Source organism: Sus scrofa, chromosome 17 (assembly GCF_000003025.6).
Source record: "Sus scrofa isolate TJ Tabasco breed Duroc chromosome 17, Sscrofa11.1, whole genome shotgun sequence".
NCBI lineage: Eukaryota > Metazoa > Chordata > Mammalia > Artiodactyla > Suidae > Sus > Sus scrofa.
The window spans coordinates 33,560,218-33,630,525 of NC_010459.5; the positions used below are offsets into that span (position 1 = coordinate 33,560,218).

At 54.3% G+C, this 70,308-nt stretch overlaps 1 protein-coding gene across 5 annotated transcripts; it reads right to left on the reverse strand.

Annotated features, from left to right (window-relative positions):
* Positions 6,053–51,158, reverse strand: SIRPA (signal-regulatory protein alpha). Of its 5 annotated transcripts, none has more exons than XM_021077321.1 (9): positions 50,788–51,158; positions 49,819–49,906; positions 30,712–31,077; positions 24,558–24,875; positions 23,670–23,999; positions 21,294–21,404; positions 18,231–18,255; positions 11,165–11,216; positions 6,053–8,644 (listed from the first exon to the last, which is right to left on the reverse strand). In XM_021077321.1, the coding sequence occupies exons 2-9, from the start codon at positions 49,895–49,897 to the stop codon at positions 8,390–8,392; spliced, it is 1,536 nt and encodes a 511-aa protein (XP_020932980.1). In that variant the 5' UTR covers positions 49,898–49,906; positions 50,788–51,158; the 3' UTR covers positions 6,053–8,389.

A 70,308-nucleotide genomic window follows, 5' to 3' on the forward strand; every position in this document is an offset into this window, starting at 1 on the left:
GGTTCAGTGAAATACAGAATTCCAGTGCCCTTGATCCTGTCTGGCAGGTGATGGGCTTCAGTTTCCCATTTCCCAGAGGCTGGAGAGAAAAGGTAGGTGTGGGGGGCTCATGGTCTGGTTGGGGGGTGGGTACCTAGTCACTGGGGAAAGGGAGGGTGACTCTCTGTGGGGCCAGGGCTGTCAAAGGCAGCTCCACCTGGAATTTGGTGGGACAGGGAGACCAGTCTGGCAGAGGGTGCAGGAGAGGAGCAGGGAGTGTCCTTCAATAGACCTGGGGTGTAAGGAAGAGACTCTGGAACCTGGGCAGGGGCGGTGGGATTCCCCAGAGCAGATCAGAGGGAGCCGTCCTAGGCTGCAAGGGAGGCGGGGACTTGGGGAGCTGATTTCAGCCTCCACTGCTGAGTGCCTCTGAGAGCCTGGCCTTGGTGTGCGGGTGAATGTGTGGGTGCGAATGTGTGAGTGTGATTATGTGTGGGCTTGTGTGTGGGTGTGGTGTGTGAGTGGGGGAAGTGTGAAGGTGTCTGTAAATGTGTGAGTGTGTGTGAATATGCGCGTGTGCTGACTGCTGTGGACACCATACTGTGGCAAAGGGGCTGCTCTGTTCTCTACTTAACCTGCACTAAGAGCACCCTGAGCTGAAGGCTGCTATGACCCCATTTCACAGGTGACCAAACCGAGGCTCAGAGTTGAAACCGTTTGCCCAAGGCCACAGGATGAGGACTCTACCCATCTGTTTTGTTTGTTTGTTTGTTTGTTTTGTTTTTTGTTTTTGCTTTTTTAGGGCTGCCGCCACAGCATGTGGAGGTCCCCAGGCTAGGAGTCTAATCGGAGCTACAGTTGCCAGCCACAGCCACAGCCACAGCAACACCAGATCCGAGCCATGTCTGCAACCTACACCACAGCTCACAGCAACACCAGATCCTTAACCCACTGAACGAAGCCAGGGATCGAACCCACAACGTCATGGTTTCTGGCCATATTCATTTCCGCTGCGCCACTACAGGAACTCCTGTTTTTAATGGCTGCGCCTTTGGCATATGGAGGTTCCCAGGCTAGGGGTCGAATTGGAGCTATAGCTGCCGGCCTACACCACAGCCACGGCAACTCGGGATCCAAGCCATATCTGCGACCTAGGCGGCAGTTTGTGGCAACACCGGCTCCTTAACCCACTGAGGGAGGTCAGGGATTGAACGCACATCCTCACAGACACTGTGTCAGGTTCTTAACCCACTGAGCCACAATGGGAACTCCTAAGCAGCTGTCTTGACACCCCTAGGTGGAGGGGGGGGGGGACGGAGGCGCAGGATGAGCAGGGAGGGTCAGAGGCATAATTAAGGGATCTCAGTAGACACAGTGATGACAGATAAATGGTTTATCACTGTTTTGTGTGCTCTTTGGTCACCTAGATGTTATCCTTTCAAAGGAATTTGGCAGCTCTCCTAAGCCCTCACCTGGGTGGGGGCCCTGGGCTGGGCTCCTGGGCCAAAGATAAGATGCTGGTACCATCTTAAGAAAGTGTCAGGTTGGGGCAGGTGTCAAAGCTGGGGGTGGAGTTGAATCCCCAGGGGGCCAGGGCCCCAGCCTTTTAAAACTGCTAAGGTATAACTTGCACACAGAAAAATGCAGACATTGAGTTTGTACTTGAGGGATTTCTACATCTGCAAGCTCCCACATAACCACCTCTCAGGTGGAGAAACAAGCTCTGGTTGCCCCAGAGGGCCCCCCCACATTCCTATCACCACTGCCTCCAAGGACAGCCTCCCTCTGACCTCTCTCAACTGGGTTTTGTCTGCTTTTGAACATTGGGGCGCACATGTCTTTTTTGGAAAGCATTTTATTTATTTATTTATTTTTAATTTCTATAAAATTTAAATGTTTTTATTAAAGTATAGTTGAGGAGTTCCTGTCATGGCTCAGTGGTTAACGAACCTGACTAGGAACCATGAGGTTGCGGGTTCGATCCCTGGCCTTGCTCAGTGGGTTAAGGATCCTGTGTTGCTGTGGTGTAGGTTGCAGACGTGGCTCGGATCCCGTGTTGCTGTGGCTCTGGTGTAGACCGGCAGCTACAGCTCTGATTGGACGCCTAGCCTGGGAATCTCCACATGCCACGGGAGCAGCCCTAGGAAAAGCAAAAAGACAAAAAAAAAGAATAGTTGATTTGCAATGTTGTGTCAATTTCTGCTATACAGCAAAGTGGGCCAGTCTTACATATATACACATTCTTTTTCTCATATTATCTTCCATCATGTTCTATCCCTAGAAGATTGGCTATAGATCCCTGTGCTATACAGTAGGACTTCCTTGCTTATTCATTCTAAATGTAAGAGTTTGCATCTACGAAGCCCGAACTCCCGGTCCATCCACTCCCTCCCCCCTCCCCCTTGGCAATCACAAGTCTGTTCTCTGCGAGTCTGTTTCTGTTCTGTAGGTTCATTTGTGCCATACTTTAGATTCCACACATAAGTGATATCATATGGTATTTGTCTTTCTCTTTCTGACTTACTTCACTTAGTATGAGACTCTCTGCATCCATGTTTCTGCAAATGGTATTATTTCATTCTTTTTATGACTGAGTAGTATTCCGTTGTATAGATATACCACATCTTCTTAATCCATTCATTTGTCGATGGACATTTAGGTTGTTTCCATGGCTTGGCTATTGTGACTAGCACTGCTATGAACCTGTATCTTTTTTTGTTTTGTTTTGTTTTTGTTTGGTTGGTTGGTTTTTTTTTGTTGTTGTTGTTTGGGTTTTTTGTTTGTTTGTTTGTTTTTGTTTTTGCTTTTTAGGGCCACACTTATGGCATGTAGAGATTCCCAGTCTAGGGTCTAACTGGAGCTATTGTGCTGGCCTATGCCACAGCCACAGCAACTCAGGACCCGAGCTGCATCTGCGACCTACACCACAGCTCACGGCAAGGCCAGATCCTTAACCCACTGAGTGAGGCCAGGGATCGAACCTGCAACCTCATCGTTCCTAGTTGGATTCGTTTCCGCTGAACCACCACGGGAACTCCATTTGTCAATGGACATTTAGGTTGTTTCCATGGCTTGGCTATTGTGAATAGTACTGCTATGAACCTGTATCTTTTTGAATTGTAGTTTTGTCCAGGTATATGCCCAGGAGTGGGATTTGCTGTATCATATGTTAGTTCTATATTTAGTTGGAAAACATTTTTTATTTTATAATCCTATATTCAGAAAACAAACCCAGACCCTAGTCAAGCACAGTGTCATGGTTAAGGAGGGGAAGGACAGCCCTAGTGGTGGCAGGCTGAGCCCTGGGGAGGCCCAAGTCACATTGGCATGTTGGCTGGCTGGTGACCAGGCAGGAGCGTGAGACCATCCTGACACTTTGGGGTGAGACCACATGGTGTTTCCTGGCTCCCAACAAAACCCAGTGCACCCCAACACTATCTGTGTCCCCTATTGTCACTCCAGTAACCTCCAGCTCCCCTCACGCCCATCCAATCCAGTGCCCACCCATGCCCACCGTGGCACCACTCTCCAGGCAGATGATGGCCCCTGACCAAGATGTGGAAACCCTCTGTGCTTCAGTGTCTTTATTGAACAAAGGATAATCATAAGACCTGCCTTATAGGCTTGTTAAAAAGATGGAGTGAACTGATATTAAATAAGTTAATATTTGTACAGAGTTTAGGAGACTTTCTGATACGTAGGAAGTGCTTATGTTAAAACTAAATAAAATCAACAAAACTGGATCAAATCTTGGCTGATGGGAATAGGCTAGAAGATGCAGGGGCTTCTACAATGAGGCATTAAAATCTTGAAAAGGGGCAGAAATTTTCCTGATCATCATGTGAAGTGGGCAGAGGCTTCGGGAGGGGAGGGCAATGGGTCCCCTGGGATGAGGGCTGGTGGCGGGGGTGGGAGGAGGTCCCATCGCCTTCCTTTGCACAAGGAACGCAGTGCTGATAAATGCCGAGTGCTTACCTGATTTCCTGGCAGCAAGGAGAGGGTCACTTGGCTCCCATCAACTTAGATTTTGTCTGCCAACCTCAGCCCTGGAGACCCGGGCTGTGGAGAAGCGAGGCCCTGGTGCTGCGTGAATTACACCCCCGGGTTTCCTTGCCTGGACACGCAGTCCTTCACCCCTGCCTTCCCGGAGAAGGAAGGCATCTCTCTGCCAATCAGCCTGGATTCTTGCCTGGAACACCTCATCCTGTAAGCAGTACACACATTTCACAGGTTGGGGCCCAGGGAGGAGAGCGGCGTTCTCTGTCACAGCCAAGCTCCCGGCCTGTGAGGCAGGTGACCTCTCCGAGCCTGGCAGGAAGCTCCTTGCCTCCTGTGTGATCGCATGGACCAGGCCAAGGGCTCAGGGCTGATCCCGGGTGTGCTCGTGGATCCAGGTGCAAGGCCCAAGTCAACTAAAGATACATTGTGTGAGATTGGCCAGGTCGACGGCACTTCTGAGCCTCAACTTTCCTTCTCTGCAAAATGGGCACAACCATCACTATTGGATGGTTATGAGAAGGAAACCTGGCAGGGAAGAGCCAGACTCCTTGGGCTCTGCTATGGGACATTGGGGAAATGGCTTAACTTCTCTGTGTCTCAGTTTACTCATCTGTAAAATAGAGACAACAAGAGTTCCCACCTCACATGGAGGTTAGGAGATTAAATGAGTTAATAACGGCAAACCACTTGGTATATAACTTACCATAACAGGCATTAGCTATTGTTATTGCTAATAATTTTGCATAGTCAGTGCCAGTACGTGATGTATAGATAATAACTCCGTGGTGAGAAGTTGGGCTCTGAAGCTGGCAGCTGGAGTTGGAGTCTGAGCAACATCACTCAATAGCTGTGTGACCCCATATAAGTCACATCACCTCTCTGTGCCTCATCTATAAAACAAGGTCAGTACCATTATTTACATGGAGTTGTGAGATATAAAGGAGTCAATTGGTATGAAGTGCCAACACACTGTAAGCACTAACTACCTGATGTTGATATCATTGTATACTTATCTTTTTTTCCCTCTTTATGGCTGTACTTGTGGCCTGTGGAAGTTCCAGGGCCAGGGACTAAGCTTGAGCTGCAGCTATGACCTGAGCCCCTACAGTTGCATTCTTAACCCACTGTGCCACAGCAGAACTCCCATCATTTTATAATTGTTACTAATATTATTCTGAAGTTCCCATTATGGAGCAGCGGAAACAAATCTGACTAGGAACCATGGGGTTGTGGGTTTGATCCCTGGCCTCGCTCAGTGGGTTAAGGATCTGGTGTTGCCATGAGCTGAAGTGTAGGTCAGAGACTCGACCTGGATCCTGCGTTGCTGTGACTGTGGTGTATGCTGACTGCTGTAGCTCTGATTCGACCCCTAGCCTGAACTTTCATATGCTGTGGGTATGGCCCTAAAAAGCAAATGCGCACACACACACACACATACACACACACACACACACACACACACACACACACACACTATTCTTATGGAGGGGACATAACCAAACAAACATTTATTGAGCACCTACTCCATACTGGCACTAGATATGACTCATCTGGCAGGGATATTCTAGGACTCGAGAAGGAAAATGGGCCTCCAAGAGGGTGACCTTCTTGTCCAAGATCCTACAAGTGGTGGGGGTGACCCCACTGTGCAGTGTTTAGGGCAGGAAGGAAAGACCCAATGCTTAGTGAAGGTCTGCCATGGGCCAAGCTTGGGGCTGCGTGCCACGTGACCCCTTTAGTCCCCAGACTAACCCTGGCGGGGGTATTGTTGTTCCCACTGTGCCAATGACCGGCTCAGTCTGCAAGGTGAGTGGTTGGTTCCCGCAGCGGCAAAGTGACAGACCCAGGATCCAAACTTGGTTTTCTGCTGGAATACTGCTGGAGCGGGTGTTTTGGGCTGCCTTCCACCGACTCCCTCTGAACCAGGTGCAACAAAGTCTGTGTCTATAAAACCCACAAGAGAGAGGACCAGACGCTGAGGTCACTTCCAAGCCCTAGGGACACGCAGTCTCCTCCCAGGCTCCTGGGGACAGGGACACACTCACAGAGACAAGGAGACTCAACACCCAGAGGGGCCGTTGTTACCCAGAAATCTTTATTACAAAAATATTTTGCAAGCCAAAAAGTTTAAGTTGCAACTATATACAAAATGGGGCCTGTTTCCTTCCCTGCAGTCTGAAAATAAACTCCCGAAACCACGCTCCTTCCGCACTGTTGTTTCGACTGCTTCCTTTTCCTGGGGTTCGATACACAAGGTATGGGACTCTCAGGCTCCGGGCTGAAGCTACACTACGTGACTTCCTTGGCCTCATTCCCTACTCCCCTTCCAAAAGTCAAAATAAAATAAAATGAAAATGGCACCGAGGAAACCGAGAAGACTTGTAAAATGCTGCGTGCGTGCGTGCGTGCGTGTGCTCACACGCGTCCTCTTCTCTGGGCAGAAGAGAGGCAGGCTGAGGTTTACAAGCCAACCTTTTGGAATCTGGAACTAGCCCGTGCCAGGTGGCTGGACCACTGTGCTCCCAGATGCCACAGACAAACTCTGGCTCATGGGGCCAAAGCTGTCCACGTGGCCTGCTGGCTCAGCCGATGCCTAGATGCCATCGTGTAAAATAGCGAGCTGGGTCTGTGCTGGGCTCCCGGGGTTCTGCTTAGAGGACCTGCTGATGGGCAGGATGGCTCAACTTCTGGCTCTGACAGCCTGGGCGGGGAAGCCCATAGCCATCAAATGGGGCTGGACCCCGGGGACAGTGACGATGAGCATCTGAACTCCGAGAGCAGATCAATTACACGTGAAGACCCAACAAACCAGGCTTGCAATGCCTGCCCGCCCTGGGTCCACATTGAGTTGGAAGGGTCGGTCCGAGGGTAACCAGGGCACAGCCACTGCCCAACCTTCTGAGACAGAGGGACAGGAGGCAGGTCAGTCCTGGCTTCACAGCTGCCCAGGCCTCCTGGCTGTCTTCGATTTATTCCAGTTTGATCCCAATAGGGTATGGGAGCAGAAATGGAAGATTCCACCTTCAGAGATGAGCTCTGGGAGCTGGAAGAGGGGAAGGTCACTAAAGGCTGGGGCAAACAGCCAGGCACGCTTCCTACCCTGCATGGCCCTAAAGTGCGTGTGAGAGATGGGGGGGCAGGCATCTCGCCTCTCCCCTCTTTACAGGTGAGCAGACTGAGGCGGTAGGTCCCGACCCGACTGCCCCGAGAAGGAGGCAGCCAGGTGGCGCACAGGGCAGGTTCAGACTTACCACATGGGGGCGCTGGGAAGGCAGTAGTACCAGCCATGCAGAGAGAAGGCCAGGTGTCTCCATGGAGCAGCCAACCTGGAACCCTCTCTCCCACCCTCAGGGCTCTGGGACTTGGAGAGGAACTCCGTTTCGGCTGTAAGGGAATCCCTCTAGGACAAGCAACTGTTCCACCTTAGACTGCGTGAGACCAACCACATACTTCAACACATGACAAAGAGCCAGGATAACGCTGCTGTTGTTTTAAGAAAAAAAAAAAGAGAGAGAGAGAAAAGAAAAAAAAAAAAACAAAAACGAAAAGAGAACAAAACAGCACAGATCAAATTTTCTAACACCTCAGTTTCAAGATTGCACATTTCACGTTTCTCAATAATTTACAGGCGTCCACAGCGAGATGTTGTGAGTTAGTGCTAGCTGGAGGAAGCGAGCTGGGGTCTGGCGAGGAGAGGTGGGGCCACGTGGAGTGTCACGGTGGGGACGACGGGTCCTCCGGGAGCCGAGGAGGCGGGGGGTTGTCCCTCGGTCCTCGGGGGTGGAGGAGTTCCTCGGAGGGTCCTCTCCTGCCCAGGGCTTGTGGCTGGTCCGTCCAGGCATGAGGAGGCTCGAACTGCTGGCAGCAACCTCACCAAGGCTCAGGATGGGGTCCCAGAGTTTTTTTTTTTTTTTTCCCAGCTTCTCCATGGATGGGCAATTCGATCAAAAGGGAAAGCTTTCCCCAAGTCCCAGTTGGATGGTGCTGGGCGGCGGAGGAGGGTTTTTTTCCCTCCCTCCTCACTCTGGAAGATCAGGCTGCGGCGGTGGCGTGGCAAGGAGGCAGTCAGGGGTCTCCAAGACCAGGACCAAGACCCACAGTTGATGGACAGAGGTTTGAGGCTTCTCGCACTCCCAGCGGCTCTGGCCAGTTCCCAGGTGGGTTCGCCGCCTGGTGTGGCCACGCCAGCTTCCACGTATAGCCGCACGGTGGGGGGTGGGGGGGCACGGCTGCCCTGGAAATGCTGGAGAGCCAACTGGGTTGGGGAGACAAGAGCTACCCTCACTCTTGAGTCCCAGGGCCCGGGCCACCCCGGCCCTCCCAGAACTGGGCTGGCTGTCCTCATCGCGGCTGTCCGCTGTGGGACAGGAAGGCTCATGGGGATAGACCCTAGAGATGACCACAGCCCTGTTCACTTCCTCCGGACCTGGACGCTGGCATACTCCGAGCAGGATGGCTCAGGCTTGGGGGCTGGATGCTTGGGGCCCCGGTTGAGGTGCACCATATCCAGGTCAGCATAGGTAAGGTTGGCCTCCGACCCGGGGTGTGGGCGGGCCTGAATGCTGGCATACTCCGTGTGGTCGTTGGGTTCTTCGGCCTTGGGGGCGGGTTTCTTCCCCTTGGGCAGGTTCAGGTCTGCATAGGTAATGTCATTGTTGTCCTGGATCTAAATGAGATGGAGAGGTCACGCTGGAGCATCCAGCCACGCACCCACTGGCACCGAGTCTGGATGCTTCTGTCTCCTCTTGGCCTCCACTGGCTCGGTCCTAATTCACGCCTCCCCTCTTCTCTGGCCAAGGTCACCTGTCTCCAGCTTTGCCCTTCCAATCAGCCTCCTCTTCACACGGCCTGAAGCCTCTTCCCACACATCAGCATGGTCCCCTCATAGCCCTGCTTCGCGTCACCTCCCTGCAGTTCTCGCCTGCCTTTCCCAACACTCTTTCCTCTGCCGAGACTATCTGTCCCTCCTCTCCTTGTAAGGACACCCATCCCCCTGTAAATTTCATCCTAAGACCCTGTGCTCATAGAGGTCCAGGGCTCTGTCTCTGTGCTTTCTTAGCCTGTGCTTCTCCATTAGAGCCATTGCCACCTAGGACTGTACCTGTTTGAGGGTCTGAGTACATGCTCGTCCCCCAGGGGTGGAGACATTCATTTATTTACTCATTTATTCAGCAGATATTCATGAGGCATTTGTTTATGATGCCGAAACCAAGACTGGCACAGAAGAAGCCCAACTGACACTGAATGAATGAATGAATGAATGGAGGATGGATTCAGGGATGGCAACAATTTCAGCCTCACTCAGGGTGAGCTGGGGTCTGGGGGCCAGAAGACAGGGGTGTGTGAGAATGAGACCAGGAGTTAGCAGGAGGTAAAGGCTCTATAGGCAGCAGCCAAGTCAATCCTGGCTCTGCTCTCTGTAGCCGAGGGACGGGGCAACTCAGCCTCTCTGGGCCTTGGTTTCCCCATCTGCAAAGTGGGTCCAATAATAGTATCTATCATTGGGGTCACCAGGAGGATCGGATGAGAGGGTCCAGGTAAAGCTTTCAGGATGGAGCCTGGCTCCTGCTGCGTGTGCTTGTATGTTTAGCATGTGTCAGCCATCGCCTACCGCCAGGCAAACCTGAACTTCTCCCACATGCTTGTCTTATCATGCACAACGGCCGCCTTGAAATTACGCATCATAAATGACACACTTTGCTCCTCTGAGCCTGGCACCTGCGCTGTAGAAGTGGGGGGCACTACCAACAACCATGATCCCACCCGATGCACAGTAATAAGCACAGACCTCAGGTCCTGCCAGCTGACAGGCGCTCTGCTCTCACGTGGGTCACCTGATTCAGGCCCTATCACAGCCCTGCTCGGAAGGGTTATTGAGCCCATTTTATGGTGAAGAGGCTGAGAGCCAGGGAGGTTATTAAATAAATTGGGTCAAAGTCACACCGCTAGAAAAGATCCAAAGTCTGCTGGCCTCTAAAGCTGTGGTCCGGGAGTTCCCTGATGGCTCGGCAGGTTAAGAATCTGGCATTGTCACTGCTGTGGCTTGGGTTCGATCCCTGGTCCTGGAACTTCCATATGCTGTGGGTATGGCCAAAAAAAACTGAACCTGCACACTCACTCACTTCTCTCCAGGAAACCCACACAGACACCATTAAATTCCCTCCCTGGGTGGCACCGGGAATCCTACTCAGGGCTGAAAGCACCACAAGACCCTGGCTCACTGTCCAGGGCCTGGCACAACTAGGTGCTTGGTAAGTCCTCTGATTGTAAATTTTGTACAGGTTTCGAAGACCAGCTCTTTTCACCATCATTCTTTCCCTGGAAAATTCCAGAAAGAACTTTGAAAGTTCCCCAAAGTAAAATGACTGCGAGAAGGCTCTCCCATGACTGGAAATTGTCTTGTTTGTTATAATCGCCACCTGAGCTCACGCCCAGGGCTGCTGGGGGACTGCGCTGGGTCCAGGAGAGTTTTGGCTTAGGAATGCCATGCCTTTTCCCAGCCTCAACTCTCTCCCACAGACCCTATCTAGGACGACGACAACTGCCAGGAAAATGTCAAGGACAGCTGGCACGTTCTCATGCCAGGTTCAGGGCAGGGCCTGTCTTGTTACAAGACACAGAAGAGCCCTTGGCCTCCTCAGGCTGACAGCGTCAGCCGGTGTGGACAGGGCTAGAGGCCAGAGTTCTCGGAAACAGACCAAGCTCGGTGCCCCCGAAACCTCCTTGGTGATGTTGAGGCGAAATCACCAGCTCGAGGGAGTGTGCCCTTACACGAGGCAATTAACGCCACGGGGTCATTCCATCAGCAAAGGCAGCATAGTGCTGTGCTACTCCATAGGAGACAGGGCTGGAAGGGTGCTCCCGGAGGAGAGACTGGCATGGGCCAGGGCATGGAGGCGGGACAGCATGAACGCTACGCTTGACTCCAGAGGTACCGTTTGCACAGAACACATGGCGGATGGTGCCCCTCCAAGCTGTGCAGTGACTGGCACCAAGTCAGAGAGGCTGGGACAGACTCTCCCGGCTGGAGCAGAAGGAGGGGGGGCTCAGGAATGCAAGGATCCTCCACCACCACCAGCCCCCCACCTCCCACCCGGGCGAAGGAGGCTTAATTTAGAACAGGATCTGTAGCTCCTGTTGATGCAAGGAAATCACACCACCCAGTTTCCCAGGAAGGGCATCTCACCAAGGACTGTACCTGGGTTATTTCTCTGGCGTTCTTCTCGGGCTCATGCAACCTAAAAAGGAAAGAGACGCATGGATAAAAATATCCTCACTATCTCCAGTGCTCATGCAAATTGATAAGAATAACATTTAGGTTTCACTTCCTATACGGGTGGAGGCCACGGGGGAGCCAATTCCCAACAGAAACACAACGGCCTATCAAACGTTTGGACAATGTACTGTGCCTTTTTGTTGTTGTTTAACCTACTTGATCGTCAAGGATCTTTGAAAAATTATAATACTTGGTGCTGGGGAAGGTGTGGTGAAATTGGCAGGTTCCTACACTGGTGATGGGAGGGGCCAACTGGCACAATGCTTTCTGGAAGCAGCTTGGCAAAGTCAAGAGCTTGGAAGGTGTCCTCATCTTTTGACTCATAATTGCACATTTCGGGGCGGGGGTGGGGGGAGAATTCAAAATACAGAAAAGCTTAATGCACAAAGACATTTAGCACAGAACGAGATGAAGGAGGGAGGGTTATACCTTATAGCTCTGCCTACTGGGACCATTAACCAGTCCCTTAATGGAAATTAAGATAGGTTTGTAGATAAAGATTTAAAAGGTTTATGAGGAAGGATTTTAAAAAAAAATGACAAATGATTACATTACAATGATAAGTGAAAAAGCAAATTCTCTGCGGAATGATCTCAATTATGGAAAATGTGTGGATAACATTGGAAGGAAACACAGTAAGATGCTAAGAGCAGTGGTCTTTTTTTCTTCTTTTTAGTTTCCCATGTTTTCCCCATGTTCTATATTATACACACCTGTCTTATTAAAAAAAGAAAAGCAAAGGACCAAGCGTTCTGGTTAATCAAAGAAACCGTTCATGCTCTTGATTCTGTAATTGGAGGCTGTGGCTCGCCTCACTGCAGGGTCACGGTCAAGGTGGTGAGCAAACCAGAGCCACCGGTTCTGCAGGAGTTGTGTAAATTCTCAAGCCGGCCATGCTGGGGATGTGAGCCTGGATCATGTCAGAAATGAGCAATGGGGCTGGGCAGAGGGGTTACGAATGGACTTGGCAAGAGTGCTTGGCTCAGAAAAGCAGTTCTGGGCCATGACGGGTCCCACGTGGCCCAAGAAACGGCCTTCCAGGAGCAGGGACTTCGTCAGGTGAAGCTCACTCACCTCCCCCGACACCGCTCCTGCTTCCAACCCCTCCAGCCCCCCAAAGCCTCTGGTTCAGGTCCAAAGCCTTGCTCTGCTCATACGCCCCATGCGGTCTGGCGCTGGTCGATTGTCCCCCCACCACCACCCCACGCTGCCCCCTCAAGCTCAGTCCGACTCCCCCCCTGTCCTCATTCACCCACTTATCCATCTCCCCAATATTCCTCAAGGGCTACTCGATGTGATGCATTTTACGTGTCAACAACAGCCCTGAAGGACCCCTTCAACCACTTTTCCTCTTGATTAACCTTTGTTTATCTCGAGACTCAACTGTGGTGTCACCTCCTTGGGAAGACATCTGACAGCGCTGGGCTGGCTGGGCTTGCCAGGGCTTGGTGACCGTGTCAAATATCCTTGCGTATATTCCCATCTGGTTTGCATCTCTCTGCCATGCTTTCTCACCACTTGGATATAGGTGTGCAAAAGTAACTTGAAAGCAATGCCAGTCAGGCTGCCCCAGGGCCTTTGCACACTCTGTCCTCCTTGCCTCTTCATCTGCTTTTCACCCCTTCTCTTCCTTTGGGGCCTGTTTCAAATAGTCCTTTCTCAGGGAAACCTTCACTGAACCCCAAACCCCATTCTTAGAACTCTAGGCTCCCCTCTTTCAGAGCTATCACTACAGACCCGAAGCAGTCATCCAGTTTTTCATGCCTGTCTCTCCCCTGGTCTCTCCCATCTCAGGGCAGGGCACTGCTGATACTCATCCCGGGGCTTGGCTCAGGAAGAGGGAATCATCCCAGTTCTCCTTCCCCCTCCTTCGAAACCTGTCTAATCCACCTCAAGGCTTGTCCGCTCTGCCTCCAAAAGACATACCAAACCCCTCCGCTCTGCCATCACCACCATCCTAGCTTTTCAATCCCTCAGGGGACTCCTCGCTGACGTCTCTGTTCTAGTCCCGCTCCTCTGCACACCACCCTCCATAAGTAAAGCCCATAAGGGACGTCCCATCATTTTTCTGCTCAAAATCCTCAACTCCTTCCCACCACACAGTAAAATCCACCTCGGTGTCCTGATACCCGGCCCACGTGATGTGCCCCGGCTGATTGCTCTGGTCCTCCACCTCCCCGCTGGCTCCCTCCACCCTGCCCCGCACCCCACCCCCCCCGCCACCTCCTCCGTGATCCATGAACACGCCACATCTAACTGTTCCTGCCTCAAGGTCTTGGCCCCGGCCGTTCCCTTGTCTGGTCCACTCTTGCCCCAGATGTTCCCATGGCTGGAGCCTTCTCGCCCCTCAGCTGTCTTCTCAATGTCCTCTCCTTGGAGGGGCTTCCTTGACCACCCATCACACCCTCCCTGCTCTGCTCCGCACCTGCCTTTGTTTAATTTAGTCAGTGCCTGTGGTACATCGTGTACCAACCTCCCAGCTTGTTTGGTAACTTGCCTCCTATTGGACCAGAAGCTCCAGGGGGGCAGGGACCAGGCCTGTGACATTCACCACCGGAGCCCTGACACCTGGTAAGTGACAGGCTGGTGCATCATTAGCACACCCTAAATGTTTATTGAATGAATGAATAAATGAATGAACATCTCTCTCCCACCGGATCAAAAGTACCCCCAGACCAGGGCTAGTGTCTCTTTTGCTCCTCTTTGCAATCCTTCAGCTTAAGGCCTGGTGCTGAGCTGGGCTCAATCCAGACGAATAAATGAAAGAATCAGGGAAGCCTTAAATATTCCAAGAATAAACGCAGCGAATGTCTGACAAGTGAACAAACGGCCGACCGCATGAACCCCAGTGCCCAATTAAGGGAGCAGGCACACATTTTTCTCTCATCTGAGCTGTGGAAGATTACAACGTTCTGCCTGTACGTCCCTAACCCAGCGAGTTAGAAATAGCCAGTCTCCCCACCGGCCCTGCGATCTGCTGGGCCCTTTGAGCTCAAAGTGGAGGCATTCCCCCACCCCCACCCCCTCCCCGGGGTGCTGGGGTTGTTACCCACGCCAGCATCCTCTGGAAAGCCTCTGATCCCAGCCAGCCGGGCTGAAGCCGGCAGCAGCGCATGGGAAAGCTCCATTAGCGCTCACTAGCTATCGCTTTGGTTTAGAGAGATGAAAGGGAGCAAGCGATCTCATGGCTCCCTCGGTAGGCTCACGCTGGAAAAATAAAAAACAGGCAGCAAACGGTTGGCTTCTCTGGGGAAGAAGAAACAGGCAGCAGGAGGCTGCACATCAGAACCTCAGGCATCAGTGCTGAAGAGCCTCAGCTTCAGCGGCAGAGAAATCCAGGCTGAGGCGCGGTTTAGCCCTTAGGAGCTGTGGGACCTTGGGAAGGTCACACGACTTCTCTGAGCCTCAGTTTCCTCCACCACACCTAGGGACAAGACGCTTCTGGAGCAGAGGTTCTCCAAGCCTGGCTCCGAAACAGCAGCATCGGCCCCACCTCTCTGAGAACTTGTTAGAACTACCAATTCCGCAGCAGAGACTCAGGGGGTGGGGCCAGCAGGTAATCTGCGTTTTAACAAGCCCTCCAGGGGAATTCTGCTATACACTCAGGTTTGAGACCTGTGTTCAATTAAATTGGGATAACAGCAAATCATAGGGGTTTTGCGATAATTAAATCACCGATGGGCTAATGTAGATAACAGCATAGATCCGTGCCTGGGACACGCAATGCTCAGTAAATGTTAGCAGCAGATGCCGTGGTCATTATTATTACTGACATGGCCCTTCTCTTCCAGAAATGTGTTGTCTAATCGGGAGATAAGATGGGTAAAAAATAATGACAACAACAAAAACAAAACAAAAAAGAGAGATTCTTCCACATGTGGGGCTGTGAAGCCACCGACAGGGAGAGTTTTAGGGATTCAGAGAAGTTAGGGATTGAGGCTTGCTCTATTGGTTTGGGATGGCATTCATCCCGTCATTCACTTGTTCATTCAACAAACCTTTACTGAACACTGATTCCAGTCCAGGCACGGTGCCAAGTTCAGCAGCTCTTAGCACTAAATGTGAGGGAATAGTCCCTGCCTTCAAGAGGGGCGGGTTATACTATGGGGACAAATGCAGAGACAGTTTGAACACACTGGGGTGTCACTGCAGGGGCACCAGGAGAGCTCCCAGGAGGAGCCCCTGTCCCTGGAGGAGGTAACACCCTTGCCCTTGCTGAGCCCAAAAGAAACAGGATAATCGGGTGAAAGGAGGGGAGCCCGCATTAGCTTCCAGGCTGCACGATTCTAGGGGGCGCTGTTCAGAGGCTGTTCTGTCACCTCCTGGAGTTGTGCAGACCCTGGGTGGTACAGGAGCAGGGGTGGGGAGGACATCTCAGGGAGAGAGGCCAGGGCACAAGAGGGAGGAGGAGAGCGAGGAGGAGGGATGGAGGAGGTGCCTGAATGCGAGCCCTGGGAGTGGCCGGAAGTGAAACTGTCCAAGCTGGCAGGACAGGACCACGAGGAGCTTGAGGGTCTCGAGAGGGCGTCTGGACTATCTCAAGGGCCACAGGATGCCGTTGGGGGTGTTTAGGCAAAGGATGGAAGCCAAGTCTGGCCCCTGGGAAAGAGTGTACTCGGTGGGGGACGTGTGATGGGAAGACATGGCAACAGGAAAACAAACAGGTGTGCGGCTGGCCTGTTATGGGGATGGGGAGGCTGGGAGGTTGGCCAGGGCTCAGAGCAGGAAGCCACCTGTGGAGGTCAGAGCAGAAAGCAAGACTTTCTCTCAGGGGTACCACGGACACCTGCTGGGGGCAGGAGGGACCCACACGGTTTCCCGGGGCCCCACAGACAGGTTAGATGCTCCTGCTATGTGCAGCTGCAGTGTCTAGTCCACTCCCATCGCTACACCCACCACCACCTGTGGCCTCCAAACACAAGACAAAGCATCCCCAGACCCCCAACCTTGGGGCTGTCCTTGACCCTACAATCTGTCAGCAAAAATCCTTTTGGGAATTCCCATGATGGCTCAGCAGAAATGAATCTGACTAGTATCCATGAAGATGCAGGTGTGATCCCTGGCCTCGCTTAGTGCATTAAGGATCTGGCGTTGCCATCACCTGTGGTGTTGGTCACAGATGTGGATGTGGCTCGGGTCTCACGTTGCTGTGGCTGTGGTGTAGGCTGGCAGCTGTAGCTCTGATTCGGCCCCTAGCCTGGGAACTTCCACATGACGTGGGTGTGGCCCTAAAAAGCAAAAAAAAAAAAAAAAAAAAAAAAAAAAAAAAAGAAAGAAAGAAAGAAAAAAAAAAAAAAAGACAAAAAAAAAAAAAAAAAAAAAAAAAAAATCCCTTGGGCTCTACTTCCAAAATATATCCAGAATCTGACCATTTCTAAGCCCATCCCACTACCCTGGTTCAGGCCGCTACCATCTGCGTAGACCACCACAGCAGCCTCCTCTCTGGCCTCTCTGCCTCCACCCTCACCTCCTATAGCTTGGTCCCCACATGATGGTCAGGGTGGTACATTTAAAACAAAGTCAGATCAGAGCTGACCTGTGGGTGCAGTGGGTTAAGGATCCTGCACTGCCCCTGCAGGGGCTCGGGAGGCTGCTGTGATGCGGGTTTGATCCCTGGCCTGGGAACTTCCACATGCACAGGTATGGCCAAGAATAAATAATGAATAAAATAAAACAAAGTCCATCATCTCCCTCCTGTGTCTCCTCATCCCACTGGGAGTAAAACCCCATATCCTAACAGCCACAGGCCCAAGACGACTGGCCTTCACTCCAGATTCTCAATTCCGCTTTTGAAATCCGCAGAGCTTTCCAAAAAAAAAACAAAACCCAAAACCAAAAGGCTTGCAAAATCCATTTAGTGGCAAAATCTGTCCTTAACTAACAGGAAGCTGTTTGTAGTTTGTATTTATTGTCCTTAGCACAGACGTTCGTATGTTTCCACGCAGGTACACTCACGCAGTAGATGACGGCACTGGGGTGAGTACTGGGGGCCTTCCCCAAAGCTGAAACGTCTGGATTAGTAACTCATCTGTCGCAAGGGCTCCAGCAGAGAGACTGTGGCCTGTACCTCCCCCCTCCCCCACCCCCTCCCTTCATTCCTTCCGCCCCAACTGCACCTGCCTCCCCCACCCTCTCAACACTTCCCACCTAGAGCCTTCGCCTTGGTTGCTCTCTGGTCCAGCGGGCACCCCTTACGGTCTGTCCTCCCACCCCCGCCCCGCCCCTACCCCCCAGCTTTGGATCCTTGCTCACATCCCCTCTTCAGTGGAGGCCCTTCCCCTGCCCTCCCTCCCATCTTCATCCCTTTGCTGAGTTTGACTCATCACCATCCACCAGGACTTTCCACATTGTTTCGCCTCCAGGCTCACTGCCTGCCTCTCTCACCAGTGCCTGAGCCTCATGGAGGCCCCGACTGATTCTTGTTCACTGCAGTATCCTGAGCATTCAGAACAGAGCAGGTGCACAGAGAAGGGACGTGGCGAAAATCACCAAAAACCTACATCGACAAACTAATGTACTGTCTGTGATGTAATGTCATCACTTGAGCTTCCGCCCAGGGTGTGGGCTTCAGGGGAGCACAGCTGTTCTAGCCGACCCAGCCACCCTGGCATCGCCAGGGCCGCCCTTGCCAAGGCACTCAATAAATATTTAACGAACAAAGGGAAGAGCAGAGTATACAGCGCGGTTCTGGGGGCAGGTTTCTGTCACAGTCCAAACGGGGTTTGATAAGGGGCTCACTGTCCATGAACAGTAGGCAAGAAATCGGTGCCTCCACAGGCCGAAATCCCTGCAAATCCCCTCATTTGAGACAGGAATTAAAGATGAACCTGATGTGAGGAGCTTACAAAGGAAGGAAACAGGAAAGCGGGCTGGCACAGGAATGAGGGTCAGTGGGTGCAGATTATGCTTTGCCGTTTTAGGGGCAAACCACCAAATAAGAACTGCAAAAGTACCCCCTGCCCAGTGATGCACTTACCTTGTAGAAGACGTGGAGCCTTTGGCTGCAAAAGAAAAGAAACAGAAGCCGATTGTTTCACCTAGAAATACCATTTTCTTATGTAAATTTTTTTTTTTTTTTTTTTTTTTTTTGGTGGAGGGTGGGGGTAGGGTGAGCAGAGGTTTGTCTCCAGGGATGTTGGGGGGAATTGTTAAAATCATATCCTCCAAACCACGGAAACCCCATGCCCACCCCAGTGGGGTGGGTGGTCCATTATCTTTCACGGAGGAAGATGAGTGAGTGGGGCTTTCCTGCTGTCCCACCTCTGGGAGCTGCCAAGGGTCAGATGCCAAAGCAGCCTTCAGCCTGGGAGAGGCCACCTGCCCTCGCCCTGAGCCTCACTTCCATCCACCATGCACATTCCCTGAGGCCCTGTAGCAAACCTGGGTCACCATCGGGGTCCTTCACTGCTGGAAACTAGGTTCTAGCAGGGCTGCTAGGGGTGTGTGTGTGGGCGGGGGAAGCAAGCGTGAATCCCACTTCTGCCACCAACTCACTGGCTGTGTGATCCGGGGTGGATCGCCTCCCCTCTCTGAGCTTGGATTTCAACGCTCTAACTCACAGGGTTGGGCTGGACATGCATTTTCATCTCACCACTTTCCAAAAAAGGATCTTGGGAGGAAAGAAAGGGTCCATCTGGCTCAGAGATTTTAAGCCTGTGATATGGGGCATCCCACAGAGAAGCCACTGGGGTTCAGCCACCATTTGACTCTCATTTTGCTGTAAAATTGTAATTAAAAAGCAACATGCGCAGGCAAATGGGCTCTCCTCCACATTTTCACAGGCTGGAGGCTGCCACAATGCAAGCATTCTCACTGCCACATCGACGCTTGGTGCCTGGGTAGGTATTGGATTTTTAGGTGAGTGGTGCTAGGTAGGAAGGCTGCAGCTCAGCATCTAACTCATCTGAATGGAGGCTGATGAGTTGCCAAGTGTTAGGACACAAGTCCTCTCAGAGGACACTGAGGACAGGATACTGATCAACCTCATTTTACACCAAGGACCCCAAACGACTCCTTAAGGTTAGTTGATACGTGGTAGAATTGAACTTGGGATATTTCCTTGCACGTATTGAGGTAGCAGATGGCAGGCACCTCCAGGGTACCAACAAGGGAGACCGGGTGTCTCATTAGGGTGGAAGTGATGTGCAGAGGCCTCAGATGTGGCCTCTGCAGACCTACTGTCCAGGTTTGAATCCTGGCCTTAGAACACACCAGGTGTGAGGCCCTGAGCAAGCTTTGTAACTTTCCCATGCCTCAGTTTCCTCATCTGTAAAGTGGGGTTAGGTCTGTGGTGTGAACAGTTGCCTGGCATATCAGAAGAGCTGCCTGAGGGCCAGTTGTTACTGTCACTGGAGCCTACATTTGAGAGCTGGGCTCACACACCAGCAGACTCACCCCTCGGGGCTGGGCGGCCTTCACCAGCATCGGCGCCTCTCCACCCCTCCCCCCATCCCTCCTCTGGACCAGCTCCCATGTGCTGGAGCCCGACGTGGTACCCAGGGATGAGGGTCCAAAGGGGACTAGGGTTCCACTAACACACGTGGTGAATGCTCACAGAGGGGCTGGCTTGTGCCCCCTTGGTGGGTGGAGGGCCCTGTTTCCCCACCCAAGGAGGAGTCCTTCCTGCGTGGGGGCTTCAGAAATGTTAAGAAAACCACCCGATAGGTCATCTGGCAAAATCTCTTCCAGATTCCAAAGATGCGAGGCCTGCGGCCAGCCCTCCTGGACGGGAGCCTGAGGCCCAGGCAGTGTCTCAGAGCAGAGTCCTTCCAGCCCAGGAGGGCGAGACACGTGGGGGGCAGAGAAGAGGGGGTGCAGGAGGGGTGCGTGGCTGACACACCACATGCCTGTCAGCTCAGCCTGGAGGTTCCGGTGCGGACGTGCAGCTCAGGACGGTTCTCTGCACTCTACAGGCGGCGGCACGTGGTGGGTTACAACAGTTTTAGGAGAATATAGTGTAAGAGATGACAAAAAGGAAAATATCAGAGTTCCAATTTTATATATGGGGTGTGTATGCGTGAGGCTGAGACGCGAAATGTATTTCTATCCCTTGTAGTCAAAAAAGTTTCAGAAGCGCGGGCTTAAAATTGCCTCCTCTTAGAGTGGGAAAGAGGACATGTATTTTTTCAGGTCTGAGAATGTGTCAGAGCTGCTGTTTCACAGGAGAGCTTACTTGTTTCGTAACGCACCTCCGAGGCAGGCACTGCCACACCCATTTTACAGGCAAGGAGACTGAGGCTCCTGGAGGCCCAACTGATGGGTTAGAGTATATAACAAGGGTCTGGAACCCTGGTTCATCTGATGCCAAGGTCAGAGGTCTGGCCACAGCAACAACTACACACACAGACACACACCCATGTACATGAATGCAAACAAGGGGACCCTGTCCTGGATTTGAACTTGGACCCTGCTGCTGCAGTCCAAAGCCACACACCTTGCCCTAGTGAGGGGAGCTTTCCAGGAAAGTGGCTCATATTTCTGCGCTCATGTACAATACTGACAGGAGCTAGCATTTATTAAGCACTTGTTGCACGCCAGGCTCTTTCTTAACCTTGTACTCATAGTCACGCATTTAATCTTCCCAGCAGTATAAGAGAGAAGTGGTGATATTAGCCTTGCTCCCTCCCAGCGTCCTGCACCGGGATGGGGGAAGAGGCTGGGCATGGACCCTGGACAGGTAAGAGGAAAGCAGAAGTCGGCCAGGGGCCTCCTGGGAAATCCTGTTTTCTCCCTAAGACCCTCCTGCTGCCCTGGAATCTCCCTGGCCCCCACCTCAGTGGTGGTCCCGTGAGGATGTGGGGCCCAGGGTAAGTGATGCTTATCTTGCAGCCACGAGAGGAAGGCCACCAGGCACCCACCCAGATTCCAGCCTGGTGAAGGGGCGGCACAGCCAAGGCACTGCTACCTCCAGACTTCTTGTTACTGGGAGTCACGGGACACCCTTACAGCTTAAGCTCTGTGTAGCCCAAAGCAGAGGCCCCCCGCTCTGGAAGGACAGCCAGGGGCAAAGTCTTGGGGAGGAAGCCGGGGACCCACTCACCTTTCTTCTGTCTGATTCGGAGGAGGTAGAGAGCAGCGACGAGCAGGGCCACCAGCAAGGCACACACCACGCCCACCGTGATAAAGATGCTTTTCCAGTTGTCGGAGTTGTCTAGGACCACATAAGACAGAGGCTTCAGGTAGGGAAATTACAAACAAGGAAAAGGAAAACCCACTGCCCCTGCCCCTTGTCACCACTAGGCAGGCATCAGCAACTGAGAACATCTGGTTCAGATGTTTCAGGCCACGTGGCACGTTCATGGGTCTGTGAACATGTCCCCTTGAGGGTCACCCACGGGCAGCGCAAAAACCGTGGAGTTCCTGTCGTGGCGCAGTGGTTGACGAATCCAACTAGGAACCATGAGGTTGCGGGTTCGATCCCTGGCCTCACTCAGTGGGTTAAGGATCCGGCATTGCCGTGAGCTGTGGTGTAGGTCACAGATGCGGCTCAGATCCCGCGTTGCTGTGGCTCTGGCGAAGGCCGGTGGCTACAGTTCTGATTAGACCCCTAGCCTGGGAACCTCCATATGTCGTAGGAGCGACCCCAGAAAAGGCAAAAAGACCAAACCAAACCAAACAAAAACAAAAACAAAATACTGTGGAGGGAAGCATTGCCGACAGACCTGGAGGAGCCCCGGCTGCTGGATGTGGGTGGAATTTCCCCCCCAAGGAACAGAAACATGTCCCTCCTTTTCTGAGTGAGCCACGGAGCAGCCACCCCACCATCAGGGCATCGCACAGCGCAGGGACGGACGCTGAGGAAGCGTGGATGTGACGCTGGCCGAGTGGAGCTCTGAGGCTGTGCACTGGTTTGAGCCCAGGGCCTGTGAGATGGTGAATGGGGGGCTGGCACGGGAGCACAGGGGGTGGGGCGGTTGGGAGCAGGGCTCTGAGCCTCAGAAACGTGGCTTCCAATGGATGCCCCCTCGTGCTGTGACCTTGAGAAGGTCATTTAAACTCCCTCACATACCCGCCTCCTCTTGCGTAACTGAGGCCAGTAGTGATTTCTGTTTCATAGAGTAGCTCTGAGCATTACCTCACCAACTAACCCATCATCCAGCTAACTCACTCTTTCATCCTTTCTGAAAGTATTTCTTTTTCTTTTTAAAAAAAATTTTTTTTAAATTTTTCAGGGCTGCACCCATGGCATTCCCAGTCTAGGGGTCCAATTGGAACTATAGCTGCCGGCCTCCGCCACAGCCACAGCAACGCGGGATCAGAGCCGCATCTGTGACCTACACCACGGCTCACGGCAATGCTGGATCCCTAATCCACCGAGCGAGGCCAGGGATCGAACCTGCAACCTTGTGGTTCCTAGTTGGATTCATTAACCACTGCACAATGACGGGAACTCCATCTAAAAGTGTTTCTTGAGTGTCTCCTATCAGCTGTGATGCTGAGACAGCCATGGTCCTGGTAGACAGGCATGTCCTTCAGTGCTGCCAGGAGCTGGTGGATCAGCCCAGAGACAGGCACAGGCTTGTCCAAGTCCCCACAAGGCTGTGACAGCCAGAGTGGGTCCACCCATCCTGTCTCCCAGTGCTGGGCCTATCCTGTGAAAACCAGCCATCTGTGGCAGCAAAGGGCACCCTGGCAGGCCCCAAGGCTTCTTCAGAGCCGTTCCCTTGAAGGAAGCACAAAGGAAGGAACTGGCCTCTATTCTAATCCATTCAGAGTCTGCTATACACAAGCGTACAGGTGATGGAACATTCCACAGTGGCACCAAATGCCAACGAGGTGCTGCCATCTTAAAGGAAGAAGAGAGAGACGCTGACAGCAGGTGGAAGAGGGCTGACACCTTTTGTTCTCCCAGGAGAGTGGCAGCATCCCCACGGTCTTAAACGGGCATGTACTGGGGCCTAGAAAAGCTCTTTGGTAAATCGTCCCACGGACATACCTGCGCATGTAACAGAATATATCCAAGGCACGCAGCCCTGATTGTACCCGAGGTAAGCGCAGATGGTGTGAAGCCCCTGCGCCCCTTCCCAGGGGGCGGCCTTGTGACGGCAGCCGGGAGACTGAGCCAAGGCAAGAAAGAGCAGGCAGGAGGGACGTGGCGGACAGGGGGTGGTGAGCACAGTGGCTGTTAGTAGGTGAACACGAGAGGCAGGACGCTCTGAACCGGATGATCTCCCTCCTCTCCCTACTTTCTTTCTTGAAGGATATTTACGCCAAAAGATCTATCAGGAAGGTACCAGATTCTCTTACCAGTCGTGACTCCTGGAGAATGGGATTTGGGAGAGGGGAACGCACTTCAAACTTCTATTTAATATCTACCGACTTTCTAGATTGTTCTCGAATAAGCATGAATCATTATTTTAGCATTTAAAAAAAGAAAAAAAAAAAAGAGCCCGGTCAGTTGGAGTGGTGGCCTCACCAAGGACTGCATCTGCACCCTGCTCCTTCTGGTGAGTGACAACCTCCAGGGTATAGTTTTTGGTGACCGCCGGCTGCCCATCATGCTCCACCTGACAGGTGAGCAGCACAGCCTCCCTGTGGGCAGATGAGTTCACCAGGAGCCAGCTGGTCCGGTTGAAGGTCCCATCCTTGTTCTCCATGAGGGTCGAGGCCGTTTCTGTCCGGGACACGTTTCTGTTCTCCAGCCAGGTCAGCTGTAGGCGCTGGGGGTAGAACTTCTTCACCAGGCAGGTGACATTCACCTGGCTCCCCGTCGGGGGCTGTTGGGTAACCTCCAGGGTGGGCGGAACTGAAACAGCACAGGCAGAAGCTCTGACCTTGTGGAACAGACAGGTCATGGGGAAGGGGCTGGATCCCAGCTCCCAGCACAGCAGGGAGTCACCCAGGACCGAGCCAGGCAGGCACGGGTGCTCTCACACCGAGGGGCTCTGGGCCTATGAATGAAAGCACTGAGCACAGTGCAGGGCACACAGTAGGTGCTCCTGGACCCGTCATTGGGGTATAAGGAGGGAAATCAACAAGCACAGCCCCTGGCATGCGGTGGGAATATCATAACTGGCGCAAAACCCATGAAATCACCAAGCACACGGGGGCCTGGCTTAGAGCAGGTGCTCCGTCGTTGGAGATGCTCTGGGTCGAGTCAGGGAACCTCTGAGCACAGGGCCTGGACATGACTGGTGTCCACCTTGCGGCTGCCTTTAAGGCAGCAGTGAGTGGCCAGCACAGCCAGGAGCCTGGTGGTTGGGCAGGACTGTCAGGAAGCAGATTCGAGGCAGTTCAAGGCAGGGGGAGGGGCAGGCTGGGGGTTGGGGCAGGTGTGGCCGTGGGCTGATGTGAGGGTATCTACCTCGGATGGTCTCAGACAAGTTGGCAGTTCCACGGAGAGGAGGGCCCCCTTGCAGGGTGACGTGGGCCACCTCGCAGATGACCTGGGAGTGCACATCCCCCGGGGCCAGCAGCACCTCGGTGGTGCTGGAGATGCTGTAGGAAACGTTTCCCTCGGGCTCCACGCTGGTCTGGGAGGCTGGGAGCTCATTGCCATTTTTGAACCATTTCAGGGAGATGTTTCTGGGGGAGAAGCCGTGGGATTTGCAGGTGAAGCGCACTGTCTGCTCAGGTGTGGCCCTCGCCGCAGGGCCTGAGACCACGGGCCGAGAGGGCTTGGCTACAAAAGGAGCATTTTTAAACAATCAACATGAGCGTGACTTCCATCACTAAGGATAAGCGTCAGGCACTTAAGAACCTTCGCACATATTATGTTTAATCCCCCTGATAATGCTGGGCTGGCAGGTCACCATCCTCAACTTTCAAAGGGACACAGGTTGCCAGAGGTGAGCTCTGGGTAGGGCCCACATGGAAACCTGAGCCCAAGTTCAAAGTCCTTCTCTTCTCTGCCAGGGGATGTCCCAGCAATCTGGGCACAGGGACAAGAGTAAAGATTGATGGTTTCACTCTTCCCATTAACTGTTCTTAGCCGGCCTCCCCTGGAAAACTTAACTAACTTCAGAGATGTGTTTACAGAAGTAAATGCAGGGGAAGCAGGGGCATAGTGGGACTGCCACGGAAGCTGAACCAGGCTGGACGAGAAGTGTGGCCGTGGCACCTCCCAGCTCCTTGTCTGTGACATGGGACAGCGGACATCCTCCTTCCCAGGGTGCCAGCGAGGGTTGAAGCGGGCAGTGGAAGCATTTTTGCTCTGAGGAAACCACAAGATGCTAAACAAAACTGAACCAACACGGATCTCTCTTTGACCTGAACTGTATTTATATCCAGAGCTGTCCCTTCAGGTATTAAAAATGTACTCCACAGGTTCCATTCTTCCCAGATATTCCCGTAAGACTTATCTGCCAATCTCTGCCTTGGAAAAGGAAGGAGCAAGCCAATGCCGAGAAACCAAAGATGGTTAATTTCTTAATTGTTACTGAATCAGAAGAGACAGACACAGGCCTACAGAGCACCCGAAGCACAGAGACCCGCACATCCAAAGCGAGGGCTTCTCCCTGGAGAAGGGCCCTAGGGTGTCTCCAAACTGTTCATTATTACCCAACACTTCCTGTAAAAGTCGGCAGATGGCAAATATGATAAATATTTGCACTGGTAAATATTTAACTTGCTTCCTAAGACTCATCAAACGTTTTGAGGACCTAGTAAAGAAGTGTTACTTGAATAAGTCATAAAAACACCAGCATCCTGGATGTCGCTCAAGGGACGAGATGCTGTGATCGGTTACCTTTTATGCGAGCCCGAGGCTGGCCAATGCCTCCAAGACTTCCAACTCTCTGGTTCTCCCACCAGCCCCGTGAGGGAGGCCCCAGTGTGGTCCTATCTATGGGACGAGGCTCGGGGGGACGCGGCTCGGGGAGACGCAGCGGACCAAGGGCACCCGGGGAGAAAAGGTCAGAGTTCATCTCATTGCACAAAGGACTGATGATTTTAAGGTCTCTGTTCTTTATCCTTGAGCCTCAGTGTCTGCTCCTGGACAAAGTGGATACAGACACCACCCTGGTAAGATGAGTGAAGATGTATGGAAAACACAGAGCCTGGCACATAGTAGGTGCTTCATCAGTAACACCTGTGATTTTTTTTTTTTTTTTTGGTCTTTTTAGGGCCTCACTTGCAGCATATGGAAGTTCCCAGGCTAGGGGTCGGATTGGAGCTGCAGGTGTGGGCCTACGCCACAGCAACAGCCATGCAGGATCGGAGCCTCATCTGCCCCCTACACCACAGCTCATGGCAACGCCAGATCCTTAACCCACTGAGCGAGGCCAGGGATACTAGTCGGGTTTCTACCGCTGAGCCACAATGGGAACTCCAACACCTGTGATTGTTATCATAAGATCTGGTCATTCCTAGTTCTGCAACTACCTGCTTATTCTTTAGGCCATAAGAAGGCAAAGCAAAAGTAAGAAAAAAGTAAGACAAGTCTCAAGTCCTGTTCCCTGCAGCTGCCATGAACAACTCCCAGGAAAAAAAGAAGTAGATAACCACCAAATAATGTTTCTCTCCCTCTTTTTAAAACACAATCCTCTCAAGTTTGGGGAATCGCCTTTCAAGAGATGCAAGAGATCACGGGCATCTTCCCTGCAGGTCAGCGCTTTGCAGAGCTGGAAGCACTTTGAAAGGAGAGAGGACAGATAGTCAGTGACTCTTTGCTGTGTTGAGGCAGGAGGGCTCTGGGCTGAGCAGCGAGTCTTTGTAGGGATTCTAGTGCCTGCTCAGAAACACGGGTGTTTAAAGATGGGAAGGTTTTGCCGGCAATGAAGCTCTGGCCTGGTCAGGGTGGTCTGGGGAAGGTGACCTGCCTCGGGGCTGGAGAGGGCAGGACATCACTCTCAGCCCAGGCTGGCTCTGGCTTGGGGGCGGGGGGTGGCACTGAGGAGAACTGTCCCCACCTCTCCACTCAGGCTTGCTTTCTTGGGCTACTATGAGCTGTCACATTCACAGACTCTTCTGAAGCGTCCTCACCCAGAGAAGCTGCTCTTGTAGCCCCAGCAACAAGGGAAAACCATCTTTGCAGGACAAAACCACAGCTCTCCCTCTGGGACTCTGGGAACTCGGAGCCCAGGCTCCTCCGCCCTGGCTGGGCCTCAGCACCCTCTGCAGGAGTTAAAACACGTGGCCGCCCAGGCCCATGTCTGACCAAGTCAAACTGAATTTCTAGCGTGGAGCCAGGGTCTGGGGAGCTGCTGAAGTTTCCCAGGTGGATGAGGTTGAAAAGCACCTCGTCCCCAGTTAGGCTTAGTCCTGGAGGGAACGTGACCCCTCTGAGGTCCCTCTGGTTCAGGTGATCAGAGCTAATGCTGGTGGAACATGTACCACGAGCCAGGCTCTGCTCTAAGCCCTTTACACGCCTCCTCATAAAGTCCCCGCCGCAGCTCTGAGGGCCATGCTGTCCAACTCCAATGTGGGGAGGACTCGTCAAGGCCCCGGAGCCTGGATGTGGCAGAGCTGGGATGGGGCCCAGGCAGAGAGCTCCGCCCAGGCTCTCAACGGCTGTGCACTGACCCCCAGGAGCATTTTCATCCAACCCCCCCTATCTAGGGGTCCTAGACCCTCTCAGTCCAGCACCGACTCCTGAGAGGGGGCTGTGCTCACCACCATTTCACAGATGGGGAAACGGAGGCCTCAAGGAGCTGAGACTTGCCCCAGACACATAGCCTGGGAGGCCAGCACATCGCTGACTGAGGGGCTGTCCTGTCACCAGGTCCCTGTACCCTCAGGACACACTGCGAAAGCTGGTGTGATTCCCCTCCTTGCACAGGGGAGGGGATGAGGCCCAGCACAGGGAACTGGTCATGACCTTGACATAACACTGGCTTTGGGGCTCCCTGCTCTGTGCTGGGGATGTAGACAGAGCACCTCAGGTCCTTCCGACTCTCCTCAAAGGAGACCATGAGATGACCAGTTTACAATGAGAAACCTGAGGCTGAGAGCAATGAAGGGACTGTCCCCACCCTCCCCACTGTGTCCCAGAAGTCTTTCCTGTCACCTCGAAGCTTTCATGCCCATCAACAGAGCTAGCAAATCCCACCCGCCCCCATACTAACCACCCCCCTTTCCCTCTGAGATTCCTGACGTTGAGCAGCTACAGGGAGGAGTGGCCTCTGCGGGCCCAGAACTGGGGCCCCTGAAACATCAAGGGTGAGCCACGGGCTCCGACTCCTGAGTCTAGAATATGGGCTCTTGCTGGTGCGGGGCCCCAAGCACCCTCCGGGAAACAGCTCCCTGTCCTTGTCCTCAGTCTGCAGAGCCAGGGATGGGCGTGCGTGGTGCAGCTGGGACGGCAGGGGCCCCTCTGTGCTCGTCCACACTACCCTGCTCGGGGATGCACCTGCAGGCTGCTCAGTGAAGGGGCAACATCACAGCACTGGGGAGAAAAGGCTCCTGATGCTTTTAAACCCACTGAGCCCTGTTAACAGGTAAGGACCTCATGAGATATTTCTGAATCTGTCTGCTATGGATTGTAAAAGTAGCCCCACCTCTCACATGGGACTTTTAAAAATGCTTATTGTGGGAGAAGAGAACAACCCAGGAATTTTCAGGAGAGGCTGGAGCTTTCTGCACACTTGGACAAGTGCAGCGGGGTGGGCATAAAGCAGGGCGGTGAATCGAGTTGCTTGGGGGTCCACCTTGGCTCCCCTACCTGCTCAGGAGCCAGTTCCCCTCTGAGCCTCAGTGTCCTCATCTGCAAAAGGGACAAGAGATGGCCCCTCCCTCAAAGCACTGGTTGGAAGGAGTAAGAGGCATGAGGAAGATTCAGCCTCTGAGGAGGGGCTGCTGCTCCCTGACCCCTCCCGCTTCCTTCCTTTCTCATCCAGGGAATCATGGGCGCAGGGGCTTGGGCAAGAGCATGAGCCCTGTCCTGGGGGGCAGCAGATCTGAGGGGCATGGGAGCCACTTACTAGCTGTGACTGGCGGGCAAGGGGCTCCCCACCTTGGGAAGTTTAGTAACATCTGCAAAATCAGGATGAAGCCAACTTCCCTGCTTAGGTCCAGGGCTTGTGGGGAGACTAGAGGACTATCATGACCAGAGGGGAATTTGGCAAAATAATCACACAAATTACAATGCACGTACTCTCTGACCTAGCAATGCACATCCATGGATGTTTCCCCTTTGAGCAGAGTGATGCACGGCTAAGGTTATCCACCGTGGCGCTGTTTTAATAGCCTGATGTTGGGAACAACTAAATATCCATCAACAGGCAACTGCCACATGAGAGATGCTCTCTGCATACAAGGCAGTGTTCCGTAGCTGCTGCAACACTGGGCGGCTATAGCTGACGTGGAAATGCTAGACTTGGCGTCAAGTTGCTGAAAGTGGGGAGAGGTTCCTAATCATCTCTGGCCTCAGGGTCTGAATGTATGGGGGCATTCGGAACCTTTGGGAAACTGATCCAAATGTTCCCTATTCAATGGTGTGGGGTAATAAGCTTTTATTCAGCACCCACTATGCACCAGGTTCTTCCACAGAACCAGGATCCGATGCTGGTGCAGGAAGAATCCTGGCTTGGAATCAGATTGGGTTCTGGAAATGTCCCCTCCCTGGCCATGTGTCTGTGGTCGGGCCCCTGTCACCTCGTGGCCCCAGGCTCCCGATCTGTGTTTGGGGGGCGGGGCTGGAGAGTGTCTAAATGTCAGTCCTGGGCTGACATTTTAGGGTTCAGGATCTTAGGTCGCTGGCAGAAAATCCTAAATGTGCCCCCTTGCAATCACAGTGGGGCCGCCCCATGACAGGTACATGGGGCAGCCCTTCCCTGGGTGAGGGACATGCTGAGCCGGTCCAGCGCTGCTGGGAGCCTTCAGTGACTGTGAGAGTCAGTGCCTGAATCTCAGGAGGGGCTTCTCAACAGACCCCCAGGAAACACCCACCCTCTGGGCGTCTCCCCCATCCAGGGCAGGCAGTGGAAACACTGAATTGGCGCCTCGAGGGGTTTCTTCTCAGCGTGAGGTTTCTGAAGAGGAAATAAAGACACACATTCTCCCCTCCCTGCCCTGGACGTACCGCTCCTGATGGGAAGGGAAGAGAACATGCTTTGGGGAAGGAGAGCGGCTTCCTGTTTTACTCACTGAGGCTGCTACAGCCTCCAGAGCAGGGCCTGGCACACAGTAGGTGCTCACGAAGTGCCGAATAAAGAGAAGCTTCAGCCACATTGAGGGGAGCACTCTCTGGAGGCAGGAGGCGAGGTCTGGCCTGAGACTGGGCGAGTCACTCAGACCTCCTGTTCCCTCATCCCTGGGACCAAAGCGCTGGATGGGACTGGACAGGGCTGGGAGCCAAGCAGACTGGGCGTCCCGGTTTTTCCCACCAGATACCAGTTGTGGGGCCTTGAGCAAAGAGCACAGCCTCTCCAGGCCTCGACTTCCCTGATCTGCAGAGGGAGTGAAATCAGACCATGACCCAGATCATGACGGGGGCACCCTCTGCCTCTCCTGATTCTCGACTGCATTCTTGTTGACGTGCTGTCACAGAGCAGGGGGTGAGGCGCCCCCGCCATACTCACCACTCACAGTGAGCTGAGTGCCTGGCCCAGACCTAAACTCCACGTCCGCAGGGCTCTCTCTCCGGAACTTCACACAGTAGTAGGTCCCGGCGTCTGCTGGGGTGATGTTCCGGATGCGGATGGAAAAGTCCTTGTTGTCTCTCCTTGTGGCATCTGAAGCATTTGTTACTCGGGGGGAGTGGCCCCGAGGATCTCCTTTGAAATCGTAGATTAGCTCCCGGGCTGGTCCTGTCCCCTTGAACCACTTGAAGGGCCCAATGGGGATCAGAGAGGTCGCAGTGCAGGGCAGAGTGGCCGTCTCTCCAGCTGCGACAGACACGGACCTCTCAGGCTGAAGCACCTGCAGCCCCTCCTCACCTGCCGCTCCTGGAGGGAAACACACAGCAGTTATTCAGGCATCCTCAGGTGGTCCTGTAGGTCCTGCTTATCAACAAGAGCTTTCATTCACTGAGCGCACTGTGAGGGAGCCTCAAGCTCTGCCCATTGAATGAGTACCGCATGTGACCACATGAGGCTATAATGTGAGACCCTCATACCAATGACGGGACTGAAGCACAGACAGGATGATGAGCAGGTGTGAGCTCCTGGGCCCCCTCTGGTGGAGTCACGTCTGGGCTGGGCAGTGACTTCAAATCTGATCTTACCAGGAAGAAAGGGCACAGTGTTCCTGAAAGAGGGAACCGCCTGGGCAAAGGCTCAGAGGTATGGCATGGTGCGGCAGGGGTGGGGAGGGGCAGGGCTCTCCAAGGAGCTCATATTCTGTTTCAGGCCTGGCCCAAGAATCAGGCCTTAAGCAGGTGAGTCATACTCAGTAGCGGGGGCCCATTAGTCTGTGGACTAGTGACAGAGGGGGACCTGGGTTTGAGTCCTTGTGATGTGGCTGTGTGACACGGGCCATTACTTAGACTACTGGGAGGATCCCGCAGGGATTCCTGTGAGTGTGCTGGATCCAGCCAGGTGCCGCAGATATGAGTGCTGCCCCTCGTTTGAGCAGGCCCCTTTACTGCTCTCTGAGCCTCAGTCTCCTCACCTGTCAGTTACTCTGGCTCCATCTCAATGGATCGCTGGTTGGAACAAACAACACACCCTGTCCAGGTCAATGTCAAAAGGAAGCATTTGGTCCTTTGAGCCATCTGACCTGGTTTGAGACCCGGCTTGACTTTTATTCACATGGGACCTGAGTTTGCTCATTGCTAGAGTCTCAATTTCCTCCCCCACAAGATGGGTAGATAACCCCCAGCCCTCTGCAGAAATCAGAAGTCACACAGAAGCCATTTAGCACCAAGCTGGGCACAGGGAACCTACGGTCATCATGTCATGACAATGAACTTCACTCTCACCAGCCCTCACACCTGCTCCTGCAGGCCAGGCCAGGGCTGGATGCTGCGATACACAGGGGCTGGACAGGTCAGGCCTTAAGGGCTTCCAGGCTGGGTGGCTGGAAGGAGTCCTGGAGGCTGGTGGGGGAGGGGCCTGAGCCCCAAATTGGAGAAGACTGGGGCACAGGAGCACGGACTCCCACTGGAGGAGGCTGGGGGAGGGAGGACGCAGGAGGAAGATGGACAGGCTGGTGAAGATGCCAAGAGACGTGCTGTAGATGCCCTGAGCGAGGGGCGGCCGGGACCCCCGTTCTGAATGACGCGGGGGGTGGGGAGAAAGCCCTCAGAGAAACAGGCACCTACGTACACACAGAAAGACAGACAGACAGAGAGAGAAGGATAGAGATAGAGAACCACAGAGATAGGCAGAAAGATGGACAGACAGAGATGGAGTCAAGAGTCGAAGACTGAGAGACGGTGGGGGTAGCGGGGGGGAGAATAAGATAAGACACAGGGGCGCGGCAGCCTGGTGGAGGCAGGCAGGCAAACTGAGCCTCGATGTGACCTTGCCCTGGCCTGACCTGGCAGAGGCCACCTTTGCCTTGCACATCAGACAGGGTTGCAGCCAACGCCGTGAGCAGCCCTCTCGCCTCTCGCTGGGAAGGAGGGAACCCTAGGCCCTCTGCCCACCAGCTCATGGCCTGGAAAAACCCCACTGGCGGGGGGCAGGGCGCCCAAGGGAGGGGCACCCATAGACTCCGGTCTGCCCTCCCTGCAGGCAGGCCCTCAGGAGGCCTCGCACGCCCCTGCCTGTGGTCCAGCTCTGACTCCCAGGCCAGGGACTGCCTGGATCTCAGGGCAGATGAGCAGAGACACAGAGTGGCAGCCTGAGCACAGCCCAGCCCTCACAGGGCAGCAAAGAAACCAGAGTCCGCAGGGGGCAGGGGCTCCGGGTGGAGCTGGAGGCCGGGTGTGCGAGAGGCAGGCGGAGGCAGCCTAGGGAGGCAGGCATGAGCCTGAGACACCCCGGGAGGCCTGAGCAGCGGCCAACAGCATCCAGCCAGGAACATTCTCAGGGATCCACACTCCACACTGGAGACTGGACAGACTGGAAGTGCCACTTGGAGGAAGCAGGGGCGCTGGGGCCAGCAGGCCTATGGGAGAACAGGGTTCCCCCTCAGCCAGCTCAGCATCCACCCTCCCTGGGCCTCCCCTCTGGCATCCGCCAAGTGGGGTCCCTACCGGCACCCCCGCACCCCCCAGGATAGGCGTGAGGCCCATGACACAGGTGGACAGCAGCGCCTGCTGCACGGGTGCTGGGCGAATTACCGTTTCTGTTTGCATGATGAAAACAGCCACATTATGCTATACTAGATTTTCTCTGGATGGTCCTGTTTCCCCCCCGCAGCAGAATCCACAGGGAACTATTTCCCACTGCCTGCGGAGAAGTGTCTGGCACCCACCGGGCCATGGATAAATACAGGTTGAATGAACACATGAAGGAAAGAAGGAGGGATTTCACCTGCTCCCAGGCAAATCCCTCTCCCGGAGCCCCTTTCCTCATCTGTTAAAGGAGCTGCTACAGGAGACATCGTGGCCCTGGAGCCCGGGACTGTGCCTGGCGCACAGACGTGCATAATCAACGGCAGTTATTATTATCCGTATCAATACCACTGCACGGGGCTGTGAGTCAGCAGCTGGCGAAGGAGCTGCGAGCGGGAGAGGAGGTTGGGAGTCAGGCGAGCGGCTGGGGCAGGGCTATTCTTGTGGTGCAGCCGGAGGCCTGCAATCACACTCGGGAGGTGACAATAAAATCTAGAGTTGTGTAGAGCTCCCCCCACCGCTCCTGGGTTTTTTTTAATTTTTTTTTTTTTAGCTCCTCTCAAGTTCTCTCCACCAACTGCAGCCAGATTTAGGAGGCTTAATTAATTAGCTAGTGTTTATAAAGCGTTTGAAGAATTTTAAAAGTGAGACGTAAGTGCCAAATATTATTTTAATCTGTGTGTGTGTGTGTGTGTGTGTGTGTGTGTGTGTGTTTCCAGCAGCGTTTTCCCTTCGCTTGCTTGCTTTTCTTTTTCTCTGCAGGTTCTGTTCTGGGAAGCGGGCTTGTTAAAATCACTCCTGCGGATCCGGGCCTGGGGTCATCACGCTGGCATTGCTGACAAATCTGTTTCCCCCTTTCTCCAGCTCTCCTGGCAGAGAGCGTGAGGGTTCAGTGGCCTGAACCGTCTCTGGGAGAGGAGCGTGGCTGGACAGACATCCTTGCGCGCAGCTGGTGGGGACAGAAAGTGGAACATGCTTTGCGGAGAGCAGTGTGGCAGGACGTAGCACAAGTGTGCAAGCTGTTCACCAGCCTTGGCTGGGCTATTCCACAAGGACAGAGCCCTGTGTACGGAGAGGGGTCCCCACATAAGGATCTTGAAGAGACTGGGAAGAAACTTAAGGGGCTAATGACAGGGGATGGTTAAATGAATTGTGGCCTCTCCCCTAGATGGAATTACAGGGAGCCATCAAAAACCATCACCTGAAAACTGCAGGCATCTGGAAATTTGCGCATGGCCTAAGCGTAAATGATGCTGTGGTTATGCCAATGAAACCTGCTCATTGCAAAGCATTTAGAGAACACGAAAAAGCATAAAAGCAAAATAATAATCTCATAGAATACCATCAAAGATAACGCCACCAACACTTGAATGCTGTTAAAATACGAGTGAAGAACAATAAGGTCAAATCATACTCAGATTACTAAGGATGTGTGCAAACAGTCTGCCTCATTCATTCAGGTGTCCGTGTAAAAAATAGAAAAATTGAAGATATCCTAATTTCCAAGCAAAGGAGGCTGGCTGAGCCCGCATGATGATCAGTCTCCATGTAAGGATTATAATTATCGACACAGAAATAAGTGACGAGATCAGAGGCAGTTACTGAGGGTTTCCTTGTGCTCCCAAACTCCTGGTTTTGAAAAACCATGTGTATCTGATATTAAAGGTGAGCGGCGACTAACTCTGAGTAGTAGACTTCCAAGGGGTTTGGCTTTTATGTTTTCTGCTTGCGTTACTTGCACAATAAAAAAGCAGGAAAACTGCTTTCAGTATGATCATGAGTTTGTAAAATAAACTAAAGCTATATATAAACAAACAACGGCAAGGTGCTATACAAAGCTATAAAATGCAAACTCTCTTTGGGTCACGGATCTGACAAGGTTTTCTTTCTTCTTTTTTTTTTTCCCCCTTCTATTTTGGGTGTTTCCAGATTTTCTAAACTGGATGAATATTAAAGGATATTTATAGTACCCCATTTTGTAACAGGAAAAATCCATACATGTAATTATGTATGTTGCAGGGGAGTCCGTTATTTGAATGAACCTCCCTTCTATAGGGAGTTCGTCTGTTTTGTTCACTGTTGTTTTTCCCAGCTCCTGATACAGTGCTTGGCACAGAGTAGGTACTCAATAAATATCCACAGACCGACAGATCAAATCGTCTGGAGAAAAGGCCTAGAATAATAAACCCCAGGCCACTGAGGTGAGTTACATTAGGGAAATGGGACCCGCCGTGGGTGGGTATGTTTTCTATCTGACAGTAAATAATATACTGAAGTTTGTCTCTTTTTGTTGCCATGAACATTTGCTGTTTGGGGGAAAATATTAAGTGATGAAATAAAACACATGAGTAAGTTATCTAATGGAAGAAGTCAGCACAGTGGGTGGAACTGCCCTGGGTATTGTTTTTTCGTAAGAGGAGCTCAGGGTCCACAGGGACCCCGAGCAGGCAGCTCTCAGCAGGAAATACCAGAATCTGCGGAGCGCCGGCCCCCAGCTCAGCGCTGCGGCACCGCTGGGTCTGGGCCTCAGGAAGCTTGCCCGCAAGCAGAGAAGACAGACTTTAAAGACATAACGCCAGTGTTTACATTGGGAATGAGCCCCGACCCTTTACACAAGGGAGCCCTGCTGTATCTTTGACCCCATCTCCTGCCCCGCCGCCTCCCCATGACCTGCTGCCCCCCCATCTCCTTCGCCTTCCACAAATAGGCCAAGAAGGGTGTGAGAGATGAAGTAAGATTGATAACTGGCCATCGGACTTGGAAAAATATCTTTCGTTTTGTCTTTTTTTTTTTTTTTTTTAACAAGATTCATGGGTAGTTTGAGATTAAGAAAAGATGAAAACAATTGCATCAGAAGTGAAAAAATAAGCCTGGATGCTTTTCTAACAGAAAAACAAAGAAAAAAAACAAACCAACTCAGAACCAAAACTTGCTGAGGGAAACAGGGCCACTGCAATCTCCGTGTGCAATTCTTCCAGAAGCCTGCCTCATCAGGACGCGGAGCCAAGGCTGAAACGTACATTTCCCAAGAGCCAGCCTTCCCCTGATGGGTGCTCACTGCCACTCGGAAGGGAGCCTGTCTGCGCCCTAGCAGCAGTGGGTCACCAGAGCAGGGGTCTCAGGGACAGGCTGGAGGGCATCCATCAGGTTTCCACAGGTTCCCAGGAGCCCAGGGCCTGGGAGGCTATGGCTGGAGCTCTGGCAGTGCTCCCAGGGCTCAGCATCCACCCTGACCCCACAGCTGGAGCAGCTGGGCATCCCCCCACCCTGGCCTCAATCATCATTGGCCATTTTCGGCGGGGGGTGGGGGGGATCCTCCAAACACGGCAGCACCTCATCAGGCACCACTTTGGGCGTCTTCTGGGTTATGACTGAATGTCTGTGAACAAGAGCGTCTGGTACAGGAGTGTGGATGGGAATAGGCACCAGGAGTGAAAGAAGGCAGACTCTGGAGTGTGTACTCACGTGCACGAGTGTGCCAAGCCTGTGTTCACATGCATGTGCATGGGTGGGCCCAGGGGCACAGAGATGTAAGTATGTGCCCAGGATGGTTGTGTGTGCAGGAATGTGCAACGGGGCAGCTCAGGAATATGGCAGAAGGGCACCAGGGACCAGGGGTGGGAGGGGGTGTGAACTGTGCACAGGAGAGAATCTCAATGTGAGTGTGAGCCTGTTGGTGGCATGAGAGGGTGTGTCTGCACCCGAGGTGTGAACAGATAGATGTCTGGGAGGGGTGTGGGTATATGTGAATGTGTGTGCGGGCAGGCGGGGCCAGAGCGGGATGTGTGTGCAGAGGGGGCACGAGAGTGATGGGAATGGCGTATACATGAGTGTGAGTGCGAGGGTGAGTGTGCTGACCTAAGAGCTGTGGTGCAGGGGCTACAGCGTGTGTGGGGACCACTGTCTGTGCGTACATGGGTGTGCCCAGCTATGGATGGGCCTGGCACACACAGGGAGGTGAGAGAGGAAGGAGGGCAGAGGAGACACTTTCTCAAGTCTGGTTCATGGTGCGCAACGTCCTACGTGGCCCCTGGCACTGGGTCCTGCCCTTGACGGGAGGCTCAAACCTTCACTGAGCTCCTACTTACTGGGTGCTAGCACAGGGCGCAGCGGCAAAGAGGCCAGCCCGGAACTGGGGCTCGTGACCCTGGGTGGAGCACACGGTCCCTTGGAGGGGGCTGCATGGGCGGTTGGCTGTGTAGCCTCTGCAGTTCTCAAGCGAGGAGCTTGGGGCTCTGATGCAGGAGAACCAGGGCTCTGCCAGCTGCAGCGAGAGGCTGATTTTCCTCCAGAGTCAGAATGATTCATTCATGCCCTTTCAAACCTCGCTCTACTGCCAAACTCTGTCCTAGATGCCACAGGACACAGAGCCAAGTAAAATGGGTCCCCACCCTCATATAGGGCAGAGTCCTGGACACAGTGAGCAAAAAGAGGCTTGGGGATAGGGTCTTAGAAGAGGGGTGGGATCTGGGAAGACTTCCTGGAGGTGGCGGCCCCTGAGCTGGATCTTGAAAGCTGACAGAGGCTGGGGAGAAGGGAAGGCACTGGAGTTTGGGGAACCATGTGAGCAAGAGTGCAGAGGAGAGAAGAGGGGTTGGCACGATGCCGGGACCGAGCAGAGTCTTGGGACATGCTCTGTGGCTGTGAGCAAGCTGGGGTGGGGCTAGCCTGGGCTAACCTAGCGTGGCTTCAGTTACCATCTCATCTGAACAGCGGGGCATCACTGCGTGGAGATGCCCCAGGGGCTGCGGAAGAAACGACCACCTGCACTGGAACCAGCACAAATAGGGATGCACGTGGCCTTGTGAATAAGGTGGGGGGCGGGCCTGGTGGGCCCAGGGTATTCTTTCCTCCATGCCCCCCACCTCCCAGGCAACTCCGAGAACTGGGCACTGTCCAGGTCCTTGCAGGCAGAGGGCAGAACTTGGTATCCCCTTCACATAGCAGGTTAGCTCCTAAGAGGATGCTGCAACAGTCTAAAGCTTGCGCTTTGGAGCCAGAAGACTCTAGGGGGTGTCTTGGAGAAGTCACTTTTCTCTAAGCTGCTGCCTTCTCACCTGGAAAGAAGGGGCACCATCTCCCCCCAAGGCCAGATGTCCAGCATTTAGAAGAGCCGGTCTGAGATCTGTATGTTTCTTTGATTCCTCTCTTTCCCCCCGTCCCACAATCAGCTGGTAGCAGAGCTCACTGGCGCACGGCCTGAGATGTAGCCAGACTCTGACCTCTTCTTACCACCTCTGCTGCACCACCCTCACCCAGATCCTTATCTCAGCTTCCGAACCAGCCTCCCTGCTCCACTTGACCTCTCTACGATACGCACTCCCCCTGCAGCCAGAGGAGCCTCTAAAACCGAAGCCAGGTAACACCCTTTCTCGGTGCCAAATGCTCCTGCAGCCTGCCCTGCACTCCCAGTGAGCCCCAGCATCCTTGCGGGGACACCGGTGGCCGAGCAGCCTTGCTCTCTATCATGCCAGATTCTCCACTCACCTCAGGGCCTTTGCACTAGCCAGTGCTTCTGCCTGGCACGCTCATCCCCTAGATATCCGCACGTTGGGTCCCTCCCCTGCTTCAGGCCTGAGAGGCCTTCCTTGGCAATGTGGGTAAAACACGACCCTCTCAATGTCCCTTGCTCTGCTTTATTTTTCTACGTGTCACCCACCACTTGACATATTACGTAGGCATTTGTCCATTTCATTAGCATCCATCTCCCCATCCTAGGCTTACTATAAGGCCATTGAGAGGGCCTTAGTCTTGTTGCCGGCAGTATCTTCCAGGTTCATATCATTGCCTGGCATTGGCTAAATGTATGTTCTGGATCAGATTCTAACTCTGCCCGTCACGAGACTCCAGCAAGTGTCTTAACCTCTTTGGCCCTCTGGTTTCTCATCTGCAGAATAAGGATGATGATAATAACACTAAGGTGGTTCTAGGATGAAACAGGCTAATGTGTGTAAAGAGCTCAGCGCCGTGCCTGGCACAGAGGAGGTACTCAGTGCTCGGCAGCGGATATTTAAGGATGAAGAGGATGACAGATGATTGCGGCCTGAAGCCCCAGAAACCAAGGATTCCCTTCCAGGCAGAACCAGCTCTGCCCCAACGTCTGCACAAGACCACTTGCAGCTGGACCTGCGCGCAGGCCATGCGCACGGTTGGCAGGAGGCCGGGAGGCAGGGAGCGCCAGAGGCCCTGCTGAGCATTCGCTGGGTTTAGATGGGACCTGGAGGTAATGAAGAAATGCTTGCAGTGCAGCCCTGTTTGCAAAGCAGCAGGGAAAAAAACTATCAGTTGTGTGCGCTGGAAGCAGCCTTGGCGTTCGTTCGCCAGGCCTGGGGACGGGGGCACCGTCCCCTTCCTTGACAACCTAAGGACCTTCTTCCCCCCTCCCCACTTTGCAGAGGGGGAAACTGAGGGCCAGAAGTGAGGCCTGGAGAGGCTGGGAACCCAGGGGAGGTCCTTCCAATCTCCAGGCCCAGCCGTTCCTCTAGAACAGGGGCTGCCCGACCACGCTGTCACGGTACAACATGCGGTTGAGGCCACATACAGGAAACCCTCATTTAACCATCACGACAGACAGCCGAGTGAGGCAAGGGCTGTTGTCACCAGCCCCTGCCTACAGGTGAGACTCTGAGAGGCGGGGTAGGGGCACAGGCGTCAGTCATGCACGATCTCGTCTCCCCGCGACCAGGTCCCCTCCAGCGCTGGCTGCGGGATGCTCAGGCTGCCAAGGATGCGCACACATTTTCCCAGCTGAGATGCAGGCCCCCTTAAAAGCCTCACGCATTTATTAAACGACATTTGCCAAGGTTTCAGCACACTCTGCTGCCGACAGCAGACAGTCTCCGGACGAGATTTTTTTCCCCAAGCTGACACTATTCACTGATGCCTTTTATAGCGCTTTCTGCAGTTCGCAAAAGCACTTTCTGTAGCTCTTAATTCCCTTAAGCCTCAACTGTCTCTGTGTGGGAGGAAAGAGCGGTAGCGCTCCCATTCTACAGATGAGGAAACTGAGGTGCAGGGCAAGGAAGACACCTGCTCCAGAGCACACGGCCCAAAAGCGGCACGTGCTGCATTCACTGAGGAATGTGCCCCGAAGTGGGTGCCTCTCCACTGCCTCCCCTGCCGCTGAGGGCCTGGGGTACCACTGAAGGGCAAGATGAGCATCTGGGCTGGAGCTTCAGAGATGGAAGGGACCAGCAGGAGAGCAGCCAAGCTGAGCCTCTGCTTCACAGAAGGGCAAACGAGGCCCAGAGCAACAGTCTAGTGGGTTCCAGGTCCCGACTGGTTAAATAATGGAGCAGGACCTCCACCTGCTCTTTAGAATCATTACATAATGATCACATGACAGTAACACTAAGAGTAATGATGGCTACTGACAATTACCAAGACAGGCCTCACCAACTACCTTAGGGACCCCGTAACACACGCTGTCACCACCCCCACTTCACAGAGGGCAAGGCTGAGGCTCACTTGGCCAAGGTCCCAGGGCTGCAGAGTGGCCTTTCTCCACCTGTGGCGTCACCCACTGCATCAGGTGGCCTTGTGCAATGAAAGACCCTTTGGGAGAGATAGGCACTGAGTCAGGCCCTCCAAGCCGAACCCTGGCCCAGACAGTGTAGCATGAACTGCGTCACATGTCACGGTTCGTCTGCTCATTGACCCTGGTGTCTACCCCGGAGCAAGCCATTCTGTACAGCCAGAATTTAAGGACCAATTCTGGGCTTTCTGGGCCCCTTCCTCCGCCCTGGCTATTTCCAGGGCTTCCTATTTCAGCACGATGGGCGGGGATTTGCAGTGTGGTCACGGCTCCCCGCTACAGAGGCAGGACTGTGTAGTATTTAGTGCCCAGCTCTGCTTTCCAACCAAGGTTACGGCCTGTGTGACCTCATGGCTCTGAGCCTCCCTTTATTTATTTATTTATTTATTGTTTTTTTAGGGCCCACCCATGGCTTATGGAAGTTCTCAGGCTAGGGGTGGAATCAGAGCTGCAGCTGCCAGCCTATGCCACAGCCACAGCAACTCAAGATCTGAGTTGCGTCTATGACCTACACCACAGCTCATGGCAACACCGGATCCTTAACCCACTGAGCGAGGCCAGGGATGGAATCCGTGTCCTCATGCATATCAGTCAGGTTCATTACCACTGAGCCACAATGGGAACTCCTGAGCCTCCTTTTTAAAATGAGGATCTTTCTTCATTCAACCAATATGTATTCACCTGCCTATACGTTACCAGGCCTTGTGCTAAGGTCCTGGGAGGCCCAAGAGTGGCCAAGACAGACGTAGTCCAAACTCTCATGTAGCTTATATTCTAGTGGGGGAAATAGGGCTGAAGTAATGAAACAAATATAGAAACGGTTACGGGTGCTAAGAAACAAATGAATTTGGTGCCGTGATAGGGAATAACAGGGGAAGCAGTTTTAGAATGGGGGGATTGGGAAAGGCATCTCTGAGGAGGTGAGACTGCAGCTGAAACCCGAAGGAAGCAAAGGCCAGGGGAGATGTTCCAGTAAGAAAAGAGCATGTGCAAAGGCCCTGAGGTAGGAAAGCAGATGGTACGTAGGAGGGCCAGAAAGAAGACTGCTGTGGCTGAAGCCCATGGAGGAAGGCCGTTGTGGTACCAGCCAGCGTGGTACCAGTTGGGGCTGGAAGAGGCCATGTCTCATGGATCATGCTAAGAGGTTTGATTTTATTCCAAGGGCAGTGAGAACCATTTTAAAGTTAGAAGAACCAAAGAGGATTTGATTCACTCCAGTTGCTATGGGTGAAGAGCCTAGAGGGGGCAAGAGTGGGAACAGGAAAGCAGAGATGAAGGTGCTGTGGCATTTAGGGGTCTGAGCTCAAATCCCAGCTCTGCAATTACAAGCTGTGTGACCTTAGGCAAGTCCCTTCACCTCTCTGAGTCTCTGTTTCTTCATCTGTCCAGTGCATCTAAAAATAATTCTCATCTCCCAGAACTGTGATGATAATTAAAGGAGACAACGTTCAGAGCAAAGAGCCTGTCACATGAACCAGCGTGTTCAGTGTCAAGTGCACAGTGAACCAGATGCTACTTGGTTGGGCCCTGACCTCTCCTAACGCCCCCCACTGCCCATCTCCCTTAACTCCAGCCTCACTGGCTGTTCCTGACACACAGCTAACCCACTCCAGCCCCAGGGCCTTTGCACTTGCCACTCCTTCTGTGTGGTACGCTCCCCCTCCCCATATTCCCATGGCTGCTCCCTCAGTTCTATCCAAGCCTCTGCTCCTCAGAGAGGCCCTCTTTCTGTCCCCACTCAACCTTCTATTCCTCGACCTGCTTTCATTTTCTTCATGGTACTTGTTTCCACCGACACAATGTTTCCTTGCGTCTGTTCTTCCTTCCTCACTAGAATCGCAGCTCTACAAGAGCAGGCGTTTTTGTCTGTCTGCAGTTGTAGCCCCAGCACCTAGAGGCATCCCTGGCGCACAGCGGATACTCAGATATATCTGTCGAGGGAAAATAAATACTGCATGTTCTCACTTATACATGGAATCTAAAAAATAGTCACATTCAGAGAGGCAGAGAGTAGAGGGGTGGTTGCTGGAAGCTGGGGGCAAGAGACATGGGAAATGTTGCTCAAAGGGCACAACCTTCGTTGCAAGATGAAAATTTTCTGGGGATACCATGGCAGCATGGCAACTATGGTGAACTATGCCATATTATATACTTGAAAGTTCTTTTTTTTTTTTTTGTCTTTTTGTCTTTTGCCATTTCTAGGGCCGCTCCCGCAGCATATGGAGGTTCCCAGGCTAGGGGTCTAATCAGAGCTGTAGCCACTGGCCGACACCACAGCCACAGCAATGTCAGATCCAAGCCGCGTCTGCGATCTACACCACAGCTCTCGGCAACGCCAGATCCTTAACCCACTGAGCAACGCCAGGGATTGAACCCACAACCTCATGGTTCCTAGTCGGATTTGTTTCCACTGCGCCACGACGGGAACTCCAATACTTGAAAGTTCTTAAGAGAGTGGATCTTAAAAGTTATCACCACCAAAAAAGTGAATAAATAAACACAAAGGTAATTACGGAGTTGTTAACTAACCTCATTGCGGTAATCATTTCACAATATACAGGTATATTAAATCATCATATTGGATACCTTAAACTTACTCTCAACAACCTATCAATAAAGCTGGAAGATATTTTAAAAATATCTGTTGAGTGAATATAACGAAAATGACCGGAAAAAGGACAAAAAGTGGTGAAGAGTAAACTGAGGCTTGGATCCAGTTTTATATCACCCTCACCGGCTATGTGGGCCTGGGAAGACTCCAACTCAGTTTGGGGAGCCTCAGTTTCCTTGGCTGTAAAATGGGAATGAAGGACTCCATGCTTTTGGCTCATTATAAGGATTAGGCAACAGCGCACATCCAAGTATCCACGGGTCAAATGACGCCTAATGTTGAGCATTTGCTTTACAATCCTCCCCCCTCCCCTCCACCCCCAGAAAAGTGAGGAGCAGGTGAAAGACGAATGGCAGATGAGTGTTGAAGCTGAGGTTTCTCATTTTGCAAATATTGGAAATTTTCTAAAATAAAGAGACAAGGAAGAGACGGCATGGATTCACGGCTCAGCCAGTGCCCAGCACGTAGTCCACTATTTCCTCTCAGATGGGCTGCCACTTCGGGGGGACACTGTGCGCTTTGAAGAACGGGGTCACTAGAGCCCTCCCTGGCATCATTACCCACCTGCCCTGGCTCCGTCCAACCCCCCTGCAGGCTCATCCCTCACCCCTGGAACCCTGCACCTGCTCACCCTCGCTCCTGGCACTAATCTGCAGCCATCGAACAGCCAGCGCCCCGAAACGGATGTGCCAGGAAGTCTTGCAGACACAAAGAACCAATTCTGTATAATGGCCAACTTCCACCTCCGCTGTTTTGCATGTCTCTGGACTGAGGGCCTGGCAGGACACCTGGCCAGGGAAAAGCCACCTTGCAGAGGCCCCATCAGAAGACCGGTTCCAGGACCGCCCAAGGTAACAGGAAAGCCATTTCAGCTGTGAAAATAGAGGCTTCCTTCTTCACTATGGGACAGAAGCGCATCTTGGGAACACGTGTGGCCTCTGCTTCCCAGGAGGAAACCCTGATTGACAGAAATGTGAGGGGAGCACCAAGAGGGCAGTTTGCCAGCACCCCTGGGCCTCAGCTTCTCTACCTGCCAGGGCCAAGTGATGCCTAGCGAATGCCACGGGTCCTGTGGGCAGGCCAATGGGAGTGGTTATCCTTCCCGATTCTGCTGCTTACTGGGTGGCCTTGAGCAAGGTGCTCTGCTTCTCTGAGCCTAGTTTTCTCGCTGATCAGATGGATTTGATGAGAACTGTGCCCACTACCCAGGATCCCTGGGAGTACCACCGGGATCATACATGCCAAGTGCTGAGCCCAGTAAGCGGCCGGAACCATGGTTCCCTCTATTATTACTTTGGTATTTTCCATGGAATGTGGGATCCTGTCAGATTTCTAGCTTTAAGATGGAAACTTCCAGCACAGCTCAGTTTTCAAAAGCCTTGGCCTGGATGACAGGGGGCTTGGCATGCCACCCACCCAGAACTTGCCAGGGATCTGCTGTGTGAGCCTGGGGTTGCAGTTTTCTCAGCCCCACAAAGAGGCGCTGACTGGCAGCTCTCTCAGGCCCCCTATGGCTCGGGGGCTGGAAATCCATAGTTCCAGACCTGTGGATCTGGACAGAGACACCTAGAGGCAGGTTGTGCCCGCAGCACTCAGTCCCAGTAATAATTCAATCACGCCAGTGAGCTGGCTTTCCACTAGACGTGGCACCCGCCCCAAACACACAAAAGCCACAGGGAGAAACACTTAAGTTCATGTTCACTCTCAGCAGATTTGTTTTGTGGGCACCCACTGTGTGCAAGGAGCTGCCCTGGGTGCTTTGCCGTCAGTCCCTTTGTCACAGGTATGGAAACCCAAACGGCACAAAACAACGACAATTACAACACCGGCTGAAGGTAAGATGCATGTAAGCTGCTACCGAGCGCTTACTACACACCAGGCACGGCTGCAAGCCTTACACATGCATTCGCCGACTTAAGCCTTGGAATGCAGTTGTCAACGTCATTGTCATTTTACAGATGAGAAAACCGAGACACAGAGGTCAGTAAATTGTCCAAGGAGGTAGTGGTGTTGGGAGTTGCCCCAGGGATGGGGGTGGCGGTGGGGTGTCTGAGCCAAGCCTGAGACTCAGCACCAGGCTGTGCTGCCTCTACATGGAGAGACTCCACTGCACAATGCTAAATATGCACTCACATGTGATAAAACAAAGAGATAGTGATATGTAGCCTCAGATAAATTCTGGGGGGAGGGTTTAGAGGAGGAAGGTGGAATTCTCGTGGAATGTGAGGCAGCACAGATGGAAGGCTGGGGAGGATTCAGACATAGGCAGAAGATAGGCAGGTACAGGGAAAGGCATCTCTGGTGGCAGGAACAGCATCCGCGAAGGCACAGAGATGAGAAAGAGCTGAAGGTGTGGATTTGTACAACGGAATGTACCGAGCTGGGCCAGGCTGCTTGTTAATGGGAATTAAAAGACCCAACACCTCCTGTTCTTATGTTTGGGGAATGTTGGAGTACACACGGTCCAGCTGGGGCTTCTACAACTGTGGGCCTTTACAGGGTCTCTTAGATGCCAGTGGCCTCGAGCCACCAGGAAAGCTTTGGCAGCAGCAAGGAAGCCTGGTCATCTTGCAGCATCTCAGCAGGTCAGCTCTTTGCGAAACATGTGGCTGAGAAACAGGGCCTGTCAGGGAGGGAGCCCGGGTCCTCTTGCAGGCTTTTTTTTTTTTTTTTTTTTTTTCTTTTACAAAGAAAACTTGGACCCACTCAACAGTTTTGAGCAGGGGAGTGACATGATCTGAATTGTGTTGACAGACCAGAAATCTGAGCGCATTAAAAAGAGGTGGCGGCGGCGGTGGGGGGCGGGGGGGACACCTTCCATCAGTCCAGGACTACAAATAAGAAAATAATCTGTCGCATGGAGCCATTGGAAGCAGCGAGCGAGTGCGTGTGGGATCCGTACAACAGTTTTAGACTGCCTTCCTCTCACACACCCCCTCTCCATCTGTCGCAAAGGGCACCAGGAAGATGCAGGGAGGAAGATTCCAGCTCTGGGGGCTCCAGAGCTCCGCAGCCCAGATGGGGGGCTCTGATGGCAGCCGCACTGCTCCCAGGAGCTGTCGTTGATGAGGGCCAAGGGGCTGTCAGTGTTTCCAACCCCAGGGCACTTTCAGAGAAATGACTGCGCCCTCGTAAAAAGCCGATGCCCCAGAAAGAACCCTTCGCAAACCTCCATCTGAACAGGGCGGGGCCCCTCTGGCTCCCCCCAGCTTGGACAAAGTGCTCCTGATCAAGTCACTGACCTTCTTTCTTCAAAGGCTGCCCCACCACAGGGCCGGCTTCAAATCCTCGGCTCCCCACCTCTCCGTCCTTGGTGAGATTATTCCCCAGGTCTGGACCCTATTTTCTCCATCTGCAAAATGGGGATAAGAGCCTACGCATGGCTTCGCTGACTGATGACATTATGCAGACAAGGCGCTCAGCGCCCAGCCTGGAACACGGGTAACATGGAAGGAAGAGTGGTTTTCTTTCCTTCTCTTGACACATGGTTCCCATCAGGACTGCATACGTGCCGAATGATGGCAAGTAAAAGAATGAATCACCCCGCGAATCTCCACGGGGTTGGGGAAGGAATAATTAATGGCTAGAAAGCACCCAGAGAATACCACGGCCTTAAAGGACCTTCCACGGCCTGAGCTCTGTGGGGCCAACGCCCTCCCTCCCCGTTTCTCTTCTCATGAAAGAGGAAGTGAGAGGAACTTCACCACTTAGGAAAGTACAGAGGCGCGAGCATGCTACCTTCTACCAGACGGTCAGGGGTTCACCGCAGGGCCCAGACTGACCCCACACTCGACCTGGCCTTCTGCAAGAGTGAGGCGTGGAGGGGGGTTTATTTGAAACCTCCCCAGGAGAGGTCCCGCAGGTCTCCGGACCCGGTGGAGCCAAATGAGGAGGCCCAGGCTCTGTGTCAGGCACAGCGCTGCTGCAGAATCGGGCTGCCCAGGTCTCCCCCGGCCCCTCGGCCTTCTCCCGGCCTCAGAGCCTCCCTCTGCGAAGTCGTTTGGGGAATCCAGCCTCGCCTTGGCTCCGAGAGCACAGGTTGGCGACTTCATCGGCACCTTTGTAGAATTTCCTTTTGGCAGCCTTGGCGTGGAGAGCAATCTTTAGAAACTTCTTTCCCTGCCTCCCCCCAACCCAGATCATTCACATGACCAGCCCCCACCAAAGAGTGATCATGTGAAGCCATAGCAATCATGTGACACCTCCCAGGCTGACAGTTCTGCTTGAGACACTAGTAGTCATTCAATCCAAAGCCACCTTCCCAAGCCTGACATTTGAGTTTCTCACTCAAACACATCCATTTTCTTAGAAACCTGGACAACTGCCCCCTTCTACCTTCCTGCCCTTCTGTCCTGCCCCTCTTCTGCTCTGGCATAAATTCCAGGTCTGGAGCCATGACAGGAGGGCCTGAAGCCCCAGCCTGCCGCCATACCAGGTGGGTTCCACGCCAGGGCCAAATGCCACCAGGACCCCGTAGAACAGAGCTGGGAGGCTTGGGCTCTGGAGGTGACACGCTTCCCCAGCACCCTCCACCAAGAAACTTATTCTCACCTCCTAAGATTTATTTATTTCAAAGTTAATCTTGTCCCCTCTGCTGCTCTCACTTTTTCAGGCTATTGATGCTGAATGGATTGGAACGGAAGTTTTACGGCCTAATCTTTACCATTTTATAGATTGTTTTTATAGGCGAAAGGGGGAGAATCTGCTCCCAGGAAGGGTGTTGGTGTTCCCAGGCAGCCCTGGGCAGCGCCGCTGCCCATCAGAATACTCGTTACTCGGCGTCACCCCTCATTTGCCAGGGACGGAACCACGGGGTCCTGCACAGAGAAGGGTCTGCGATAGACATTGAGAAATTAACTCGGGCCCAGCTCCCCGCTTCGGGAAAAATCAGGCGCTTGTGAGAGACCCTTGTGTATTTCCAGCCCGGGAAGGAGGGCAGGGCAGGGCAGGACCTTGGACTTTTTTTTTTTTCGCTGGGTGCTGGGCGTTAATGGTCAGCTCAGGCAGGAAGGAGTGGATCAGAGATGCCACTGGCTCACCAGAGAGACGTGACACCTCTCAGGGGCCCCTCCTGCCCAGCAAGTGTAATCGAAAGACCTGTGGTGGAGGGGGTGGGAGGATGCCTGCGTGGATTCCAGGGGTTCAGGGGAAACTGCGGGGCAGAGAGACGCTGCTGTCCACCCCCACCTCTCCCTCCACCCACTCTTTGCTAGTTCTCCCTTTCTCACTGCCATCAGATGGTTACCAGTCTCTAGGCAAATGCCGAAGGAGGGGGGGGAGGTGGATACTGAGCTCATCTTTACCTCCCTCCTCAGGGGAGGGAGGGGCAGAGACCCCTCCACCGACGACACAGCTTCAAGGAACCAAACCCCCAAATCCCCATCTTTCCCACCCCAACTCCTTTAACACAGTTTTTCTGCCCCCCACACCCTCCCAAGGGACTCAACATTCTGCAAAACCCCTTTAAGAAGCAGGGCTCCTGAACGGTGACCTCACCCCTTGGCGAACACACGGTAGCCTTCAGAGCCCGCCTGCTGGAGACAGCCAGGTGTTTGATGTAGGCCAACAAAAAGACATGCTCAGAGCCACAGGTAACAGCCCCACAGAGCACCTGAACTGCAGGGAGCTGCCTGGAAGCCTGAGGAAGGCAGGAGGAAGGGGGAGAGAGGCAGGAGAGCAGCAGGGAACACGACCAGCCAGTGAGGGGCTTTGGCAACCTCGGAGGGGACAATCCGCCTGTTTTCACATCAGGATCTGTTGCATCGAGGCAGCTCACCCCAGGGTTACCTCGGCCTCCCCTCCTGGCTCTCCCCCCATCTAAGCCTGTTTTACTCTGCGCACAAGAAGGAGAGCTCACTCTTCCCTGGTTGCCACAGCCTGCTTCTGTTCCATCCCAGGCAGTACTGGAAAGACCTCTGCGCCCACCCCCTTCTCTCAGACCCCGAAGTCAAACATGGGGAAAACATAAGTCCAGGGAGGGAGCTTCCAGAGAAGCCAGAGGCGCCTTGCTCTGAAAGCCACTGACAGCCTGCCTCCCCCCTCAGATTGGGCAGGGACCTGAACCAACTCGTCTGGGTATGTCTGGGTGCCCAGCATAGTGCGGCACAGTCAGAGTCCAGAGAGACTGGGTTCCATCCTTGGCTGTGTGACCTTGGGCAAGTCGCTGACCCTCTCTGGACCTCAGTTTCCGCATCTGTAACCCTGGTTACCGGCACCTCTCCCCGATTACTGTTCAACAGTAGCCGGGTGGCTCCCAGGGGCCATCTGAGAGGCCTGAGCCTGAAATGTGGGGACGGCGGCGGCGGGAGCGGGGTGCTTACCTGTCCAGGCGCTCAACAAGGCGAGCAGCAGGCAGAGCAGCGGCCCGAGGCGGCCGGGGGCCGGGCGGGCGGGCTCCATGGGCCGCGGCTGCGGAGCGAGGAGGGAGAGCGGCCGTGAGTGCGCGCTCGGGCGGGCGCGGGCTGGAGCGGGGAAATGACTAAGGCTCCCCCCTCTCCCCCCACCTCCCCTCCCGGCCGGGCTTTCCCCCTCCCTCCCCGGAACGGGCGCCTGGAGCGGCTTAGGAGCCGCCTTCAGCGCCGCGATTTTCGGAGAAACCCCCCCGCCGCCACCCCCCACCCCCGAGATCGAGAGACAGAGAAGGGGGAGAGACCCCAAGCGCGCGAGAAACGAAGCCAGGGACGGCCCGCGAGAGGCGGCAGGAGAGGGAAACAGACCCAAGGGAGCCAGGCAGAGAGCCAGAGACACAGAGAGGCGAGAGAGGGAGAGAAAGAGCGAGCGAGCGAGCGGGCGCGGAGTGAGCGAGGCGGCGCGCAGATCGAGACAGCGCGGGAGAGGGAGGACCGCGAGGGCAGGGCGAGGGGCAGCGGGCCCAGCCGCCCCCGCCGCTGCCCACCTGCCCCGCCCGGGCTCCTCGCGGCGCCGCGGCTCGTCTCCTCCGGCCCGCAGTCCCGGCCGCGGCCCCCGCCTTCCTTCCCTTCCCCTCCTCCCTCCGGCCGCGCGGGAGGCTGCGGGGCTCGGGCCCCGCCGGCACCTCCGCCGAGCGCCCGCCCGCCCGCTGCGCGCCCCGGGGAGGGAGGGAGCGAGGGCGGCGCGCGCGGCCCCGGCACCCCCGGCACCCCCGGCCCGGCCCCGGCCGCGGCCCCCGCCGCCGGCGCCCCGCTCGGCTCGGGACTGGAGGAGCCTCGGCTCCAACAATGTGCCAGTTCAGAAGCCCGCGCGCGGCGGCCCCCGGCCCCGAACCGCCTCCCCCACCCCTCGCTCCCTCCCTCTGCCAGCCGGGCTCGGACCTGCGCGGCCGGCGAGGGCTGGAGGACAGTGGAAGCGCCGCCGGGGCTGCCCAGAGACCGGGCCCCTGGCTCCACTTTGCGCAAACTTGTTTTTCTAAGGTCAGCGCCGCGAGCCGACTAAATAGTCCTCTTAAGGTGGACTGGGGAAGTTGCGGTCGACCTCCCGCCGCCTCCGGACTCCGGGCCAGTCTCTGCTTCCCACCGCGGGAGGCTGCAGGCGGCGAGGGGAGCGGGGAGTGGAGGAAGGGGGGAGTCTGGCGTTCGCCCCTCCCCAGTGGCCCTGCCCGGGTGCCCTCAGCCGAAGGCCCCTCTCGGGGAGGGTGAGGGCCAGAGGGGCCCCGATTCTTTCAAAGCTGGGCCGAGGTGAAGGAAAAGCAGGAAGTAAGTGGAGGTAGGGGGAAGGGGAGAGGAAGGAGAGAGTGATGGTACAAAAATAGCGTGTGTGTAGGAAGGACTTCAGTACCGCCTGGAAAAGAGGCGCGGAGAGGAGAGGGAGCCAGAAGGGGGGCTGTGGCCGGGAAACCAGAGGGGCAGGGTCCGGCCTCCCTGGGGAGGTGGGCTCTCCGAACAGGTGCCTCTCTGTCAAGGATGGCTGCTTCAGGGGTGGGGGAGGCCCAGGCAGGGTGTGGGGCCAGGCGGAACTTGAAGGCCTGGGCTTCAGGAAGATGTCAGGCAGCCAGGAAGATGCAGGCAAGTGAGGAGAGCAGGGCCAAGGGGTCTGGAGGCGGGACAGAGCCTGCTGGTGAGAAAAAAGCAACCTTTCTCCCTCTTTCAATCTCTCTGTCTCTCTCCTTCCCTGAGGAAAAGCTGTGTTACCAGTAGCAGCCAGGTCAGGGCTAGGGGGTGGCAATACTCTGGGCCCCTGACCAAAGAAGCCTCCAGATTGTGGGAGGGAAGGGAGTCCAAGACCCTCTTATTGCTTATTTCCAATTAAGCAATGGCTTTAAAAAGCCATTAGAGCCGTACGAATGAAGCAAGGTAGAAGGACCAGTCCTATACATTGAGCCCAGAGAAGGAGTGAACTTGCTCCAGGCCACACAGCAAGGTCTGGGGTAGAAAGAAGATTTGAATTTCTGATTCCCAGGCTAAAGATCTTTGCAAAGTGGCCCTCGCCCCCGCCCCCATCCCCAGCCTCTCCGTCAAATGCTTGGTCCTGGTATGGTCTAAGGCAGACAGGATGCTGCTACGGACCCGATTCCCTAGCTTCAAGTCCTCTCAGCCACCTCTTGTGAGCTAGGTAGACTGGAGAAATACTTTGTCATTTTTGTGCCTCACTTTCCTTATCTGAAATGAGACTAACAGGAGTATCAACCTAAAAAAGTAGGTGTGAGGATTAGATAAATTAATATTTGTACAACACTTTAAAAATTGCCTAGCATGTGCCAAGAGCCACCTAGCATTTGATAAATGAGTCAGGTGTTTGACAGCCGTCCTAGCGAACCCATAGGGTTCTGGGCAGTATTGGAAGTGCAAGGGGATTGTGTTTCCTTTTGGTGCAGGAGAGACAGCAGTGACTCACCCCATGCCCCTGTCCATGAGGAATTTACATTCCAGTGGGGAGACAGATAAGTAGACAAGCAGAAATAATTAATGAACAACAGAAGGTCGAGCTTACAGAGTGAGCAGGGTGCACTCGTTTAGGTAAAGGTAAGGCCTCCGTGAGAAGCTGGGAGCTGAAAGGGGAAGGCGGGTGAGGATATGGGATCTGCTGTTCCAGGAAGAGGGACTAGCACCTATAAAGGCCCAGGGGCCAGCTTGGCTGGAGGGGCACGAGGGAAGGATGGGGGAAAATGGTCCAGCTGGATGGCCTTGCGGGTAAAGCACTTGCATCTGTTCTGCAGGAAAGGAATCCGTGGAGGATGTTAAGCAGGGGAGCACCAAGGTCTGGTTTAAGTGTTGAAAAGGCCACTGTGGCCCTGGGTGGAGGGTGGGTTGGAGGGAGGCGGTGTGGAATCAGATGTGGAATCAGTGCGGATGTTGTGCTGGGGGTCCCTCTAGTATCTGGAGTGGGGGTAAGGAGTCTCCGGCTGCTCAAGGCCCCATCTGACCGAGACCATGAAGGTGACCAATGGGACTCCTGGGAAAATCCATCGCCCAAATCCATCTGGGTGGGAGTGGGCGCAGGGGCTGCAGCCTCCTGGCCTGGGCTGCAAGAAAGCTCTGCTGTTCGCTGTTCCCCAGAACGAACACACACACACACACACACACACACACACACACACACACACACACACACACACACACAGACCTGCCCGGGATTAGGGATTAGGGGAGGATAATAATGGAACCAGCTGCTATTTATATATAGCACCTTTGGCCAAGGCGCCTGGCAGGGCTTCCCAACACCCTCACCTCCACTGCAGGAAGGGGTCCTGGGCCTGTTCTCCTGATCCAGCATCCACGTAAAAGTCACCCTTGGCCTGGAGGTCATGAAGACCAATGGGCAGCTGGATAGAGGGAGGTTGGGGGACAATTTGCCTGAGGTCACGCAGACAGGTGATGGCAGATATTAAGGCAAATCACCCACAGGGGGCATCCTGAGCTGCCCAGGATTACAAGCAAATGGGCTTCACACCTGTCCCACTCATTCCTGCTCTCAGCTGTGTTTATTAAGCATTTGCAATGTGCCAGGTGCTGTGCTGGGCACTGGAAAGAAAAAAAAAAAACCATAAAAGCCCCACCCGAAAGAACTGACATTCTGGTGGAAGCAAATACACAAGTCAGTATGTAAATTGTCTGTCCGGTGGGGACAGGCCACTGGGGGAAATAAAGCGGGGAAGGGGCCCAGGGCAGAAGAGGGGTCGGCTTCAGGGAAGACCTCAAAAGAGGTGGTATTTGGACAAAGACCTGAAAGATACCAGATGGAGCCAGAGGCCGCCCCATCCAGGCATTGGTCCTCGCCTCTCTGTCATTCCCTGATGTAACGTGTCAGCCCATCCCCTGGCTGGACCTTCCCAGCATATCCAGAACGAAAGCCCTCCTCAGCCAGCCCTGCCTCCACCGCCTCCACCGCCCCCTCCTGGGCACTGTCTTGCCACCCTTGGCTTTTCTCTGCTCAGCAGCCAGAGCCATCCTTCCATAGACGTCAGACCACATCCTTCCCTGGTTGTTCAGTGCTGGGTAGAAAGAAGGTTTGCACGAGTGGGAGGAGGGGAGCATCAGGGCCTTGCAGCCAAGAAAGATGCAGCCCATTGGACTTAGCGACTTGGGGAGTTTGGGGTTTTTTTTTTTTTTTTAAATGAGCCTCAGTCTCTTTACCTGTGAAATAAGACTAAGAAGGTCTACCCTGATCAAGGGGTCGGTGGTGGGGACATATCTCCGCAGGTGGGACCACGGTGCCCCTGTGGGTACCGGGGCCTTTTACAGGGATCCTCTCGTCAAGGCCTCAGCAACTCCACTGTATCCCCAGAGGTGAGGAAACGAGCCCAGGGACAGAAAGCGACTGGACCAGGGTCACCCTGCCAGGGCACGTGGAACCTGCAGGAGCCCAGCTCTGCTGGCGCCAGCCCTGCGGGCGCTGCTCCCCACTTCCCGTCACCCTGGGCTGGCGTCAGCAGGCAGGCCCGCCAGCCGCCTTTGTGTAGGGCCTGTCAGGAGGCCGGAGCTGCCAACGACCTATTTTTCTGGGCAAGAGGAGCCATTTGGAGTTCGAGGCCTCAGCTGTGGAGCCAGAACAATAAAAATAAAAACAGCAAGGACTCCTGGGCAGCCTGGACCAGGGAACCAGCTGCCCCAGAGAGAAGCTGCTGACGGGCTGGAGAGAAGCCGGTTGGGGCTCACACAGCCGTTTCATAGCTGCAGGGAACTGAGGGTCAGAGGGATGGAGTGACTTGCCCAGGACATGTGACACACAGCTAGCGAGTGACCCAGCAGGTTGGATTCAAACCCAGTTCTCCAGATAATACCAGCGGTTCCCATTTGCTCAGCATCTACTGCAGTTTTTTGTGACAAGCCACACCGGGGTACTAATAATTCCTCTAAGCTGTCTTAGAGGGGCCTCTGCTCCCAGGTCACTCTGCCAGGCTACCCTGGTGAAATAATCACCTCCCCTCACCCCAAGGTGCTCTAGCTCCTTCCCTAGTTTGTTCTGTCTTCGTGGCAGGCATCGGGACCTGCCAGAGTTCTGCCTCTTCACTGCTCTCTGTCCATCTTCTTAACTAGTCACAGGCCAGCCTAGCCCCGTGGCCCAGCGCCTGGCCCTGGGAACACATCCTATGGCTGAAACGCCAGCACTGCCTCAGGCTGGCCATGGGGCAGCTTACTCTGCCCATCTGTGCTTCCCTTGCCCAGAGTCAGGGATTAATAGATCCAGATCTCAAAGGTCTCTCGTAAGGGAAATGAGTTAAGGTGGGAAAAGCAGTTGGCTATTGCCATTGTTTTCTCCCTGCACAGCAGCCCCAGGGCCTAAATCATGAGCAGGAAGTTATCATTAAGTATCTATTCAATGACAAAAGTGACCTGCCCAAGATCACATGGTAAGACACTGGCAGAGCCCAGGTTTGAAGGCGGTTTCTCTGAACCTGTGCTGCAATACACCTTATAACCACCTCTCCGGAGCCCCCGCCTTCCTACCACAGCTGCCCAGGAATCAGAGCAGGGGGGCATCATTGCCTCGAGGAATTGTTAAAACACAGATCCCAGCCCCTATCCCCAGGGGTTTTGGATGCAGTAGATCTCAAGTCTTGCTGTTTGAGAATTGGCATCTAACCAGGTGCCAACAACGGATGCTACTGGTATGGGGACGACACTTTGAGAACCATGGAATAGACGGGTGGGACTGTTTCGTGAGCCCGGTCTCAGCTTTCCTGCTGGCCGGTCTGTAGTCTTTCTACCCTTCTGCTTTCTGTCCTCCCAGCCCAGGGGAAAGCAGAGTGGACCAGAGCCCGGGCTTAGAGACAGCAGCCAGTGCCCCAGAGCTGTGGGGCTGTGACAGATCACGGAGCCAGGGCCTGGGGGAGCTGTGCTGTAATTAGTGCTTTCCAGGGGAAGTCAGCGACTAAGCGACTTGGCAGGCAGGCAGCTCGCCGGAGCTCATCAGGGGTGGGACCGCGCTGTCAGGCCCTAAACACTGTTCTCAGTCTCTGGGGATCTTGCTCTGCCTGGAGCTGAGCCCAGCTGTGCAGAGCCTAGCCTCCCCCCCACCCCCTCCCCTCTAGGTGGGGGGTCCCCTGCAGGGTGGAGATGCAAGGGTGGCATCAGGACAGAGGTGACAGCCTCAGCACGCACGGGGTGACTGGAGGTCAAGTGCTGACTCAGCCCCGTGATAGCACTAGTCATGCCTAAGATGTAGGACTGCTCATTAAGCCCAAGGCCTGAAGGGTTTCAGGGGAGTCTCTCATGCTCCTCCCTCTGACTTTCTTAGGTGGACACAATTCTTATCCCCATCTCACAGATGAGAAAACCGAGGCACAGAGAGGTCAAGGGGCGTGTGCAAGAGCACACAGCCCATGAGTGGCAGAGTTGGGCTTTGAATCGAGTTCTCATTCCCCAGCTCCTGTTCCTGACCTCTGCATGTTCTGGCTTCTCCTCTGCTCTCAGGCTGGAGGCCCCACAGTGCCCCTCCTCCCGAGTCTCCAGCCTCGCCAAGGGCCTATGATCTCCGGGCCCCTCTGTGGCTCAGAGCACCGGGCCTGCTGATGTGTTGTAGGCACTAAAGTACCTGGTGAATGAAATAACGAATGAGCAGATGAGTCTGGCTCTTTCTGCTTGTGAGGGGCCAATGCAGTTCAGTGGCTGAGAGGTGCACTTTCAACTCCAGGCTCTGCCGATCACTACTGTGTGTGACCTCGGGTGGGTCTCAGCCTCAGTTTCCTCATCTGGAAAAGGGGTTGAGGACAGGATGATGGATGAAAAGCAGAGGGGATGTGTGTGCAAATGGCAGTGAGAACCATGCTCTGTTGTCTCCATCTCAGTTCCACTCAGGCATTTGCTCAGGCAAAGTACCGTCGAGGCTTCCTTGAACCCTCTCTTTCTCTTCCTCCCACGCACAGCCCTGCCTGCCAATCCTCTTGGCTCTCCCTTCAAAACAGGCCCAGAATCTGACCACTCCTCCCCACCTGTATCACCTTCTGGTCCCTCCCGCCTCCATCTCTCACCTGGACCAGTGTACCTACCCCTTCCTGGTTTCCTGTCTCTACTCTGGACTCCCACCTAGTCCTTCCTTCAGTGAAAACCTCCAATAGCCCTGCCTCTAAACCCCCAAGTTTTCAGTGTGGCCCCGTTGTGATCTCACCCACCACACCTCTCTCTGACCGAACCTGCTCCCTATACCCTCTCCCCCATCACTCCACTCCAGCCATGCCTACTTTCTCCATATTCCAGGAATACGGTCAGCAGGCACCCACCCCAGGGCCTTTGCACTTGCTGCTCCCTGTGCCCAGAACATTCTCTCCCCAGGTAGCTGCCTGGCTTGTTCTGTCTCTGTCTCTTTCTTTGTGTCTTTGCTCAGATGTTCCCTCCTGGGAGAAGCCTGTCCCAACCACTCTTTCAAAAAGTGTCCTGTCACTTCTCATGTCCTCCCTTTATTTTTCCTGATAGCATGTAAATATAACATAATTTTTAGTGGCCGAGGCTTTCCACACTCCACTCAAGCTCCAGGTGGGGTGTCTGTGTTTGCTCCCCAGTACCTGGAGCCGCCCTGCCTGCTCAGAGCGGGGCCCCCTGCCTCTGACTGCTGATAGAGCGAAGGGAGCCAGGCCAGGAGGAGCTCGGTCCCCAAGGTGCTGGCAGCTCAACCAAGAGGTGCAGCCTCCTCTGCCCCGATGCCCTGCTTGACCTGGGTTTCCTCAAGAAACAAATGTCCTCCTTGAACTTGGGTTTCAATTGGCCTCAATTCCTGATCCCGAGAGGAAGTATCTGTCCCTGGGCAGGAAGAACTAGCCTGGCTCTCAGGGGGAGCCAAAGCAAGATGCACCACTTTCTCTGCCCCCAGCTTCTGATGAGGTGGGGCTGTGGCCTCAGGGCAGTGAGTGGCCATGCCGCTAACAGCTGCCACTGCCACAGGAGCAAGAGGACGGCCCCCTCTCCACCCCAGAGCTCGTTCCCAGAGCTCCTTAGCCTCTTGCCTCATGGGAGCCTCACAGCCCATGACTGTCAGCCTCATCCGGCTGAAGTTTGTTCCACTTACGTCTGCCCACTTGTACAGAGGGACAGACAGTGACTCTGGAACAGGCAGAGACTGCTGGGCGACATATTGGGCCAGAGGAAGCAAGGCGACCAACCCAGGTCTTTTGATACCAAATCCTTTACTCGTCATCTTTACCCCCAGTCCACCCTCCTCCCCGACCAGGAAGACAGTAGTAACAGTCCATGGATGGGATAAGCCGACTGAGGTACAGAGAGGGAATCAGAGGGCCCCAAGTCTCCCCGCCTAGAAGCCTCACAGGCTAAATGACAAGGTTCTCGTCTGTGTTTGTCCTCCTAGTGTTTCTTCTTAGGAAAGTCTCAAGGCTTCGTAAACAGGGGATTTGGCAGAAGGGTGCCCAGAGGAAGGCCGCCCTGATTTTTGGAAAGTCTGAAACAGAAGGACTTGCCAAAGAGACGTGGGAGAGGCAGAGCGTGAGGCGGACGTGTTGGAGAAGCTGGAGGGTCCCAGACAGGCGGGGGTGCTGCCCCTCCCCCAGTGGGATGGGGGGCAGGCCTCCTGGGGGCCCTGGAAGGAAGAGGTGGGTTCCCCACCACAGGCCCTGCAGACCCACAGCTGTCCTCAACCCCTGGGCCCTCTGGGGCGGGGTGCCACACAGGGTCTGCACTCAGTCAACAGACATTTATTAAGCACCTACTATGGGCCAGGGGCTGTAGGCTGTGCTGAGTGCTGGAGGCACTCACGTTCTGGTGGGAGAGATGGAAAAATGAGCGCATCGTTAGGAAAAACACTGCATGCCACATGGGCAGTGATAACCGCTGAGAATAAGGAAGCAGGGTGACGGATATAGATTGATGATAACAAGGGGGTGCTGCTAATCCACGCGGGGTAGCAGTGAGGGTCTGGCTCGGGGAATAGTGTTTCCCGAAGGATGTGAGAGGGAGAGCTCAAAATGGAAAGAGCAGCCAGTGCAAAGACCCTGGGGTGGCTCGGTCAAGGACATTTGGTGGCTAGGAGACTAGAGTGGAGTAGGTGAGAGGGTGAGGGGAGACAAGCTTGGAGAGGAAGCAGGGCTTGCTGCTCCAGCCTCACTGGCCCAGGCAAGGCCCTTAGCTTTTACTTGAAGCCGTAGGGAAAGCCGTGTAGACGGATTCCTGGAAGCCACCTCAAATTTCCCGATGACTCTCTAAGGCTCTGGAACTGAGCAAATGGAGAGAAGGGAGCCCCTGGAATGACCAAGGGTGAGCTTGCCTCCCCTCATCCCAATGGATAGGCTCACAGACCAGAGGAGTTTAAGGCCTCCCAGGGCCTCTCACAGGCTAACCTAGTTAAATGTAGGTTCTGACTCCTTGGGTCAGGGTGGGGCCTGGGATTCTTCATTTCTTTCTTCTTCTTTTTTTTTTTTTTTTTGCTTTTTAGGGCCGCACCCACGGCATATGGAGGTTCCCAGGCTAGGGGTCTAATCAGAGCTACAGCTGCTGGCCTATGCCACAGCCACAGCAACGCCAAATCCGCACTGTGTCTACGACCTACACCACAGGTATGGCAATGCCGGATCCTTAACCCACTGAGTGAGGTCAGGGATCGAACCCGAGACCTCATGGTTCCTAGTCAGATTCTTTAACCACTAGCCATGACGGGAACTGCTGGGATTCTGCATTTCTAAGGAGCTCCCAGGTGAAGCCAAAGCTGTGGGTCCCCAGACCACACTTTGAGTAGCAGGTGCCCAGCTGTGCCCATGGCCTAAGAATCCTTCTTGCTGCTCAGTTTCAAGTCTAAATCCTTGGGAGTCCTTTGAGTCTGAGGGCCTGAACCTTGTTAACTGTTGCTCCACAAGGACCAATGGGTTTTTTGCACCCCAGCCAGCTCCGGCCCTTCCCTCCACAATGTTGGAGCATCAGGGGGAGCAATGGGCTCCAGAGCCAGCCTGCTCCAGGGGCCAAATTCCAGCCCCGCCCGCTGTGGGTGGTGTGACTTTGGGGAAAAGACTTTGCTTCTCTGTGTTTGGCTTCGCACCTGTAAAAAGAGAAAAACAGCCTTCTTTATGGGGCTGTTGTGAAGATTTAAAGAAATAATATATATCATAAGTCTGGAACACAGGAGGTGCTCAATGAACGTCACATCACCCCTCCGATTCTACCTGTCCTGGAAAGTGTCTATATATTTCATCTCATGATTTCAAGTTTTTCCATTTTCTTGTCTGTTTTATGAAGTATGTATTAGTCTAAAAGTATATAATAATTTATAAATGAGCATCCATTGGAGTGCATATTTAAGACGTTTTCACTGGTAGGGAATATGATTTAAAAATTTGTGAAGACCCCTGGTTTAAAGCCCATCGGAATTGATAGTAATAGAGAATATCGGAGCTGGAAGGGATTTTAAAGGCCTTCGGTTTGCCGACACTCCCTCTCCCATCTGATGTACAAGCCTCTATGTTTTGCTAGATTGCCACTAGCAGCGGGGAACTCTCTCCCTTTCTGGGTAACCCATTTTGTGCAACTCTGGAAACAATTTCCAGAACTCCGTGCCTACATATGTATGTCAGCTGCTCTGAGCGCCCACAACCTTACGTGTCATAGCTCTGGGGTCTCCCAAGGACCCAACGCCACGCCTCCAGTAATGTCCCGTGAATGAATGAGAGAGGGAGAGGGACGAAGAGGGGATGGGAAGGTGACTGTCCTGCCAACCCTCCTGCACTGCCAACTCAGTGCTGTGTCCCCCTGGGAGCGCGTCCGCCTATTCAGCATGTGTCTGCCTATTTAGCATGTGTCTATTGTTTGGGTTTGTTTGCATGCGTCTGCGCACATGTGTACATGTGAGTGCTGCTGCGTGTTTTGCTGTTGTGGTCATGTCTCCATGGATGTGTGTGTGTGTGTGTGTGTGTGTGTGTGTGTGTGTGTGTTGCACTGCAAATGTCCATGTGTGCTGTATATGTCTTCCTCTGAGTCTTTGAGCATCTGTGTGTTCGGGAGGGTGTCACTGTCTGTCCCCATTTGGTTTGTTTGCACGTGTGTGCTGCACATGTGTGAACGTGTGCTGTCTGCAGATGTCCACGTGTGGAGTGCATGTCTCTCGCTGGGTCTCTGTGTGTCTGTGTGCCTGGGGCCTTTCTTTGTGTGTCTCACTCTGTGCCTGTGCGTCTGCATGAGTGTGTCTCCCCTCCCCTGCTCAGCCCTTCAGGGGAGCCGGGTGACTCCCTGCAGCCTGGTCGACTTAAGGCCGTCTGACTGGCAGGCAGCACGGGTTCCACACCCCTCCGCTCCTGCTCGGCTGCGCTAATCACTGGGTTATATGCAGATGGCAAATGTGTGGCTGCCAGGCTCGGAGAAGGGACTGTGGGGGGGTATGCAGATGAGCAGACACCGAGGAGGAGTGAGAAGGCAATTCCAAGGCAGGAAAGGGAAAACACACCTCCTTGGCTTTGGAGTTAGGGTTGGGTTTCTCTCTAGACACATGGTTTTTATTAAGAGGACGTGACGGCTGATGTTTTTCATCCCTGCATCAAGTCAGAGTCTTAGAATCATATGATCCTGGAGTCCTTGAATCTTCGACCTATAGAATTCTAGAATCTCAACCTCATGCAACTCTAGACTCTTAGAAGCATGTTCAAGAACTCTCATCTTCCGGGGATCTTAGCATCTTCAAATGTCATTCTTCTCTCCCTCCCCCTCCTCCTGCCTCTCTCTGTGTAGAATAGTAGCCAGGGAACGACCTTGAAAGGTCATCCTGTCCACCCCCGTGGCTCAGGCAGGGCAATGGAGAGAGAGGCCCAGTCAGCGGGGACATTCTTGAGAATGCTGAGCTGGTATCTTCCCTTGGCAAGGACTTGTCTCCTGAATGGTCTGGGCTCATATTACCCATCACCTTCTGCAGGGACTGAGACAAAGGCACCTATGTTCCCAGGATACGTTTTCAGCCATTCAGAAGCTGGCGTACCAGGCTGCAGGTGTGGAAGCTCCGGAACCCAGCCTGGGGTGGAGTGGGCAGCCAACCAGGCAGCCACCATCCCTGGGATGCCCACTGGGGTATCTCCTTCCCCTCACTGCTTCCCCAGATGGCAGCTTAAAAGGCCAGATTCTTTTCCATCCCAGGGAGCCTGGGAGCCATGGATGGTCCCTAAGGGAGCTCACTCCACTGGGCTTTCAACTCCTCTAGGACTCCCTCCAACTCTTCCAGGTGGCAGCTTTTCAGGCCCTAACTCCTAGCTGTCCCATCTCTCCCTCCCACATGTGTTCATCCACACTGAACTCCCTACTCACCTTGAATCTCTTTTACATCTTCATGCCTCCAAATCTTTGCATGGGCTTGTCCCCCTCTGCCTCTTCTTCATGGTACAGACTCATTCATCCATGGAAAGCAAGCTCCCGCTCAATTATAAATGCCATGAAGGAGAAAGTTTGATTTATTTAATACTTCATTTCCCAGAATCTACAACAATATTTGGCACAGTAGGTATTCAGTGAATGTTTGTTGAATGACTAACTGATTGAATGTATCCTTCACAATTTCTCCCCTGAAGCCTCTATTCCCTAATCTCTTACAGGTATTTCCCTGGGGCCCAGTGTTTACCACCTTAGGCTGTGGGTCTTTGCTTATGTCATCTGTCTTCTTTACCAGACCAAGAAGCCTTTGCAGCTGAAACCATGTCTGGTCAGTCTTTACCTGCAGTGTCCCGTTCAGAGCCTTGCACCCAGCAGGTGCCCACTAAACACAGTGCAGTTGCCAGCAGCCAGGCTTGGTGACTTGCAGTCCCCTGTTAGTCCCGACTGTGAGCGCGGGTCCAAGCTGTTGGCATCATCTGCTTCAAAGTCTCATGTGCAATAATACGTTCCTAGGCTCTTGCCTCTTAATATTTAATAACCAGGCGGCTGGCCTTCTCTGGCAGCCGCTTAAGCCCCTGATTGCCTCTTGTCTGCACCTGGCCTTGAGTGAGGCAGGGGCTGCTCTGGGGTTAAGCGTCAAGCTGCTACCCTGAGTCTGGGGGCTAGCTAAGGCTGTCGCCTCAGGGACAGGAGGAAGGAATGCCCACTGGCTTGAGGCTCTGGGTGACCTTACCAGGCAAGGCGGGTTGGGCATGGGCTCCAGCTGGCTCCACCTCTCCTCCCCACCATGTAGGGCTGTGCCTGCTCATGCCCTTGTGGGCTGGGGAGGAGCAGAGAGGAAAAATGTCAATGGGACCTTCCCTGACTCACATCCGAGTTGAGCCGAGAAGGAAGAAAGGGGGATTCCGCCTGGGCTGTGTCCCAGAAGGAAAGGTGGGTCTCTCCTGTGTGGCTCCACCCCCAGGAACCAGGCCAGTCCACGGGGAGCTGGTGGCACCACAGACTGGATGCTGGCAGTCAGGCTGGCCTCTCCTGGCATAGGGCTGGGGAGTCCTTCCAAGTGGGCTGTGGAAGGGGGATGAGGCGATGGTATTGACCTGAACCTTGGGTTTGCCGGAGCAGCTGCCCAGCGCTGGGAAATCCTGCGGGCGTGGGGCCTGGGTTTGTTCTGCTCGAGGACCTTGGCGAGCAGTGTTGCTCGGGCGAGATAGAGAGCAGTTGTCAAGGGAAGGTTCAGGAAGAGGGAAGTGCAAAGGCTCTGAAGTTGGGCTGCTGACATTGCTGAAGCCTCGGGTCCAGGGAAGGGTCAGGAAATGGGCTTTAGAGCCAATTTCTCAGTGCATGCGGATGCTCGGGGAAGGTGTTGCTGGAATTCACGCCTGGGAATTGTCAACTTTTCAGATCCCAGAGGGAATTTTCAGGGTCAGGAGGCTCAATTTCTGGGTCTCTCTCTGCCTGTAACAAGCCCCATGACCCTGGGCAAGTCCCCGCCCGGTGTTCATGCTGCCATTGCACTTAGCGCACAGTGTGACTTCTCAACACCTGCCAGCGTGAACAGCCTCCTTCTGACCCAACGCAGGAAACTGAGCCCTGAAACTCCACCAGCATAGTCGGCAGGGTGGGTGCCAGTGGCAGCTTGGGCTGGATGCAGAATGCTCCACTTTCATCTTGTGCAGGATTTATCGAGCACTTACTGCATGCAAAGTGCCATGCTAAATACACACTTTAACCCACATACGTCATCTCATTTCACCCCCGTCATCACCTGTCCCCTCTCTTTCACTTTTCATTTCCTAGTCCCATTGACCTTTAAAAGCCAATTCCAGTCCATTTGCCTCTTTCCACCTTCCCCAGTGCTACCTTCACTGCCCACCATCTGCTCACACCCGGACCCTGTACCAGCTTCCTCTCAGCACTCCTGCCCCCACCCCGGCCCCTGTAATCCATCCCTAACCTGCCTCTGGGTTGGGGTGGGGGGATCTCGAACAATCTAAATTGGACCACATCCCTCTCTTGCTTTTGAACGTTCAGGGGCTGTCATGGTGCTTAAAATCAAACCCAGGTCCTACGGCTGACACGGCTTGATATGCCGGGTCCCTCCATCCTCTCCATCCTCATTGCCGGCTCCGCTTCAGCCACCTTGGCCTCCTTCCTGTCCTCAAACCTGCAGGTCAAGTCCAAGCCTGGGCCTCTGTGCTTGTTATTTCCTCTTTCTGAGACCCGCCCATGACGGCTGGTGGGGTGGGACCAGGGATGTATTCCTCTCTCTCTTTCTCTTTTTTATTTTATTTTTTGTCTTTTTTAGGGCCATACCCATGGCATATGGAGGTTCTCAGGCTGGGGGTTGAATCGAAGCTGTAGCTGCCGGCCTCCGCCACGGCCACAGCAACACCAGATCCAACCTGCATCTGTGACCTACACCACAGCTCATGGCAACACTGGATCCTTTACCCACTGAGTGAGGCCAGGGATTGAACCCCCGTCCTCATGGATCCTAGTCACATTGAGCCATAACAGGAACTCCAGGGATGTACTTCTTGATTTTGCTCCCAGCTGGCTCTCCCGCCTTGAAGCTGGGGCTAAGGGTCTGGGATGAAGCCCAGCTTCACTCACACCCTTCTGCCCAAAGGCCACCCCCTGCAGCTCTCATCAAGCCGGCTGAGCCCCCTAGCAGCTCCCCCACCCCACCTTCTGATCGCTGATCTGTGATCTCAGTTCCACCCTGTTCGTTTCCAATACTCCCTTCTCTCTGCTGCAGTCGTTGCTACACAAGTTAATGGAATAACAAGACACTTTACCCATTATCTGATGCAAATACCTTTTGTTACCAGCGCCAGCTCCACAGATCTGCCCTCCCTGTGACCTAGCCCAAGGGGCTTCTGCTCCCTCCAGGCCAGGGGGAACCTCCCAGAAGTCTCTGCGGTGCTGGACCCAGAAAGGAGGGGACAGGAGGCACCAACCCTCCTTCCAGCTACTATATTGTGAGCCCATTGTGTGCTGGCCTTTTGCATATTCAGTCTTCACGTGGTGGGGTGCAGTTCTTGTGCCCCATTATGCAGACTTGGAAATGGAAGTCTGTGTCCCCCTTAAACGGGTGTCCAGTTAGGGTCTGGACATGAACGTCACAGCTTGCTCCCATCCCCCATTCATTCCTTAGGGCTTTACCCACATGAGCCCCTTAGATCCTGTTTCTCTATTAATTACATGTCAGCATCTCTATGTACAAATGCAGGTGAAGAGGCACATTGCTCACTGTTGGTGAGTGGGACTCTATGCCCCTGCTGGGGAGCCCAGGAAGGTGGATGTGAGAGTTGGGGGGCTGAAAGGGTAGGAAAGCTCTCAAGACTTGCTCCCTTGGGAGCTTCCATCCCGGGTCGCCACATTGCCGAAACTCGCCTGGCCGAGTACATGTGTAGAGCCTCAAGCATGTGCGGGTTCACCAGAGAGAAGGCGGCCAGACAGAGCTCCTCCAGACAGTGGTGTGAGTCTCAGAGGACAGACAGCAGGACAGGAGGCGCTTCTCCCTCCCACTCATTTCTCCCCTCCTCCCTCCCCAGTGGAGGACGTGGGGAGGGGAGAAAGGGTGTGACCATGTGCAGGGGAAAAGTCTGATCTGGGGGGACACCCAGTGTGGGCGCAGGCGGGGAGGCTAGAACTTGAGGGCTTCCCTCCCTCACTTCGCCTCTCAGTGGGTGACCCCACCCATCCTCAGCCTTGGGGCTCCCCCCCCCCGCCCTGATGACTCCCTCCCATGTACCCCCACCTTCTTCCTGGGTGCCCTCCTGGTGCCCTCCGGGGCCTCAGAATCAAAGTGCCTGTAAATGACCACACTGCCTCCCCCAGTCTGTCCTCCTTGTTGCCTTTGCTCCCCCCCCACCGCCTTGGCCTGCCCGCCTCCCCCTTCAGAGTCTCCCCGCCCACAACTCCGGCCAGCCCATCTGGCCCCTCCTCACTGTTGCTGCCCCAGCTCAACCCCACTGCCCCCTGAGCTAAGGGTCTTCCTATCTTGAGTGTCTCTGCCTTCAATCCAGCCTCTCTGCGCCATAGGCCGGGCTTTCCAAATGCAAGGCTGTGTCCTCCACCCTTCAGGGGCGCCTTGGCTGTCCTCGGAATGCAGTCCAGCACCTTAGCCAGGACTTCAAGGCCTTTCTACGCCATCAAGGGCTCCCCCCAGCCACATGTGGCTGTCACATGACATTTCTCTGAGTATGCTTCCTGGTCTTTGTGTAAGAGCTTCCTTCTCACCACATCTGCCTGGCAAACTCCTGCCCATCTGTCAGAACCCAACGCTGAAGGGCCTCCTCTAAGGAGGATTTTCCAGTAAGCTCCCCCTTCTGGGTTGGGGTCCCTTTCCTGCGCTTCCCCAGCCCATGCTTGCCCCTCCTGTAGTGGACATCTGCATGAAGTTGGCCACCTGTGTATGCTTCTTCCTTTCCCACCAGACCTGAGCTGCAAGAGGGGGCCGGGGTCGGGGGGGGGTGGGCAGTCGGAGATGGGACCTTGACTTTAGCTTATTAGTAAGAGGGCAGGCTCTGGAGCTTCCACCTGAGTGGATCTGGGTTCAAATCCTGTCTCAGCCACTTTCTAGCTGTGCAACCTTGTACAAAGGAATTTAAGTTCCCTGTACCTCCACTTTCTCATCTGTAAAATGGGCAACATAATCATATTTTCCCCTCTATGGGGTTGTTTTGAGGATGAAATGTACATAAAGCACTTAGAAAATTATCTAGCACATAGTGAATGTTCAGTAAACAGAGATTCTTACAATCACCTCCAGATCCCATAGCTGTTCTTCTAAAGGCCTGTTCACCTACCAAATACAAAGCTAGTTCTGCCAAGGTCAGAATTGTCTCTAAACCAATTCTCAAACTCAGATGAGCATCGGAATCAATTAGGATCGTGTGAGAAAGGCAGACTGGTCAGCCCAGCAGGTTTGGGGTGGGCGTGGGAATGAGGTTTTGAGCACGTTCCTGTATCCCATTCTGATGGAGGTGGTCTGAGGCCAGACTCAGACCACTGCTCTGCAGAGCGAGAAAGGAGGGCTTTGCCATGGAAACAGGACTCCTGTGACCAGCCCCTCCTCACCCCCATCTGCTGCACCAGAAAGGAAGGTTTGGGAGGCGACAGAGCTATCAAAGGCCTGCCTCTGAGCCAGGGGGCCTGGGTTCTAATCCTGGCTTCCTTTTCTGGGCCTGGGTTCTAATCCTGCCTCTGAGCCAGGGGGCCTGGGTTCTAATCCTGGCTTCGTTGTGCCCCTTTCCACTCTTGGGGAAGTGGGGATCCCACCTCCCTGGCGTGAGGACCGGGTGCTTTTCCATCCAGAGATGCCGAGAGGGAGGCAAAGTGAGCACTCAGCAAGCCAGGGTGGGCGTCACCTTCGTCCTGCAGCCGTTTGTCTTCTGAGCCCTGCTCTCCCTGAGTGTTTTATTTTCTGGTGATGGATTCCAGCTCATGTCCGGGGCCTGCACCTGCATACAAATGCCAAGAGGACAGGCGGCCCCCGGGGATCTGTCCTCGCCTGCTCTCCGCCAAGCACCAGGCTGTGAGTTCCCGGTGGGCCCGGAAGTCCCAGGATCTCCTGCGAGGGCTGGACCCCCCATGCCCTGCCGTGGCCGGAAGCAGCCAGGCTGCTGGGCCGCTTTGAGAGTGGGTGTCCTTGTGAGAATGTGACCACTGGGAGGTCTTCGGGGGACTGGGGAGGTGCTGGGACAATCGGTCGCTGTTTGGGGGAGTGAAGCTGGCAGGGCCTTGCCCCTCGGCACCGAGCCTCTTCCAAGCCCCTGCCAAGCCGGGGCCTGGTTTTCCACTGCCTGCCGGTTCCAGGGTGCTCGGGGGGGAGGGCGGGCGCAGGGCTTTGCTCCTGTCTCCAGAGTCTTAGCTCTGCTCAAGGAGGAGGCCTGAGCAGGTTTGCAAAGCAGCAGACATGCTCTGCCTGGGCCTTGCTCTTTGCAGGGCTGCTGGGGACCGCACAGGCCACGGAGAAGCTCGAGACCGTGTGCTTGGGTGGCCCTCGTCAAGTGCCTTGGCTGGGGAGACAGCAAGGGAACAAAATAAAGTCTCTGTCTCTGTGCAGCCTATGTTCTCATGCTGGGAGATGTGAAAGCTGGAGAGAGCACAAGGGAGAAAAATAAAGTGGCATGAAGGGACTCAGGTGATGATACAGGGGCTGTTTTTGCTGGACTGATGCGTGGCTCTCTGAAACGATGACGTTTGCACAGACACCCAAAGGGTGCCGTGGAGAGAGAGAGGTGTGAATATCTGGAGGAAGAGTGTTCAGGCGGAGGGAACTGCATGGGCAGCGCTGCTGAGCAGGGAGAGGACCTGCACATTCGAGAAGCGCCTAAAGGGTGCAGCGATGGAGAGGGAGGGGGAAGACGAGGAGTCCGAAGAGGTGAACCTCCTCACATCCACCGTCATCACCTCCATCCTACAGACGGGGAAACTGAGCTCAGGCAGGTTAGGCAACTTGCCTGAAGCCACACCACTGGTGACCAGAGGCACGTGGTCTGACACCCATTCCTTCTGATGCCAGAGCCTCTTATTCTCTGTGTTACGAAGATGCTTGATTGTGAAGCACAGGTGGTGCCTTAGAATCAGTAACCTGGGGCTCACTGGGGCTCATTGGGGGTGGGTCATTTTCTCTTCCAAAATCAGTGGGGCTGCATGCTGGACCCCGGGGGCAGGACCATCTCTGAGGGCCTTCCTGGAGAGCGAGGGTCTGCAGGCCTGGTCGTTATCCTCCGGCTGCCCTCACTCGTCACTCAGCTCTTCTGGGCCTTGGCTTTCTTATCTGTAAACGGAAGCTAAGAAGGTAAGAGGCAGATGAGCTCAGGCTGTGGTAGGCGATGAGGAAACCTGGACCCCCCCACTCTCTGTAGGCCCCCGAAGCTGTGGTCCTTACATCTCAGAGGGACCCTCCCTGGGCATGCGTTCAGAAGGAAGCATCTCTCCCCAGGGGTGCTGGCCTGAAACAGGCTTCTGAGAGGTGCAGATGCAGGGAGCTGGGGGACCACACTCCAGGGGTAAAACCTTGTGAAAAGGGGAGACATGGGCAGCCCCCTCCCGGCCCCTCCCAGGGCTCTCCCTGCTTTTCTGTTGCGGCATCCATCACACTTGTAATTACTTGTTTAGCATCTGTCTGCTTCTCTGGGCTGCACGCTGTCTCTGCTGGCCTTGTTCATGGCTGGGTCCCCAGCACTGAGCAGCCTGCCTGGGGCGTAATAAATGTTTGCTGGGAAAACAAACAAACAGACGCCTGGCTGGCTAAGTGAATGCACGGATGCTCTTTGGAGCAGCTGGACGCAGTGGCCCCCTGAGGTCTGGGATCTAACAGAGGCTCTTCAGCCACACGCTTCTTGTGTGATCTTGGGCAAGTCATAGTGTTTTCTGGAAAACTAGGTAGGTGAGTGAGGAAGCGTGGCTTGCAGAGGATCCTGGAGAGGTCTGGAGGGGTGCGTGGGAACGAAGTTCAGGGAGAGAGAACTGCATGGGCCAAAGCAAGGCGGCCTGCTCAGGGCACAGCCAGATGTCCGTGGGACCAGTGCTGGCCCTGCCCCTGGGTAGTGTGCACTGTGTATGAGGAAGCTCAGGCACAGACAGGAAAAGCCCTGGCCTCAAGGCTCCTCAGCATGGGGCCTGGGGGGGTGGGTGTGGGTGGCAGGCTCTTCTCCCCCTCGTGGGGGCCACGTGGAGGGGTGGTGGCACGGGGCAAGGGGACTGGGGAGGCTTTCAGGTCAGTGCTGGGGGCCTCAAAGATCAGGCCGATGAGCCCAGACTCAGGGCTCGAGGCCTAGGGAGCCCAGGTGCTGGGGAGGCAGGGAGAAGGGGAACTCGCCCTCAGACAAGGGCCCCCGGCTGTGCCATGCGTGGGGCAGTGAGGACAGAGTCATTGCACAGAACCCCCCTCACTTCTCCTTCCCTTACTTGAAGGGGAACTCTGAGGAGAGGCAAGGGTTTCTCAACTGGGGCCACTTGGGGGGGTGGGCGCTTAGCTTGGTGGCTGGTGGGTGTGCCCATGTGTGTGCCAGGGTGACTCAGAGAGGACACCACGCCTCTGCGAGACGGAATTCTATCATGGAAATCGTTTGGTAGCCCTCGGGTGGCACGAGGTCG

Excerpts from the sequence above, each read along its gene's own strand:
- SIRPA (XM_021077321.1), bottom strand. The coding sequence starts at position 49,897 with ATGGAGCCCGCCCGCCCGGCCCCCGGCCGCCTCGGGCCGCTGCTCTGC. Across the intron at positions 31,078-49,818 it reads CTTGTTGAGCGCCTGGACAG|GAGCGGCAGGTGAGGAGGGG; the intron begins GTAAGCACCCCG and ends GTTTCCCTCCAG. Across the intron at positions 24,876-30,711 it reads CACTCAGCTCACTGTGAGTG|CCAAGCCCTCTCGGCCCGTG; the intron begins GTGAGTATGGCG and ends CTCCTTTTGTAG.